At 36.2% G+C, this 72,089-nt stretch overlaps 1 protein-coding gene, 1 long non-coding RNA gene and 1 other non-coding gene across 8 annotated transcripts in view; 1 reads left to right on the forward strand and 2 right to left on the reverse strand.

Moving 5' to 3' along the window:
• Positions 1-21,469: 21,469 nt before the first annotated feature.
• Positions 21,470-49,728, reverse strand: LOC135081058 (uncharacterized). 6 transcript variants are annotated; one of them, XM_063975775.1, is made up of 8 exons: positions 49,606-49,728; positions 49,077-49,167; positions 47,966-48,172; positions 43,088-43,291; positions 30,726-30,851; positions 29,058-29,276; positions 24,848-25,658; positions 21,470-24,104 (listed from the first exon to the last, which is right to left on the reverse strand). In XM_063975775.1, exons 2-7 carry the CDS (start codon positions 49,126-49,128, stop codon positions 24,883-24,885), a joined length of 1,584 nt encoding a protein of 527 aa, XP_063831845.1. In that variant the 5' UTR covers positions 49,129-49,167; positions 49,606-49,728; the 3' UTR covers positions 21,470-24,104; positions 24,848-24,882. The 6 variants fall into 6 exon arrangements, with proteins under 6 accessions (XP_063831845.1, XP_063831846.1, XP_063831847.1 ...); XM_063975776.1 differs by lacking the exons at positions 43,088-43,291; positions 47,966-48,172; positions 49,077-49,167; positions 49,606-49,728 and adding exons at positions 39,975-40,118; positions 40,328-40,543; positions 41,095-41,526; XM_063975777.1 differs by lacking the exon at positions 43,088-43,291 and having other exon boundaries at positions 49,077-49,727.
• Trnaa-ggc (transfer RNA alanine (anticodon GGC)) lies at positions 23,638-23,710 on the forward strand. The gene has a single exon. It is a non-coding gene; the product is annotated as a tRNA-Ala (tRNA).
• A 21,356-nt stretch (positions 49,729-71,084) lies between the features above and the next one.
• Positions 71,085-72,089, reverse strand: part of LOC135081050 (uncharacterized) — a 3,046-nt gene continuing 2,041 nt past the window's right edge. Inside the window, exons 2-3 of the long non-coding RNA XR_010259113.1 lie at positions 71,469-72,089; positions 71,085-71,269 (exon numbers count right to left, since the gene is read on the reverse strand). The exon at positions 71,469-72,089 is cut by the window's right edge and continues 560 nt beyond it. This is a non-coding gene — a long non-coding RNA (uncharacterized LOC135081050). The remainder of the gene's footprint in view (positions 71,270-71,468) is intronic.

The raw sequence follows: 72,089 nt of genomic DNA on the forward strand, positions 1-72,089 counted from the left end.
GAACAGACTGTGCATAGGCCCACAAGTAACAGAAACAATTTGGTTTTTTATTTTTTTTTTTAAATTATTTTGCTAGCCTAGATTACGATATTCACGAAATATACTACTTTGGGTCGACGTTTGTTAATTTCAACTTCAATTTCAGGTGCAGATGAAGTATACCATAGAATAAGAATAAGAATAAGAAATTTATTTAATAAATTTAAAGTTAATAATTAATTTAAAGTTATAATAACTGCACATTTACAAATGTAAGCTAATTCCGCTTTAGTAGATTAATATTGTTGTAAGACTTCGAAGAGGCAATTAAATATGTCAAACTACTATTCAGATTATAAAAATGCGTACTATGGGAATCAACAACAGTATATTCCCAACCCTTACTCCGGTCGTGGCGGAGCGCAGTGGGGAAGAGGAGGCTATAATGTCAACCCTCGGCCCGAACTGGAAACGCCGCGTCGTTGCAGGGGAGGACGCTTCGGAGGCCCACCTCGTCGAAACCAGCAGACTCCATCTCAGGAGGAGAAGCCTGCTGTTGTCGCTGAAGGCACATCCGCATCGGGAGTATCACAGCCCAGACATCTTTCCAAGACTTCGTCCCCGTTAACGAATGACCCCTTTACTTGGAAAGTTTTATGAATGAACTGGGCACCGAGATGCGAGTCAACCAACCCATACAAAAGAACATTCTAATAAAAATATAATAATATACAAAGCGCGCATTGAGACTATTGGTATGCACCATTCATCACCGATCTTGGTGACCCCGTGGACTACGGACGAAAGGCAGTCTTTACCCATTTTATCTTAGTCCACATTGAGCCATTGAAGACACGAAGAGTATAAAAGGCCGATCGACTCAAGAACAAGATTCATTCCGCACCGCTATCCTTAGGTACTAAGGTTAAGTTATGTAATAGTTATAGCTATTATAAATTTTATTTTTTTAAAAGCAATCGGCTGCTTCAGTTATTTTGACTGGCGCCCAACGTGGGGCCCAGTTTCGTGAAAAACCGTAAAGAATCCCGTAAATCGGAGGCGATCTTCACGCGACGTAAAGCTGGGAAGCCCAACAAACAAATTTGTCAAGAGTGAAGCCATGCTGTTGCGTCCTACCTTCGTGTTGTTGCTGTAAGTACCTTTTGCATGAATCCTTCAAGAACTCCTGTAAAATCCTTCCTCAAACCAGCAACATTTGTATTTAGATCTCAGGATAGCAATGAACCAGACCCAAATCCTAGATAGTGGGTGATTTAAGCTCCGCCCAACCGCGCAGCTCCGTTGAAGTCCCAAGTGGTGAGACTAATTTCATAGCTCAAGGAATTTCAATATCCACAATGGACTCAAAAGCTTTGATAAGTTTTGTCCCATCATATGATGGAGAACCATTTACATTATATAATTATAAAAACAGTGCTAGACAATGGTTAGAAGTAGTAGGAGAAAAACGCGAAAATGTAATGCTTTTATTAAGTAAATTAGAAGGTAAAGCATCACTGGGTGTTAGTATGGATCATCAATTCGTTTGGGCAAATATATTAGCTGCTTTAAAAAGAGAATGTGGTGACAATAGAGAGTTTAACACCTTGTTAATAGAACTATCAAATGTGAAAAGACGAGGAACATAAATATTTAATATTTGAACTAAAACAAAAATTGTTTTTTATAAAAAGTAAATTAGCTGACAAATATAATGATAAATTAATAATAATTGATGAAGTAATGGAACCTTATATAAATACGGCTCAAAATACATTACGTAGCAGCCTGCCTTACCACGACCAAAGAAGAACGGTCACGCCCCATACAAAAAAAACCCAGACCCGACAGAAACGAGACATACCTCAGTTTTTTTGTCATGTCTTAATTAGTTAAATTATATATTTTTTATATTCGAAATCTATGTATAACACCAAAATATTACCCTTTGTTTTTGTTCAGGCGTTATACAAAAACTAATACAAAATGCCTATTTATCACCAAAATTGGTAAATGTATGTACCTAAATGTCTATTACAGCTGCTATGGAATGTATCTAGGTGACCTGGAGATACAACCGGATTATACAGGGTGGTTATACATATGGAACGATAAGTGATCTCACTCGATTATTTCTAAACTATACAAGATATCGAAAAACTAGTTACTGATTCTGAAAGTGCTTCACGAGCTCTTTCAAATGGTACCAATAATAGGTTACAGATTATGGAAGCTGGTAACATTGAATTTTTAGATTTTGTAACTTCTCGTTTCCATAATCAGTAATAAACAGTATAATCCGGCTGTATCTCCAGGTCACCTAGATACATTCCATAGCAGCTATTTAGGTACATACATTTACCAATTTTGGTGATAAATAGGCATTTTGTATTAGTTTTTGTATGACGCCTGAACAAAAACAAAGGGTAATAATTTGGTGTTATACATAGATTTCGAATATAAAAAATATATAATTTAACTAATTAAGACATGACAAAAAAACTGAGGTATGTCTCGTTTCTGTCGGGCCTGGGTCACAGATGACCGTTCTTCTTTACGTGTCTAATTGCAATTTTAATAATACAGCTCAAAAGATATTACAGTTGGAAGCGGAAGGCCGTTTTGATAACATAAAGCCCAAATATTACCGTCACCACGGATAATTAATCAACAATACCCCCAATATGTATTTAGGCAAAACTATCCTCAACCGCACCCAAATACAAACAAACCTATAACATAACAAATCATACTACAACTCCACAACATCATAAATCTAATTCAGACGTAGAGCGATTACACAGTACAATTCAGGAACTTTACCGATTACAAAGAGAATCTGATTTAGAACAAACGCAAAAAATGTATTTACTCATTCCTATAACAACACGACACACAGTACTATAAATATGTCACCCTTTGAAGTGCATTTCGGTAGGAAACCTGCACTAAGAAATTACGATAACTTACAGATAGTTATTTAACGTTACACGGCACAGCAAAAAGATTTCGTGATCTAATTGAATAAAAATGTCCATGATTTAATACGAAAAGAAAAAGAAAAACGCAATTAATACTTGAATATCGGGAACTGGACATTTCAGGAATTGGACATTTCGGGAATTGGACATTTTGGGAATTGGACATTTTGAAACCGTTGGACATTTTGGGAATTGGACATTCTGAACCTGAAGGGATTCATTCCGCCGCTACCCTTACTAAGGTTAAGTTATGTAATAGTTATAGCTATTATAAATTATTTTTTTTAAAAGCAATCAGCTGCTTCAGTTATTTTGACTTGCGTATGGCGCCTGTCGCCAACGAAATTCACCCAGGGCACTATGGATTCGCCCAATTAGTTGAGGAGGATTACAAATCGTTTACTGCTCGATCTCACATTTACGCCAAAAATGTTTCGCAGTCAATGCACTACTATTTACGTCGGAATGCACGTTTATGGAAGAATGTTAGAAGTGCGACGTCAATGTGGAGATGTTATCACGCCTGACGAGATCGGGATGAGTATCGCATGCACTGCTCGGTAAGGCCGGGTTCCCACTATGCCGGACCGGCATTTCTGCCGGAAACCGGACACCGGACAAGGGTGTTCACATTACACCGGATCCGAAATCCGAGCCGAATGAAGTGCGGGGAGCACGGCCGGGGCGGGGCGGGAAGCACGGGCGCGGCGGAATGGGCCGCAACTCGTTCACATTACTCCGGTCCGGTGATTTTGCCGGCATTTTGTAGCAAAAAAACGCTCGGTAAAAATGCCGGGCTCGGCGAAAAAGCCGGATCCGGGATAATGTGAACAGCTTCATACAATTTGTACCGCCGCTAGGCCTTCCGGCGATTTTACCGGACCGGGAGATCTGCCGGTCCGGCATAGTGGGAACCCGGCCTAAGGATGAGAACCGGTAGGCTATCGACGATAGAACGTCTCGACACGGACGCTTTATGGTGCCGCGGATGGTGACGAGGTATCGAGTCAAGCCAGATTAGTGGGAACAGTGTGGATAGCTATTCGCTAGGGACTCTGTGCAATGCAGCCGAGGGAATAATAGACGCGCGCGCGAACGTCTGGCTGTTGCAATGGCTCCCGAGCGAATGCAGTTAGAGGTAAGATATCCAGTTCCTCCGTGGTTGAGGATTCCGGGTGAAGCTCGCTTCCACCTTCGGCCTGATCGTCACTTACCATCAGGTGAGATACAGGCCAAGAGCTTCCTCGTTGTGGACAAAAAAAATCAAAGCTTATTAATATTTTTCAGGTCCCAGTTATGATGTAGGTACAACCTTCTTGCTCCTATTCTCAAGATGTATCATCTGTTATAAATCCAGAAAGGTATGTTTAATCATAGCTTCTGAAGCTACATGTGACAATGTTTACTCTATTCTAATCTAGCTTAAATCCCCCTGTACTGCTGTTTATCATTATTTCATTACAAATTTCTTTTTGTTTGCAGAAAGTACCTCTGATCCATCTTCAATGAAAATGGAAAGCAGTAAGAAAGTCAAGAAGTGTTTTAATCAGAACAGTATGTGGTATTTTTCATCAAGAATATTGGTAAACATTTAAAAGAAATAATGGAAACAAGTTTGAGGTTTTCTTGGTTGGGCTGTGACAGTAATCACATGAATTCTTTAAAAAAATGTTTTATTAAATATGTTATAAGACTGCATGTGCATAATTGGTGCAACATTTTAAATGAAATTATGAAAGGTGATCTAGAAGAAAAATATGTAACAAAAATGGTAGAAATACATAAAACTGCATTAAGAAAATACAAAACTTTTAAGCTTAGAAAGAAAGCATTAAATAAATGACTGATAAAATAAATATTGTTTTATTTTTCTCTGTTTCCAACAACTAATAATAAAAGCCTACAATTATTTACGTATTATTGACAAATCACGATATTGAAAATGTAGACATTGTCACCACACTATTTCTTAAAAAATAATGACAAGCTACAGCAGCGCCAAACGGACACGTTGGAAACTTGTGGAATTTTTTACACTGCCGCATTTGTTCTAGGAACTAATAAGTAATCTGTGTATGCCGCGGCTGTGGTTCGCCTAATTTGAAGCAGTAATGGCCCCGCAGAAGCAGGGAGAGGAATCCAAATTTAATTTGGTTATTTCAAAACTGGAACGGGATTCCATTCAGCAAGTAAGTGACTTACTGATGACACCACCGACATCAAATAAGTATACAGTCTTGAAGGAAAGATTGCTGCAAGTTTACTAGGAAAGCGCAGAACGCCAATACCAGAAGTTGGTCTCGGAGCTGGAGTTAGGTTCGCAAAAGCCGCCACAACTGCTGCGCAGGATGAAGAACTAGATCCTTCAACAACACAGGTTTCCGAACCCTAAAATGTCAACACTGATTGTTGAAGTTTCCGTCCTCACTTGTATATCATTTCTGGTGCTGTGTCAATGGTGTCTTAATAAATTAAGCGTTTAATACAATCCATTTTTACAAGCTTTATTACAAGCTTTATATTGACTTCACTTGTTAGTATGTGTGGGACAAATCTTGCAACTGAAATTAAGACCAATTCTCCTCAACCGATTGAGCTGTTTGGTATACGTATGTAAGTACAATAACAATGCAATGTTATGGTACCATTGAGCTGGTCTGATGATGGAGTCAAAAGGTGGCCATAGGAACTCCTAAACGAAACGGCGGAAACTTATCGAGTGTGGCTTCGTTGGATTCGTCTTCCCGAGCACTTTGGTGCTAAATAATGACCAGGGCCCAGATTGAGAAACAACTAAAAAGTGTAAAATAAAATTATAATATAAAAAAAAACTTATTTAAAAAACAAGCTTTATTCTGAAATGCAGTTGTACTAAAACGAAAAAAATAATTGTATGCAATGTTCAAATAATTTCGAAAGCTTGTAGCGTAAACAGAAAAAAGAAGAATAAATTGCATGCGCGATACAAGCTTTCGAAATTATTTGAACATTGCATACAATTATTTTTTTCGTTTTAGTACAACTGCATTTCAGAATAAAGCTTGTTTTTTAAAAAAGTTTTTATAAAATAAGCCAGATGAAACTGTCATAAACCTCTTGGAAGTCTTCGTATACCCAATAAAATAACTATAATAACATACTATGTTTTACCGAGCAGTTTGCGATTTTGGCTTCAAGAAATAACCTTTCATCAACATTCCACCACGTAGCGCGGCAAAATGGTAACAAGTATCAACACATTTAGACTAAAAGGCATCGAAAATTATAACTCGGAAATGTGTGATAAAAATGGTGCAGATCCATGAGGACCTATGGGGTTTTTTGGAGAAGGAACCGACGGATACGGAACACGCCAAGAAGGTACAAAAGGCACATTATCTGTACAACCAGCTGCATTTGCACACATCAGATAACCAAGAAAATCTCTGGCGGAAGCTGTAAGAAAACGCATATCAGAAAGACGACAACCTCTGATTTCAGTTTTACAGTATCTCCATAACCCAGAAAAATATTTCAAAGAAAATGCAGAGACACTCCGCGTCAACCATCCGAGTTTCCTAGAATGAGCTGTGATGAAATGGTTACTTCAATTGCTGAACTTGTTCAACGTTTGCAAGAGCAGGCTCTCCACTCTCTAGCTCTACAAAACACGAGTGCGATGAGCTCACCTGCTGGCGCTAATGCTTCTGCTGAAAATAAAAGTGATGATGACACAAGTACTGGTAGCAGTAATTCATCTGTGATGGAAAAAGAACTTAATAAAGCAATAAAAAAATCTATGACCAAAAAGCAAAACAGACCCCAGATCGGTGAGATCGGAGAGGAAGACAAATATTTTAAAACATTAATTCGCATTGAAATGACCCTGCATAAAAACGAAAATTTATTCTTGGATCAAAGAACGTATTTTCTTTAGTATTCTTAATAACCTATTACTTTAATAACTCATTTTGTGGTTTCTAGGGAGTCGATAAATAGTTTGAATGTTTCTGCTATATAGCGTATAAAACTTCTTAACGCAAACGAGACTTACTAATCGTTCTTGGAGTAATCTATTCATTTTCAGAGTTACGATTATAATGCCTCCATCGAAACCAAATACTAAAAAATCGGTGTTGTGAAAAGAAAATTGGTCCAGTACTCACCGCATAAAATAGTATAGGTTAATGTTGATCTCCTTAATTGTAATTTCAATTCAAGTTGAGATTATTATATTTCATATTTGTCGTCAATATTATGTTAGCCATTTTTCTCTAAATAAAGACTGTTGGTCGTAAAATATGCGATTTTCGAATAAACTTTTTATTACTTTGAATTATCTGCTTTTTATTTTTGATGAATTTTGATGGCCAGAACTGGCACATGACTGTGGCCAGAAATAGGGTAAATCTGGCCAAAAATGGCACAAATTCCCATTTTTTATTCTTTTCTACATGATTATTTTTCCATAGAATCATTATGAAAAAAATGTATCCTTAGGCTAAATCTAAATATATTTAATCACTTTTTACAAAAAAATATGTCTGTGATAACAAAAACTGTAAAATGATATAGCCTCAAAGTCTACAAAATTCTTAAAATGGCCAAAGATAATTGAAATGATCATCTATAAAGTTTTCGATATGAGAAATACGCATCATTATTGAAACGGGACAGAACTGTGCCTCTGAAAGATGCAGTATGTGGACCTGAGAAAGAAAAGTTTTGTATTTCTAGTGGCCTCTGTCGATAATACACTCGGCATCAAATAAATCGCACCTCCCGCGACAAGCACTTATCGAACGTATGCATCCCCACTTCCCACCAACATTGGTACCATTTGAAAGCCTAGTTCTAAACTTCATTTCATTAAAGGAAAGGTTTTTACCCCAAAAATGTGTCTATACAAGGATCCAGAGTCACTTCTTCAAAAAATAGGTAGTTACGATATAGCCATTTTTTATGACTATAAAACTGTTAAGTTTGGATTAATCGCTATCCATCTGTTAAAGAGGACACGTGAGATCTTTATTTGGTTTTATAACCATAAAAATTGGTCTAATTGATCCCAGAGGTGAGCCCAAAGTGAGGTCTATTTTCAAGTCACATTTATGGTATATGTTAATCATTTATTTAGAAATAAAATGTATTTTTCTTTAAGGATATTTATTGGGCTTTCAAATAACACTAATATTGTTGGGGTACCATGATTGTGTCAGAAGAAAATATTTAAAGTTCGCGTCGCGGAAGGTGCGGTTTATTTGATGTTGAGTGTATTATTTTCTGATGGATGCACATACCAGAATCGAAATGTCTTTTTAAGTAATGCATTACTTTTGAGTTCTTGGAGTCATTAAACAGTAACTAGCAGTATTTCAAGAAATACCGAAATTCCGGTATACCGGTAATTGAAATTTCAATACCGGTATAAAACTTATTCCGGTATTCCATGCCCTATCCATATTTAAAACACGTAAAAATTACCAAAGATGTATGGAAGATTTGGAACAAGCTTATGAAATCAAATAAATCCATAAGCCGTCGATTAGCTCTGAAAAGGGATTTATAGAAAATTCAATATGAAGCATTTCCTTCATTGGAAAAATACATCGCACATAAAATGTATGTATCACAACAACTCTCTGAAATTGGTTGCTTGATAGATGATGAAGAGTTAGCAGAAATCATATTAATAGGATTACCTGGCGAGTTTGCCCAACTAATAATGGCCATCGAAGGGTCTCCAATTACTCTCTCACAACTGAACTTGTGATAAATAGACTGAAGCAAGGTGATTGTTACGACAATCACCATACCAACACAATCAGAAGCAGAATATACAAAATGGAGCACATTGCATTTGTCAGTACGGTAAAAGACATAGGAAGATAATTGAAATGATCATCTATAAAGTTTTCGATATGAGAAATACGCATCATTATTGAAACGGGACAGAACTGTGCCTCTGAAAGATGCAGTATGTGGACCCGAGAAAGAAAAGTTTTGTATTTCTAGTGGCCTCTGTCGATAATATTTTCTTCTGATGAATGCACATACCAGAATCGAAATGTCTTTTTAAGTAATGCATTACTTTTGAGTTCTTGGAGTCATTAAACAGTAACTAGCAGTATTTTAAGAAATACCGAAATTCCGATATACCGGTAATTGAAATTTCAATACCGGTATAAAACTTATTCCGGTATTCCATGCCCTATCCATATGTAAAACACGTGAAAATTACCAAAGATGTATGGAAGATTTAGAACAACCTTATGAAATCAAATAAATCTATAAGCCGTCGATTGGCTCTGAAATGGGATTTATAGAAAATTCAATATCCTTCCGCCTTTTGTATTTATCTGTGCACTAATATTACTATTTATGTATGTTTATCTAGACAATTTTATGCAGCTATTTTATTTTTTATTTTACCAATGGTCCGTGACCCTCACTCGGCATGGGGCACACTGAAAACCAGCGCCGTGGCCTTCGTCACCGTGGGCCACGGCATATGCTGAGTGGGGTCCCGTTGCAGTGGGCATCTTGTTGGTGAATGGGTGGCACTGCTCAGTTTACTCTTGTTTTTATTTTTTCTTCTTTTATTATTATGTGCCACTGTGTCTGTCATGTCTATGTAATTGCCTATATTTGTGTGATGTCCATTGTAATAAATGTATCTTTCTTTCTTTCTTTCAATATGAAGCACTTGAAGCATTTCCTTCATTGGAAAAATACATCGCACATAAAATTTATGTATCACAACAACTCTCTGAAATTGTTTACTTGATAGATGATGAAGAGTTAGCAGAAATCATATTAATAGGATTACCTGGCGAGTTTGCCCAACTAATAATGGCCATCAAAGGGTCTCAAATTACTCTCTCACAACTGAACTTGTGATAAATAGACTGAAGCAAGGTGATACGACAATCACCATACCAACACAACCAGAAGCAGGATATACAAAATAGAGCACATTGCATTTGTCAGTACGGTAAAAGACATAGGAAGATAATTGAAATGATCATCTATAAAGTTTTCGATATGAGAAATACGCATCATTATTGAAACGGGACAGAACTGTGCCTCTGAAAGATGCAGTATGTGGACCCGAGAAAGAAAAGTTTTGTATTTCTAGTGGCCTCTGTCGATAATATTTTTTTCTGATGGATGCACATACCAGAATCGAAATGTCTTTTTAAGTAATGCATTACTTTTGAGTTCTTGGAGTCATTAAACAGTAACTAGCAGTATTTTAAGAAATACCGAAATTCCGGTATACCGGTAATTGAAATTTCAATACCGGTATAAAACTTATTCCGGTATTCCATGCCCTATCCATATGTAAAACACGTGAAAATTACCAAAGATGTATGGAAGATTTAGAACAACCTTATGAAATCAAATAAATCTATAAGCCGTCGATTGGCTCTGAAATGGGATTTATAGAAAATTCAATATGAAGCACTTGAAGCATTTCCTTCATTGGAAAAATACATCGCACATAAAATTTATGTATCACAACAACTCTCTGAAATTGTTTACTTGATAGATGATGAAGAGTTAGCAGAAATCATATTAATAGGATTACCTGGCGAGTTTGCCCAACTAATAATGGCCATCAAAGGGTCTCAAATTACTCTCTCACAACTGAACTTGTGATAAATAGACTGAAGCAAGGTGATTGTTACGATAATCACCATACCAACACAATCAGAAGCAGGATATACAAAATGGAGCACATTGCATTTGTCAGTACGGTAAAAGACATAGGAAGATAATTGAAATGATCATCTATAAAGTTTTCGATATGAGAAATACGCATCATTATTGAAACGGGACAGAACTGTGCCTCTGAAAGATGCAGTATGTGGACCCGAGAAAGAAAAGTTTTGTATTTCTAGTGGCCTCTGTCGATAATATTTTTTTCTGATGGATGCACATACCAGAATCGAAATGTCTTTTTAAGTAATGCATTACTTTTGAGTTCTTGGAGTCATTAAACAGTAACCAGCAGTATTTCAAGAAATACCGAAATTCCGGTATACCGGTAATTGAAATTTCAATACCGGTATAAAACTTATTCCGGTATTCCATACCCTATCCATATTTAAAACACGTAAAATTTACCAAAGATGTATGGAAGATTTGGAACAAGCTTATGAAATCAAATAAATCCATAAGCCGTCGATTAGCTCTGAAAAGGGATTTATAGAAAATTCAATATGAAGAATTTCCTTCATTGGAAAAATACATCGCACATAAAATGTATGTATCACAACAACTTTCTGAAATTGGTTGCTTGATAGATGATGAAGAGTTAGCAGAAATCATATTAATAGGATTACCTGGCGAGTTTGCCCAACTAATAATGGCCATCGAAGGGTCTCCAATTACTCTCTCACAACTGAACTTGTGATAAATAGACTGAAGCAAGGTGATTGTTACGACAATCACCATACCAACACAATCAGAAGCAGGATATACAAAATGGAACACATTGCATTTGTCAGTACGGTAAAAGACATAGGAAGATAATTGAAATGATCATCTATAAAGTTTTCGATATGAGAAATACGCATCATTATTGAAACGGGACAGAACTGTGCCTCTGAAAGATGCAGTATGTGGACCCGAGAAAGAAAAGTTTTGTATTTCTAGTGGCCTCTGTCGATAATATTATTTTCTGATGGATGCACATACCAGAATCGAAATGTCTTTTTAAGTAATGCATTACTTTTGAGTTCTTGGAGTCATTAAACAGTAACTAGCAGTATTTCAAGAAATACCGAAATTCCGGTATACCGGTAATTGAAATTTCAATACCGGTATAAAACTTATTCCGGTATTCCATGCCCTATCCATATTTAAAACACGTAAAAATTACCAAAGATGTATGGAAGATTTGGAACAAGCTTATGAAATCAAATAAATCCATAAGCCGTCGATTAGCTCTGAAAAGGGATTTATAGAAAATTCAATATGAAGCATTTTGTTTGGGCCTATGTCCAACTTTCTTCTCTTCCTTTTCTTCGGTGGCTCCAACTCTCAAATTATCTAGCTGCATGAGATGGTTTCCCACTAATCTGTTTATCGGATTCGGGGCCAGCACCTTCGCAGGAGCCAACCTTCGCGAAAAACCTCTATGGAAAATTAAGAAAAAACTCTATGTTGTCTTGGAACGTCTGTCAACGAAGTCAAATGTGAAAAATCCGCTGAATATTTGCTGAATAAATTGAATTAATCAAAACCGCAAGAAATATCGACGGGTCGACCCTCGAAGCCTGGTCTCCGTCTCCTGATCCGCAGGTTGGTGGTTTCCGTTTTATGCAGCTGTATTTTTGAGTTGTTTGGAGTCACCAGCCGACCCCCGCATCATCTTTCTTCCCCGCAATTTTTATTCCTGGTGTGGCTATTTACACGCCACATCACATTTCCTTCATTGGAAAAATACATCGCACATAAAATGTATGTATCACAACAACTCTCTGAAATTGGTTGCTTGATAGATGATGAAGAGTTAGCAGAAATCATATTAATAGGATTACCTGGCGAGTTTGCCCAACTAATAATGGCCATCGAAGGGTCTCAAATTACTCTCTCACAACTGAACTTGTGATAAATAGACTGAAGCAAGGTGATTGTTACGACAATCACCATACCAACACAATCAGAAGCAGGATATACAAAATGGAGCACATTGCATTTGTCAGTACGGTAAAAGACATAGGAAGATAATTGAAATGATCATCTATAAAGTTTTCGATATGAGAAATACGCATCATTATTGAAACGGGACAGAACTGTGCTTCTGAAAGATGCAGTATGTGGACCCGAGAAAGAAAAGTTTTGTATTTCTAGTGGCCTCTGTCGATAATATTTTTTTTCTGATGGATGCACATACCAGAATCGAAATGTCTTTTTAAGTAATGCATTACTTTTGAGTTCTTGGAGTCATTAAACAGTAACTAGCAGTATTTCAAGAAATACCGAAATTCCGGTATACCGGTAATTGAAATTTCAATACCGGTATAAAACTTATTCCGGTATTCCATGCCCTATCCATATTTAAAACACGTAAAAATTACCAAAGATGTATGGAAGATTTGGAACAACCTTATGAAATCAAATAAATCCATAAGCCGTCGATTGGCTCTGAAATGGGATTTATAGAAAATTCAATATGAAGCACTTGAAGCATTTCCTTCATTGAAAAAATACATCGCACATAAAATGTATGTATCACAACAACTCTCTGAAATTGGTTGCTTGATAGATGATGAAGAGTTAGCAGAAATCATATTAATAGGATTACCTGGCGAGTTTGCCCAACTAATAATGGCCATCGAAGGGTCTCCAATTACTCTCTCACAACTGAACTTGTGATAAATAGACTGAAGCAAGGTGATTGTTACGACAATCACCATACCAACACAATCAGAAGCAGGATCTACAAAATGGAGCACAATGCATTTGTCAGTACGGTAAAAAAAATATAGGAAGATAATTGAAATGATCATCACCTTCAATCAATTGGATCAATACATTTTTCTATTCTCCCACTTCTGCCCACATAACAATCTTGATACTTCGGATACCTTGATTGACCTTATACTAACTTCCTCTGCTGACCTCGCACTGTAGCACTTGCCCTTACCCCTGGATTCTCTAGACGCGATCTCAATACAAACTTGAATCAGTACATTTTTTCTGCCTACACACACACGTCACAATTTGATGCTTCGGATACCTTGATTGACCTTATCCTAACTTCCTCTCCTGACCTCGCACTGTAGCACGCTCAGGTACTTGCCCTTACCCCTGGATTCTCCCGACATGACGTTCAACCTACTTGAAAAAAGTTTAGGAAACCTTTTAACTGCTTTAAACTTTGGGAGAGCGGTGAGTCTGTGAAAATCTTGTGTAAGATAATATATTGAATATAAGGAATCAATAAAGCATGGCAAATACAATAAAGAAAAAGTGCTGAAACAACTAGCATTACAAGAAAATGACCAATTTACTTATTATTAATTCCTTGTGGTCTTTTTATAGACGAAGAAATACAATATCTTGGAGCTACACCAGATGGCTTAATTGGAGAAATTAAATGCCATATAACAGTATTCAACAAAAGCTTCAAAACGGAAATGTAAAATAAAAATGTCCATTTTATAAAATTAATAAGCCAGGAGAAACGGTCATAAACCTCTTGCAAGTCTTCGTATACGCAATAAAATAACTAAATATATTTTACGGAACAGTTCGCGATTTTGGCCTAAAGAAAAAACTTAACCTTTCATCAACATTCCACCGGCAAAATGGTAATTTTCTCTAGTCTTGAGAAAACTAAAGGACATCGAAAATTAAAATTTGGAAATTCATGATGAAAATGATGCTGATCCATAAGGAAGGGAGGACCTATGAGATTTTTTGGAGAAGGAGCCGACGCGGACGGATACGGAACACGCCAAGAACTTACAAAAGGCACATTACCCGTACAACCTGCTGCATTTGCGTCTGCAAAAACTGCACACTAGGCATGGAAATGCATTGTTTAGTACAAAATTAGAGAACCAAACTATGGAGAACTTTATCAACAAAATCTTTGAAATATCACAACAACGCATACCTGTTATACATATACAGGAACAACTACATATCAACCATAAGTCTAGCTAAATGTTTGTTTGCCATTAGGACGTGAGAGGATCGACCACGATGGATAGAATCAATTTTCAAAGACGAGTTCTTGGGAAATGAAATGAAGGAGAAATTGTGTCACAGGATGTCTGCTTTCTGAACTGGTCGATCCCAGGATACCTCGAAATCAGAAAATAAGGGACCCTGAGTTCATTCTTCCATACGATCTTCCATCTTACTCCGTGATTGTTCGCCGTGGTATCCTGAACCTGAACCTGAATATCAAATCAAAATTCAAGTCGTCACTCAAGATCATTCAAGTCCCCGTAACCTTGAGCTACAGCGTCCTTATCGCATCGGAATGTTCCTGGCCGCAGTTGCGTTCTTATCTATTGCCCACGTTTGATGTTGGGAGATTTTACAAAAGAATCAGTTTCCTTGCAAAATCGAATTGAGAATATAAAAAGTGAATAAATAAGTACGTGGGCCAAAGGGAAAGAACAACCCATAAACTACTGCTTGGTTAATGATAAACTTTGGTTAGAGCTAGACTTTCATCCTTAACTAATATCAGTACATTTTCCTATACTACCAATTCTGCCCACACAGATCACTTCTTCATACTTCGGATACCTTGATTGACCTTATACTAACATCCTCTACTGACCTCGCACTGTAGCATGCTCAGGTACATTGCTTTTACCCCTGGATTCTCTAGACATGACCGTCATCCTCTGAATCATTTTCTTATTCTCACACTTCTATCCTCATAACAATCTTGTTGATCCTTCGGATACCTTGATTGACCATATACTAACTTCCTCTTCTGACCTCGCACTTTAGCACGCTCAGGTACTTGCCCTTACCCCTGGATTCTCTATCACGTTAAGCGCCAAGGTACCTCTGAGGCTCTATTTTTTTTGCTAATATGACATCCCCTGGTCCTATAATACTGTGTTTTTTTTTACCTGTTCTTCTTACCAATTTTTTTTAAAGTTAAATCATATGATATACACTGGCCCCTAAGACTGAATTTATGGAAAGTAAATCTCAGGGGCCTAGATATCATATGATACACACTACTTTCCTGCAACTATGAGTTACCCCTCCCCTTGATATAACATGTATTTTCATCTCCTTTATTTCAGATTATCGACAAAGAAGAACTCATGAAGACAAAGACGGGAAATGCTACGCAATCATGGACTTTTCAAGTGACGATTCAGTGGATGACCCGGATTACGAACCTATAGTTCACTTTAGTCAATATCATTTTGATAGTCCTAGTTCAGAAGATGATAGTTCTGATAATATCCCTTTAGCCCAGTTAAGGATGCTTTAGTGGTCGACCGAAAATGGATATTCAGCCGAAACCGAAAATTTTCCATACGTACTTTTATTTGGTTCATTTGAGGTTAGGTTTCCCAAAACAATATTTTTGCCCCACAAATACGTCAAAAAAAAAAGAATATTCTAGACGTGGATGTTGGTTTCCGGTAGTGAACATACTTCTGTTTACATCCGGTTTGTAGGCCGAAGCCTCTTTCTCGGCCGTTACTAACGTACGTTTGCTACACTTGCAACCTTGCATCACTTATTTGATACAATCCGGGAGTGAATGCCACCGAAATTCGTCATGGGAAAAAGAAAGCATAGTGCAACTTAGTGAGGAGGTGAGGAAGTCAAAAGAGAAGAGAAGAGGATGATAAGAAAGTTAGAAAAGTGGAAAAGGCGACTGAAGGCTGAAGAAGACATGGACGAGAGGAGGACCAACTGTAGTACACCACCACCGCCCACACTCGAGGCATCCAAAGATGACACCATCTCAATTAGTTTAGGTACACAAGAAACGTTACTGATAATTTGTACTTATTAATTATTTATTACCACTGACTTAATTTTGATGAGTATTGTCAGAGCTATCACTTAGGGGATAGACAGGCGAACACTAATTATTACCTATTAGAGCTTTCACGTTGAGGATAGACATGTTTCTTATATTTACCTTAGAGCTATCACTTTGAGGATAGACTAAATCATGTGGGTACTGCGTCAATCTTATAATAAAAATTCAAATTCCAGACAAGGAAGAAATCGAGGCAGAGCTATTGGAAGCTCTCGGTCCAGAAGGCACAGATGCAGTGGAACCGGGAACCAATCCATCAACATTTGGCTACTAGATGGAATAATGTCATAAGAGAGAGATTAAAAAATCCTCAAGAAATATCCAGTTCATGAAAATTTCACTGCGGCAGCTCCTGTCTTGAATCCTGAAATTAAGACAGTAATGTCAGAGGTGGCCACAAAGAGAGATAATAGATTAGCTTGGCGACAGAATCTTACAGGGAAAATTCTTATGGCTATGGGAAAGACCCTAACTAATATAATGAAAGGCAACATCAACACGAGGGATATTGTTGAACAGCTCAACAATGCGGCTAAGATCGGGGCTGATTTATTCCATCAAGACTCAATGTCCAGAAGATACTTTGCCCTAGCAGGCCTTAACCGTCGCTTACAGGTAGGCTAGTTTAATCTCATAATTGTTCGCAAACTTGATACAAATAGTATAAAAGAGGCGATAGAGCGAAAACCAAGGTTCCAATAATTTGAAAGAGACAACTCTATTGAGCAAAGTCAGCTGACGACGCTGAAGACGGCGGACGGTAACGTCAACAAAAGCCGAGGTTCTGGGTGAGATCGAAAAGATTTATGGACAGCTATATGTATACCTCCAAACCTGTTAATAGCTCAGTAATAGACGCAAGAGCTAGGTTAACGCCACACTATACTAAAGACATCCTGTATATCAGCCTATACAAGATTACGAAGGCTCTCAAACAGCTTAAGAACAACAAGGCACCAGGTGATGACGGAATAACCTCACGGACGGATTAATCTATTTGCAGATTACCACATCATTACTTTATTACTGACAATAATGAGGGTAGTAAGGTAATTAACGTGCATATATATTTCCTATTAAACTTTCTTGCAATTCATTGTGCTTTTGATCTTACGAGTGAAAACTGTAACTACTCACGGAAAATATCTGTACTAACTTAGATTTGTTTGTGATTTTAAAAACTAAACAACTAAACTACCAATATTTGCTAGAGCCGTCGATAAGCGTTGGCGTTTATCCGGCCGGAATGCTGACATGTTCCGGAAGACCTACGAAGATTGTCTTGAGACAACTATAGATTGGCCAAGCTGTATCCAGAGCTACGGAGCATCGACATTTTGTGTTCATGACGAAGAATTGCCATCATCATCATCTGTTGGTACTATGACCAAAAGAAAATTACCTCGCAAACCTTTTAGGGACTTAGGGACTAAGCAAAAGAAAAGAAGAAGTGGTGATTTGGATGGTGAATGCAGTGAAATAGTGTTTGCAGCAGTATCGAAATTTATAGAAGACTAGCTTTCCGCCCGCGGCTTCGCCCGCGTGGAATTTTGTCTGTCACAGAAAAACTTTATCGCGCGCGTCCCTGTTTCAAAAACCGGGATAAAAACTATCCTATGTTCTTTCCCGGGACTCAAACTATCTCTATGCCAAATTTCATCAAAATCGGTTGCGAGGTTTAAGCGGGAAAGCGTAACAGACAGACAGACAGACAGACAGACAGACAGAGTTACTTTCGCATTTATAATATTAGTTGGGATAGAAAGGAAAATATGGCTTCAGTTATTGAATTATGTTGAATAAGCCAGAAACAGTAGATCATTTTTTAGAAATAATGAAAAAGTCATTGAGCAATAAAAAAAGTTTACGCCCCTAAAAGCTCTTGGCTTATTGATATCACTCAAGCTTTCAAAGTGGCAATATATTACATTGAGGGAGACAGCTATTCGGGAAGGTGTTAGCGACTTCAAGTGCAAAAAGAGGAGAAAAAATGTTATCCTCCTCAAATTCTATCGCAGTAACATACTTGTCGGCCAGAGAATTTCCTTGCAAGTTTTACTCGACATAACAATAAAGAGAATATTTAAATCTTTGCCCGAGGATTTAGAAGGGAATAAAATGATTCTAATTCCTAAATGGGGCTGTGACGGTGCATCTAGCCAGAGCAGGTACAAGCAGAAACTAGATTCACCACAAAGTGACTCCAGCATCTTCATGATGACGTCATTAGTGCCTTTAAAAATAACTTGTGAAGGGGTCACAGTTTGGGAAAACCCAAATTTTCAAATTCATAAAAGTAAGCGAAGCAGTTGTAAAGGAAGAAGTTTCAAGGATAAATGAAGAAATAGCAGCACTCCGCCCAACCGAGTATGAGAACCGTGTAACCATCGATAATAGTTGCTTTGATGATGCTGTTCAGAATATTAAAGCTCAGTAGCAAAGAATTACTGATATCTTAGAAAAGGATTCAAATGCTGCATATACAAACATTCTTACTAAGTTTGGATCTAATTTATCGAAGCTGCAAACTCCGTCAAGTATTATATTATCATTTATTTCTGAAAAAACTGTCCGAAGAAGATCTCAAAAAATTCTTATACAACCAACATCGATCGCTCGCCGCAAAGAAAGAGGTCTACCATGCAGTGGAAGAATTCAATCAGGACGTCCAGCCAAGTCAGAAACAACAAAGAAAAGAAAGCGTGTTCGTGATATTGCATCAAATATTAATGATAATGAGCCTCCTGCTAAAAGACACTGATTTTACAAAAATAAATTGATTGTATTTTTTTCTTGTGTAAGTATGTTGATCACGGTGCGTGCGTGCGTGCGTGACACAATTTTGCTGTAATAAAAAATAATTTAAAAACCCGAATTATCTTGCTCATCTTTCACATCTAATGCCCCAAAATAAACACGGATTTGTGGCGTTTAATTGCCGTATGCTAATGACAAAACCCGTGCGCGGTTGAAGGACTCGTGCCTGGAATTAAACACGAGTTTGGAAAGGAAATTCGCGCGACAAACCCGTGCGTGTTTCGAGGCAGTACTGCCTCCTATTGCACACGGAAAAGGAAATACACGTCCCGCCGCGCGTGACGACTAGAACACGCCAAGACCATATATTATGTCTGACAACAGATAACAGGTCTTCAAAAAGTAATGATTCCTATCTGGCCGTCACGGGTCATTACATAGATAGTGAGTATAAGTTGCAAAGTGTATTATTGCTAGAATGCAATGTTCTTGAGAAAATCCACACGGGGGCAAACTTAGCGGAAGCCTCGGAAAAAAATGTTCAAGATTGGGGAATAAATGACCGAATACTGCTAGTGGTATCAGATAATGGCGCCAATATAAAAAAACGCTATAAACATACTGAAATTGAAACATTTCGGCTGTTATGCCCACACACTCAATCTGGCTGTGCAAAAAGCGTTGGGAAGCGAGAGCCGAGATACCCTGTTGCACCAAGACCTCTGGATTCAATCCGCTACGACAATGTGGGTCATTTACCAATATTAACGACTCAAGGCAGGTGCAAAAATTGTAAAAAGGGTTACACAAGTGTTTGTTGTGTCAAATGCAACCTTAGGTTGTGTACGATTGAGAAACGAAATTGTTTTTATAACTACCATGTCCTGTCTGCCTGATGGTTTCAAATTCTTTGTAAAACATGTTTTTTTTTTAATGCAGGTTTTATTTATCTCTACGAAAAATATACCCCTTTTTTAATGTGCGGCGGGAGCCGCCGCGCGAAACTTAGCTCTAAACTTTAGAGCTAAGTTTCATCCAAGGCAGAATCACACAAGCGCATGAGATTGGATAAGTCAGGAAGTTATCATGCAGGTGTATCAAAACATCTCAAAGCTTCATTTGAAATTCATTCATTGAAGCAAACCAAAAAAAAACCTCACACCATCTGGGAGGATTTAATCAAACCACGTATCCTTAAAGCCACGAAAATAATATAACATCTTCAGAAGATGACATTTTTGTTGGGAAACCAGACGAAGAGGACTCTGATATTACTTATTGTAGCTCGGAGCCAAGATCATATTATTATCCGTCTTCCTTAGACTGATTAACATTTTTTTCCGGATCTGAATCGTCACGTGAAATTAACGATTTAAAAAATGTAGAAACAAAAGAAACTTCTACTGATATGTTAGATTTTGGACTTTCTTCACTTCATGCGCGTATAAATTTAATGGAATGCCTTTTACACATTTCATACAGACTTGATACGAAGAAATGGTCTGTGAGAGGCAAAGCTGAGCAAGAGTTGAAAGATGCCAGAAAAAAAAATATACAAGATCGCTTTAAATCAGAGCTCGGCCTGCTTATTGATGTGGTAAAACAAGGCCATGCTACCACCAACGATGGTAACACAGCGAGGAGGTTCTTCGAAGATCCGGTGAAAACTGCTGCCATAACAGGGCTCGATGCATATGACATTCGATACTACACAAACGGTCCTTAGCTTCACAACCAACAAATCGATGTTGTCATACAACAAAACGATAGTGTTCGAGGAATGTTGCCATTGATTGGAAAAATAAATCTATTATAATATTTATCAGCAAGTGGACGTCATTTGGCTGAAACGACAACTAATATTGTTTGAATTTGAATTAGAGGTACTGGTCTGATTTGAAAAAATCATCTTTGTTGGCGAGCACTTGTAGTTTGTTTTTACTTACTCACGCTAGAGAAGCTACCAGAGTGACAAAAAAATTTAAAATCAACCACAGGATAAATCACAAAATTAACTCTATCTCCTAAACTAAGCAAAATCGTAGAACATACATGGGGGTGATTTAGGTACACCTTGATGTGAGGAATCTAAATTTTAGCTTTAAACGTCAACTCCCTGGTCACCCTGTATAACATCACCCTACAGCAAATAGGAGCGTAGCAGTAAAGAAAAATGTTAATTTTAAGATTTACATACACACTTTACAAAAAAAACATTGTTAAATAAAAAGTATCTCAGTTTAATAGTTGTGTCACATCCTATTATTACTAACAATAGTAACAATATTTTTAACTATATACATTACAACAGACTTTCATTCTTAAAAAAGTTTATGAACATAAATTCTTAGATCTATTCATATGAAAATAAACATATTTATAATTTCCTCTCTCAATTTCCTCAGGCTGAAGTCTGTGACCGATGTTGGTAGTGCGTACGAATATACACTAGGGCTGGGTTGCACCAACTTACTTTGATTTTAACAAACCTCAAAAACCTGTCAAACTCCATACAAAATACATCAGTTATCGTTATAGTCACGGTTAAAGTAAGGTGGTGCCTCAGCCTAGGTCTATTGCAGCTGTCGACAGCGTTGCAGTGCGGTGCTTTATAGAACTAGTGTGCGCGCGCCGCACTATGGATCGAACATTAGATTTTTGGACATAGCGATGTTTTTTATAATTTCTATTATCAAAAATTACCAATCGATAGGTTACGTCATTCTGATGAATAAATGTCATTAAAAGTTTTTCTCTTAAAGTGATAGTTTGGCTGGAAAAAATATTTTCCATTTTCGTTGTATGGAATGAAACATAAAGTGGTCGATTTTGACCAAGTCTTGACAGATCTTGCTTTAAAACTACTTGAGCCTTGTTCTATGGTTTGTTGACTATAATCTTACTTGATCAGCGTCTAAAGTTGCCCGTTCAGAAGTTGAGGTTTCAAAAATGAAAAAAAGTAAGTACGTTATTCTGATGAATATAATGTTATTAAACCTGTTCCTCGAAAAGTTAATAGTTTGGCTGGAAAACAATATTTATAAATCTCATTTTCGATCATAGTGCGCCGCCAGCGTCGGTCGACGACGTCAGTCTAAGAGGAAATAAATCCTTAAGGTTCGGCCAAAACAACGCGTGAAGACTGCGTGCGAACAACTTTTGCATGCGCAGTGATCGCTACTCGCTATCGCGCACGCAGGCTGCACGTGTTGGTTTGGCCGAAGCTTTAGTAATATTTAATATTCTAAAGCCCGGTCTGTGAGCACGTAGAATTTTGTCCAATGACCCCAAGCTACCCACCCTTATCGCTCTCGCGTAATTATATTGCTGTCGCGACTGTGCAACGGGCGCCCGCAGTGAGTGTGCGAGCGCGACAATTCTACGTGCTTACAGACCAGACTATACCAACTTTCACACCAATCACCACCATTCGCTTACCACGAGTGGTTAAACGGAACTTTAGCTCAATAATTATTTTTTAATTTGTATTAAAACAGAACAGAACTTGTAAAGTCAGCTTCAAATAGTTCGAGACACCCAAAAAACCATAAACACACTGAAAACTGGCCTTTCCCACTGTGGGCCACAGCATATTATTATGCTGAGTGGAGTCCCATTGCAATGGGCATCGCTGTTGCGACGGGATAGCACTGCTCAGTTCACTTTTTATTTCCTTGTAATATTTATGTGCTATTTGTCTTTTATTCCGTATACGTTCTCTGTCCTTAACTAAGTGATGTTCATCGTAATTAATGTTTCTTTCTTTCTATAAAGTTCGCACCTCTTTGTTACATTGAAATAAGTTTGTTACTGTTTGGCCACTTTGGAGCGTCACGAATTTATTTGACGCTGACTGTACTGCGTCAAGTAAATAACGAAAAAGCATACACAATTTACAAATAAATGCTTGTTGCACTTCACATTAATATAATTTAGCCCCAGTAAGACTCGAACTCACAAACGCAGCTGGGGTTATTATAACGATTATTGTAGATTTGTTACAAATTAATACTAGTGACGAATTCTCACTTTTTTTCGACTTACACCCGTATTCACAAACATTACGATGAAGTCTCACAGTGTGCGCGGACGCACAGGGTCCCAAAAACCTTATTCATGGACAATACTAGTTTAGTGGCGGAGTGACACACATAAACCAATCACAGAGCTCTATTCAACGCTGTGCGTTCGACTTCGCATAGCGTTGCTGCTTCACTTAAGCAAGCATCGTTTGTGAATACGGGTGTCAGGACACATTTTGATTCCAAGACTGATACATAAAATTGCTGATAAATATTTAGGTACACATTTGAAAATTATAAATAACTTTAAAATTATTATATTATTATTACATTAGTATTACACTTGAAAATTTCGACGGATTCATCCAGTGTCTAAGTAGCTCAGTTGGAAGAGCAGTCGCCCGGCAAGCGAAAGGTCGTGGGTTCAATTCCCGCCTTAGGCAGTTCGATTTTTTCAAGTTATTTATAATTTTCCAATTATGTAGTTTGAGATGCAACTCTTAACGCTAAAAATTAAATTACTATTTAGGCAGACTTTTCCATTCTTAGGCTGGGTTGCAACATCTTACTATACTTTAACTATATAACAGACATCAAAAGCCTGTCAAACTCCATACAAAAAAAAACAGGTTATCGTAATAGTTACCTTTAAAATTAAGTGGTGCAACTCAGCCTTAATGTATACCAATTTATGCTCGTTATATATGAGTCACGCAATATAATATTATAATCCATTTTCACCGTAGCAACAAAAATATGAAAATTATAATTATTACTAATATGTAATTTACTGCGCCAGAGCATTATACATGGACGCATGTTGTATTCAGCATAGTCCTGAAAAAAAAAACAATAAATCAGGAGAAAAGTACACCTCTAAATTGAGATTGAACTCAAGCATAGATTTTAATTTGTGAATTGTTGAATTGCTTTAAATGGACAAATAGTAAATCATTGAGACTGTTAGGCCCTTTTCACATGTCCCGGTTGCCGGCTAACCGGCGCCGGGTACCCGGTGGTGAAGTGTATGGGCATGCCGGATTAATTACGCCGGAACATGTGAAAGCTACGTACCATGCCCATTGCCACCGGATACCCGGCGCCGGTTAGCCGGTAACCGGGACGTGTGAAAAGGACCTTATAAATCAATTAAGGCTTTTACAATTCTATTAAAATACCGTGGCAGATTGATTGATAGTCCTACATAGAACTCAATTCGTCTAAAGCTGGTTTTTCTATATTCAATCCTAATTCAAATCTGTCCATCAACTGACAAATTTCACTTTGATTCAGGTGAAAATATCTATGGTTTTCGATGTTTTAACATTTTTACATTGTTCGTAAGACTATTTATACAATATTAATATCTATGGTTTTCGATGTTTTAACATTTTTACATTGTTCGTAAGACTATTTATACAATATTACAGTGTAAACGTATCAAAAATTGTGGATATTTGATCGAAAATTGATTTAAATATGACCGTTGAAATCCAGATTTGTACAATGATTGAATATGGGAAACGTGTTAATAAATAAAATAGACATAATTTATAGAAAAAAATCAAAAAACAACTTACCAAATGCTACAAGCCATTTACAGTTAGCTACTACGTCACGTTTTATCTACAATTTTAACCATATCATCCGAGAATACAAAAACTGTCTCAGTTTTAATTGGATCTGTAACTTCCATCATCAGTTCAGGATCATCTTCATTTTGAGTGTGCATTTCATTAATTGTTGTTTCATCCTCATTATTTACATCAATAGTGATAATCGATTCATGTGTTGATATTGGATCGGGTGACGTGGGTTTAAGCTTTGGTTTCTTATAAATTGGTTTAAGTTTTGTCGGTACAACTTCAACAACACTTGATTTTTCTGTAATATCTTTTGACTGCAATTTCGTTTCGTTCAAAATTCTAATTTTAGGGGTAGATTTACTGTAGGTCCTAATATTCGTCAAGCTAGACATGACGGTTTTCAAAGGAACCTGTCGTAAAAATACTGTTTTCGGGTCTTTAGGCGGCAGCGTTGAGGGTTTGGATGTTTCCTCAACAGGAAACGTAAATTCCACTGGAACGGTATCTTGGTTTTCTTCCTTAGATTTACTCAGCATATCATTCTTTATTTCGTAACGGGTAAATAGTTTCGCCATGTCGAGTTTCAACATCGTTTGGAATTGCTTGCTAAGCGTCCGAAATGTTTTGGCATAGCTCAAAAATAATAAGTCAATTTCGTCTAGAGCCATCTTGAAATCCTGTTCTAGTTTAGCAGCGATTGTTGGTTGTTCTTTATCAAGACTTTCTTTTAATGGGTCTGCTAGATAAAAATCGTCTTCTAAATCTTCATCAAGATACTCAACATCCGAGCATTTTAATTCATTATCTGCAAAACAATAAGAAATAGATGAGGATGTAACTAAAATAACAATATCATACTAGAACATTTTCTTAGACCAGTGTTTTTCAACCTTTTTCATGACACGACACCCCCCCCCCCCCCCCCCCAGTATGAAAAAATATTTGGCGACCCCCCGACCATAACCCCTACCTTTCGCTCGACCTTTCATGCAAATAATGCATACATAATAATGTTACAAAGATGTTGTAGGGACCGAATACTTCAATCCATACAACATTTACGCATTTGCATAATTAATTAGATTTTGGATAAATTTATCTTAAAACTTTACTGTTTTTTTACTGAGATAGTTTTTCAACCTCTCGCGACCTCCCAGGGGGTCGCGACCCACAGGTTGAAAAACATTATCTAGTCCAGACAACCAATTACAGATTTATTTCATAAACAATCTTCATTCATTCGGCGGCCATTTGATGTAGTGGTTCAGAAATCAGAACAAACTACTATGCCAAGAGGACTTGGGTTCGATTCCCGGCTGGGCAGAAATGGAAATGATGAATTTTAATTTCTGTGATAATTTGTGTGAGTTAACTAAAAAAATTCATTTATGTTATTGTTACGCACAATATTTTTAATTTATGTCTGTTGCTATTTTGTTTATTGTATTGGATTGATTCTGTAAAAAAATTACCGGCACTGGAAATCTGACCTTGGATCTTTAGACATGTATTAAAAAATCAAAATTGTCTTTATTCATATAGTCCAGTCAATAAAGCATTATAGATGGAAATCCGTGGAACACAATTTTTGACTTCGGGACTTTATTTAGACTAGTTAGGAGGTGAACATAGCAAAAGTCCCCGCCCTTAGCCCTTGAGCCGCCGGGGAGAGGGGGGTTTAAAGGTACCACTTTTCGGTTTTTCGCTTAATCCTCGGAAACTATGCGTCCTAGTGACATGACTACTATGAACCAAAAAAAGCTTATTCAATTTGCTACAGGTGAGATAGTCAAGTTTTTCTATATCTTGTATAGTTTTCGCGGCATCTGCTCTAGAAGGTCTGTAATACTGGAAATGTTATTTTTGTCTTACATGTTTCCATCAGGAGAAAATCGACTAAATCAACATTGAGCTAATATTCTAGACATGCGGGAGCATGTTAAGCCTAGTTCCAGGGAGGGGACTGCACCGTGCGTATATTTAGACGATCCAATTGGAGCCACTTTTGACTCCTCATCACTCAAAAAGTACTGTGCATTAACACTTCAAATTTGGCTCATGTGTTGAGATTTGCAAGATAAACATCGGCTTCAAATTTCATAAATATACCTCAAACGGTTCTTTAGGTATTGACGTCTAAAAATCTACATGGCTGACCTATAAGACCAAATTCTAACCACTTCCAGGTGACCTTGAAGGTTCAAATTTGGCATCCAGATAGGTAGTTGTATAAATACAAAGGAACAAATAAAAAACCAGTAAATTTTAACATTTCACAGGTGATAGATAGATTTTAGTGACCTAAATGTCGATTTTTGAACGTCAATACCTAAATAACCGTTTAAGATATATTTATAAAATTTGAAGCTGATGTTTATCTTACAAGTCTCAACACATGAGCCTAATTTGAAGTGTTAATGCACAGTGCTTTTTGAGTGATGAAGAGTCAAAAGTGACTCCAATTAGTTCGTCTAAATATACGCACGATGCAGTCCCCTCCCTGGAACTAGGCTTAACATACTCCCGCATGTCTATAATGTTTGCTTAATGTTGATTTAGTCTTTTTTCTCCTGATGGGAACATGTAAGACAAAATTAAAATTTCCAATATTACAGACCTTCTAGAGCAGATGCCGCGAAAACTATACAAGATATAGAAAATCTTGACAGTCTCAACTGTAGCAAATTGAATAAGCTTTTTTTGGTTCATAGTAGCCATGTCACCAGGACGCATAGTTTCCGAGGATTAAGCGAAAAACCGAAAAGTGGTAACTTTAACCTCGTAAGCCCGGATGTACCTCAGAAGGAACTGAAACTTTGTATTCAGTAACGCCGAGACATTTTCGGAGGTGAATTGTAAGTATCGCCGGATGTGCCCTCAGAGGAACTAAAACTTTAGCGATAATTTTAAGTTAAAAAATTCGCGCCTATTGAATAAAAAGAGTGATAGTCTATAGCTTAAAGTATTCAAAATCAGGTATCCGAACTTATTAATGTAAAAAAAACAAAATGTCACTGTCAAATTATCATTTTTCTTTGACAAGGTGGTTCTTCCGAGAGGACGTGATGTACGATGAATTTTTTTTCTTCACGTAAACGTAGTTTAATTGAAAAACTAACCAGTAGAATTTAAGTTAAAATACTGCTTAACAAGATAAAAAAATATTTTTACCAATTCGAAGAAGTTTTGTAAGATTTATTTTCGTTTGAAAATAATAGTTCTTTGCAAGGAACATTCGGTCTTGATGGTGAAAGTTTTATTTTTGTATATTTTTTCTATTGAGATGGATTGAATATTGGACTTTTAAAATTATTATATTATTGAGAAAATTTACCATGAGAACGTTCTGATTTTTAGTTTAATAAATATTATAATTAACATGAATATTCACTTTACTTCTTATACATTCTAACCTATCATTATTGTATGTTATAAAACCGATAGTACTTTTAAAAGTACTAATAATGAAACATTAAATAAAATTAAAATACTTGTGCCTTTTCAGTTACATTTATTTATATCATTATTGTATCTTTATGTAGTATTAATTTATTAAGAAGGTTACATTTATGTTTTACTTTAAAGTATAAAATACAATTTATTTACTTTTCCTTTTTAAAGTCTGTAATACCGAATGTTCTTTTAAGAGAAAACATTTTTTTATTATTTTTCACCTAAAATAAGCTCTATGCACTGTTATATAGGGCCCCTGAAAATATGAATGCAAAAGAAAATCTCTAACATAGAAATTTTTTTACTCGAAGTGCTCGGCGTTTACTACTTCAAATTATTCGTTCTTCTGAAAGCACATTCGGCGATACTTAGAAGTCGACAAAATTTACTCTTCGGTCTTACGAGGTTAAACCCCCCTCTCCCCGCCGGCTCAAGGGCTAAGGGCGGGGACTTTTACTATGTTCACCTCCTAACTAGTCTAAATAAAGTCCCGAGGTCAGAAATTATGTTCCAGGGATTTCTCTCTACACCGTCGTTAAAGCATTCATTGACTGGACTAATATAGACTAATTTAATATGTACTTACAAATCGTCAAAATGCTCTTAAAGAGCCTATACATGTCTCATTCTTTTTTTGCCCTACCAACCGTTTATTGACTTATTTTTCAATAATAGGTATTCAAATAGTTTCTAGGCTTGATCATAAAGAAAAAGATAAACTATTCTAAAAAAAACTTCAGAAGAGTCATACCTGATTCTGATAGGTTTAGAGTTGGTATAGCGTTATTGCTTAATCTTCCAAAGCGACAATGGTATTTAGCTTCGAAATGGGATGTACAAATTCTTCGCACTTTGTGTTCGTCAGTATCATCAGCATTTTCACCATATATTGCCAACATCCATTTTCTGTATCGCTCTCGGTCCGTTATAGGGTTTGGGAAACTATGTAAGTGTCTTGCGGATGATGAATCTAAAAGAACATTATAAATTGACAAGAAACCATTAATCCTTATCTTGCTTTATTTAAATTTGTATGAAAAATGCAACTTGGCATAATTTTTCCCATAGGTTATTGTATTAGACTTATTTATATTTATTGCAGATTGCTAAAACATTTCAAGTGTGTTTTGGTTATACATATCCCACCGTAAACATTCTGTAAAAAACTAGCCAAGTCTCGATGGAGCTGCTTGTTTATCTCTAAAAAGTAATGAAATCTAGACAAAGTCGCGCCAAGTCTATGGTTCCTTACTGCGATTTCTTTATTATTATAGTTAATGTTGTGTGACTTGGCCGTTGAACAATCTTTATTAAGATAATCATACAATAAGTATTATTGAAATACGCAGCTTTATTAAGCCTACAATTGACTGGTTATTGAATCAACGTTTTCCAAGTGGCAATTTTCCATCGCCAATGGGTAGCGGTTCTGGCGACAGATTGGTGCAATGGTGTCATGGATTACCTGGTTTTGTACCCTTCAACGGCCAAGTCACACAACATTAACTATAATAATAAAGAAATCGCAGTAAGGAACCATAGATTTGGCGCGACTTTGTCTAGATTTCATTACTTTTTAGAGATAAACAAGCAGCTCCATCGAGACTTGGCTAGTTTTTTACAGAATGTTTTTGGTGGGATTTCACTTCTTTTTGTAGAAAGTGGCAAAATTATTTAACGTCGTCGTTTTATCGAAATTTTTTACGATATTAAACACAAATAAACTCAACGACCTTTAAAATGGACAACGAATCAGAATTGTTTTAATAACATAACCCTAGCGAACCTTACAATATAATAAACGAAATCAACGAAATGCAAATTACACAACATTCAACTTAATCGACGGGGGGCTCTAGAAAGGAAAAATATCTGGACACCGCTTGCTAGTGCTAGCGCCATCTAGCGGTGAGCGATACAGGCGAATACCACGGTGCCAGAGTAGTATTTATTATGAATGTGGTGTTACTCCAGATCTTCGATTTTCCTAGTTTTTATAGTTTTCCCTTTATGTGGCCATTAAACCCTAACTCTGTACCAAATTTCAGCTCTCTGAGTTTATGGGAAGTACTAGTTCTATTTTGATGATTATCAGTGAGTGAGTGTCGTAAATGCGAAACTTTGCTTTCGCTTAACTTCGGAACTAAATGACCAACAGACTTGAAATTTTGGATTTTAAGTACGTGATTATAGCTTACTAGATGACGAGAATTTCTGCGTTCTGGTCTTATCCAGAGGTTCTCAAATAGGGGCCTGAAAATGCGGCGAAATGGTTCCAGTAAAGGATGGTACGGCAGTGTTTGCTTCGCGCTCGACTTGGCGGGGGCACTGCCGTGCCCTCAGATACATTTTAGTCAATTTACCTCACTAGACATATTGTTTTGTATAAAGTCAGATTAAAATTAATAATATTATTCACCTGTTAGATCCTTACAGCCAGGAACACAACACTTCATTATCAAATTTTCGTCTTCAGAAGACTCTGAATCGGTTTCAGTTCTGGCACGTTCAGAAAACTCTGAATCTGTTTCAGTTTTGGCACGTTCTGAAACGAAAAATAACAAAGATTTTATAATGGGCACAAAATCAGAAGATTTTTCAATGATACAATATTTTCCTTAAAAAAGTTTAAGGAAAATATTGTAAAAATTATGAGTAGACTCGTAATTTAAAATAATGCACCCATCAAAATTGGTTTCAGTTATAAGCATGAAAAGGTTACAGTCAGATATTTACTTTTGCATTTATAATATTAATAAGTAAGTATGGTAAGCAGTTACTACCATTTATAAATAAAGAAGGTATAGCAATAGCATTGATTCTGTTATTCCTGTTTCGGTCATTTTCTGTGAAATGTCTATCACAGATACGTTTGGTACGAAAGTATGAGTAGTCGTCAGTTGAGTTTAGTTTTCCTCCGACAACTTTAACCCATGCCTTAAATTGATCGTGAAATCTCTTGGGATTAGGAAACATATGTAAGTGCTTCCCCAAATCTGAAAATTTAATTCATTCTAAAATCAACATGTTTTTATATACTTCAGTCAGTGGAATTATTATTTTTCAATTTTTATTATAAAATTTTTGGTCTTACTTTTTACCAGAGTGCACCAGAACAAGGGTTTGTTCTTAGCATTGTATACAAAAGTAACTGAGTCTGTTTATAGCTTTACATTTGAGTATCTAAGGTAAGTATTTAACATTTTAAAATTGATGAACCGAAGGAAAGTGAATGGCAATGACAAATGAAATAATAATCATTCAATTTGTAGAAACGATTTTAATCAGACTAGTATAGGTAGAGCTAATACAAATAAACAGCCTACTCATGCAAAGAACCTGAAATGTTCAGTAATAATTACAAAATTTTCATAGAATAGGTTCAGAGAAGCAGCATTTCCATGATAAAATCAAGAAAAATAAACTTTCTTTCGTAAAAAAAAAACTAAAACCGACCAGTTCAAACATCGGCCGGTTAAATTCACAATTATTACAAATAACATGAGTAACATAAGGGAGCAGAAAGAAATATCTGAAAATGTTTCTTACCACTTGGGCAGCCCAAAATACAGCTATGAGGCATAATCTATAGACCTTATAGGAAGTTTGTTTCACAAGTTGTTACAGTTATTCAGGCAGCACAAATAACTTACTGAAAATCTTTCTTACCACTGTGGCAGCCCAATAGGCCAAATAACAGCTTCGAGATATAACTCAGTAATCTGGTGTACCTCACAGAAAAAGTATCAAACTAGCAAATTCACAGTTACACTACGAATATGGAGGAGTGCTTCACATGTATCAGTGCACAGCACAGATTAGAGAGTATTAGAGATTAGAGAGAGAAACTTCATAAAAATATTAAACTAGAACAACTACAAAAAAATTCGCCTAAGTTTGGCCACAAAGTCCGCCATATTGTACCACAGTATTGTACTAGCAGCAGTGTTGCCAGTCGGGTCTTGTCAGAAATTACTAGAAATTTATAAAAATGTAACCTTTTTGAATAAAAATTAACCTTAAGGGGGGGGAGAGCGATTGTGTAAGGTTGTTCAATTGTTCATGGATGGAAAATGAATACAATAATAATTGATCATCAATCGTTCACCTAATTTTGACCATGAAGACCGAAAAGTGACCGGTCGTATAAAAACGTTTCATGGATTTAAAAAACATTCGCTAAACCTTATTTTTTTAACAAATAATAAATCAAATTCATGTTTAAATGCAGTTCATGACATAATTAATTTTTAAATTGTCACTATTAATATTTTTTACTGAATAACCTGTAAAAGTTAATTCTACAATTTCTGAAAAGTAACCTAAAAGTAACCTTTTCATTAGTGTAACCCAATGATATTATAGAACTATAGATATGTTACGTTCATAGAAATTACGATTTTAATCCGTGCCGAGCTATTCCAAATTGCACACATTGACAAATGTAACTGATAAGTGAAACAAAAGATACGAAATAGCACGCAAATGAAAGAGATAGCTATAGTTTTAACGATTCTGCACTAACTAATCTATGTCCGCAGCGCACGCATCCTTATCGCTCTAAAGTCAAAACAAGATCGCTTTCTCTTTCTTAACTTGAACATGGCGCATGGCGTCTTGATTGTTTGCATAAATAATTGAAAATATAAATACTAAATAATTTTGCATAATCACATGTGGTAAGAGATCCCTTGTATTTTGTTTACTTTAGACTCATAATTGGTACACTTTCGAAACACACGATGGCATTTTTTATTTATTTTGGTAAGAAAACAGGAACTTACGGTGTGGTACGCACGCGATTACGCACGACGCAGGCCACACGAAGACTAAACACAAGACGTCCCAATTGGGACGTATTTGAGTATTCACAGCGCGAGCGCTTATAACATATCTGCTTTTGTTTTTATATAATATCATTGGTGTAACCTAAAAGTAACCAATGCAGTTCAAATGTAACCTTCTGGCAACACTGACTAGCAAGTCAGCACCATGAAGCTACAGATAAAATTAGCTTCATGGTCAGCACCTAAGAATACTCATGTCAGCACCATGAAGCTTGTGTAGGTTTTAGATAACAAACTCTAATCTTGCGATCAACATGGTGGGACTTAATACAATTATATCGTGAATACAGTCGCCGTTGGCTAGAAATAGACGGACCGTTCTCGATTTCATTTGTTGTGCATGCATTATATTATTTGCATTACCAGTGCATCCGTTCTATATGATGCAATTTTATTTAACTAGGACTCTATACGGGTTTTCCTGATCAATTAATAATTTCCTCATTCTAATATTATACATATATTATGACAAGTATTTTGTAAGTTCAGATGATTTATAATAACGTGAAACGTTTATAAACGTGTGTAACTAAAGATAAAAATGGAGGCCACACTTGGAACAACAACTTGAGTCAAACACCTACTTATCTCTATCTCGCTCTCTGTGGGCCGACCTCTCTTTTTAGTGTGGACTGTAGTATTGCTATAATCCTTATTTAAATCTCCTAGTAAATTCTTCGAAATAGCCAATTCACCATGAAGCTAAAGATAAATGGAGGCCTCACTTCGAATACCTACTTGAACCACAAACTTCTGATTTGGTTAGTGAATAGCCAATTCACTAACCAAATCAGAAGTTAAACAAATAAATAATTAAATATTTGAACTACGATTATATACCTACTTAAATTAAAAATCACAAATTGTCGGCCGTTTAGGCTTAATGTGTTGGCGAATCAGGGAATTACAATCCCAATTCCTAGGGAATCGGTAGCATGTGGCAACATCGGCCCGATACGGCATATCATGGCGGTTGTTTACTATTTTGTTTATAATGCAGTTAATTTCGTTTGAGATTTTTTACAGGACATAATCATTATTTTATAACAAGAAATGGTGCAAAATTTTGTAGTGCGTGGTTGCGGTAGTACGGTGGTGTCCTAGAAGTGACTTAAGATTCCACGCGTAAGTGTTTATTTCGTGATTTCCGACATTGGATCATTGTAAACATTTTTCACATTTTTTACAGTAATTTCTTCCTAAAACGTTTTACCAGTATATATTTACACTTATCATATTTAATAATACCTATGTCAAGAAATAAAGATTTTACATGAGTTTCATTGACTTTGAGCAAATTTATATTTTCTGTTTATTTAGAAAGAGAGAGTCTGCCGACAGAGAGCGAGATAGTGATACATAGGTTGTGCTTTATGTAGGTATTTGGAGTGTGGCCTCCATTTTTATCTATAGCAGGCCTGGCTCACTCCGCGCGGTACACCTACAGCGAAGCGCCCCGCCGGCGGGTATTATATCAGTCGAGTGTCACGCGCGCGCCCGTCAGGACGCTGGCGTGCGTTGTAGTATGATTATAATTCTATGATCGAAGTATTATTTAAAAATGGACATAAAGAGAAAGAAATATTGTGCGGCGTTCGGGTGTTTAAATTCGAAAAGAAATCTACCGGATTTATCTTTTTTTTTCGCTTCCCAAAGATACTGAAAGGTATGTTGGCCATGTAGGTAATCAATAATTCTTAGGATAGTATAGGAACCTAACCTACTATGACTACTGCTCAGAATGCGTTCGTTCGTTTCAGCCAAATGACGTCCACTGCTGGACAAAGGCCTCTCCCAAGGTTTTCCATAATGAATGCATACTTACCTACATACGTACCTCATTACAAATAAGTAGATTAATTATTTTTTCACTAGACAGCAACCCTAACAGCGTAAGAAGAGTTCAGAGGCACGCGATGGAAAGAGACAAAACTTGTAGGTGAATAAAATTGTAGGTACGTAGTGTTGTGCGAGCTGAATTCCACTGTATCGCGTCGTAGCAAGACTCGCATTTATTTAAATCGTCTTGCGGAGTAATCCTTCTGTACCTGTACTATTACTTATTCTGTGTCTATAGCTTCATGGTCAGCACTTTGTTGTAGACCGCTAATTTATGACAGTTGATAGCGCCATCTATTAACGTCATCTGTAAACTTTAATTACGCATAGTGGTACCACCACAAAGTATAGATGACCCACGCTGAACTGTCCCACCAAACTCAATGACAGGGGGGCGCTACCATCGTTCAACTATATGGTTTCCAACATGGCAAAAATCGGAACCAGCGATCCGGTATTGACGGTGGCGCCCCACTGTCAATGTCATTCAGATTCATAGGACAGTTCAGTATTTTGGAACTATACTTTTTATATACGGAAATAGAGACACCTCTCAGCGGCTAAAAGTGGCAACTTTATAGGCGTAGCGCCCTCTGTATTATTTTTATGGGACTAGTACGTATTGCATGTATATAGAAATAAAGCCATAGTATTAATGTTTCTAATGATTCCTCTTATTTTAATTTAGGGGACATTAAACTAAACTCGACGTCAAATAAATCGCACCTCCCGCGACAAGCATTTTCAAACGTATGCATCCCCACTTCCCACCAATATTGGTACCATTTAAAAGCCTAGTTCTAACCTTCATTTCATTAAAGGAAAGGTTTTTACCCCAAAAATGTGTCTTTAGAAGGATCCAGAGTCACTTCTTCAAGAAATAGGTACTTACGCTAGAGCCAACTTTTATGGCTATAAAACTGTTAAGTTGGGTTTAATTGCTATCCATTTGTTAAAGAGGACACGTGAAATCATTATTTGGTTTTATAATCATAAAAATTGGTCTAATTGATCCCATAGGTGGGCCCAAAGTGAGGTATTTTTTCCAGTCACATTTATGGTATATGTTAATTAGAGATAAAACGGATATCCGGTAACTATCCGGCCGGATACCGGATAGTAACTCACTATCCGGCCGGATACCGGATATTAGTAGTGGCGTGTGAGGCGGGTCGCTACATTCCCTACAATATGGTCGAGTGAAGCGATGGCTGGTTCACACGTCATGTCTGTGAACAGGCGCTGCCTTCGGGGACTGGTCAAGACAAGATATACCTACCTTAAATTTTTTATCATAACAATTAACAATCAAGCTAGACAGTGGCACGGCACTAAATATAAATATATACAATTTATTTAAAACTACCAAACGGTTTTGTTATGGTGCCTTGCTTTTCTCTGAGTTTTCTTGCCTTGTCTCCTAAATAGTTTTATATCTGGCACTTAGCCAGAAGGATATCTTAGACTTGTCATGCTCACTAAAATGTCTCTGGGGTAGTGGCGTGTGAGGCGGGTCGTTACATTCCCTATAATATGGTCGAGTGAAGCGATGGCTGGTTCACACGTCATGTCTGTGAACAGGCGCTGCCTTCGGGGACTGGTCAAGGAAAGATATACCTGACATAAAATATATGTATCAAAACGCAACAATGAGGATCAGTACTGTTGTAGAAAATTCAATAAAACTATTATCTACGTTAATCTTTAAGACATAAGAAAGATATATCTTTTTGAATTATCCAAATCGGACCATTACTTACGAAGATATTAAGTAATAAACATAGGCCGTTTTTGCCGCTAAAAGTCAACGTACGCAAGGCCGCGTGACGTCACTATATCCGAGTCGAGCGCAGCCGGCGTACTATTGGGATGGAAAATATTTTTTTCCGGCTAAACTATCAGTTTTAGAAAAAAACTTTTAATAACATTTATTCTTCAAAATAAAGTAACCTATCGACCAGTAATTTTTAAAAATAAAAATGTTGAAAAATAAGTATTGCTGTGTCCAAAAACCACATTTTCATAGGATTCGATGCAATGCGGAGACGCGGTTGGGGTGAGTGTAACTTAATGATTGTTTGTATTGAACATAATAATACATAATATGATGCTAATACCCAGTTTCTGGCCTGGGGGGGGGATAAGTCATACCCAGCTTATAGCCTGGGGGGAGGGGCAAGCCTTACCCAGCTTCTGGCCTTGGTGGGAGGGGGGGGGGGGGGGGGGGGGGTAAGTAATACCCAGCTTCCGGCCGAGGGGGAGTCATACCTAGCTTATGCTTATGGACTGGGGGAAGGGGCTAGCCTTACCCAGCTTCTGGCTTGGGGAGAGGGGGGGGGGAGGGGTCAAGTCATAACCAGTTTCTATGGGCTGGGGGAGGGGCTAGCCTTACCCAGCTTATGGCCTGGGGGAGGGGGGGGGGGGGGGGGGGTCAAGTCATACCCAGTTTCTGGCATTTCTGGCATGGGGGGGGGGGTGTCATACCCAGCTTCTGGCCGAAGGGGAGTCATATCCAGCTTATGCTTATGGCCTGGGGGTAGGGGCAAGCCTTACCTAGCTTCTGGCCTGGGGGGAGGGGTCAAGTCATACCCAGTTTCGGGCCGGGGGGGGGGGGGGGGGGGGGTAAATCATACCCAACTTCTGGCCGAGGGGGAAGTCATGCCCAGCTTATGACCTGGGGAGAGGAGAGGGGCGGGGTAGTCATACCCAGCTTCTAGGCTAAGATTAAATAGATTTCCAGCACGGAGCGGCTGTCCTTTCCTGCAGCAGCTGGCCCGCCCATGGGAACGGCGAATAGATAGGTAGGTGCGTAGGTTTAACTCAGAAAAACTAAATAACAGGTAGGTATTGCGTGTACATCGAAATGATTTTCATAGCAATGTCTTGTAGCCTAGGCAGAGTGTATCTGCCTCAGCTATACCTTATTGTTAGAAGTAAATAAATTAATACTTATACATTTTTATATTTTACTTGGAAGAAGATATGACTCTAACAACACTTATGTACACTTTATTTGAATAAATCGCCAAATATACCACCGCGGAGACCCCAAATGCGTCTCTGCGTGCCATTGAATCGTATGAGCGTATGGATTTTTTGCGTTATTTTTCACAATTTCCATTTTTAAAAATTACCTATCGATAGCTTACTTTATTCTGATGAATAAATGTCATTACAAGTTTTTCTCTAAAACTGATAATTTGGCTAGAAAAAAATATTTTCTATCCACGCAGTACGCCGGCAGCGTTCAAATCGGATATAATGACGTCATCGTACCCGCGCCGGGCGGTCAGTGAACTTTTTTAGTAATTTGGCCATAACTTCGTCAATTTTTGTCGTAGAACAAAAATTTTTGCACTGTGTATTAAGGATTTCTTAGCCCTATAAATCTGCATTCACAGCTAAAAATCGAAATGATCCTCATTAACCTAGAAATTAGCACGGCACTAAATAAATATATTCAAAACTGCCACGCGGTCTAGTGCTAGATGGGCGTCTTAAAGGCCACCTTCTATCAACGGGAGCGCGTGGTAAGTAACTTGCTTCTGAATGTATTGTAACTTCCTACTTTTTATATTTTTAAACCGGCAGACAGTGGTGACTGAGTTTGTTGCGGCGCTTCTTCTCAGCACTTGCCAAATGTTTGTCTCGAAGCGCTGGTAGGGCAAAAAAAGAATGAGACATGTATACTATACACATTGTGACGCTCCTTAAGAGCATTTGACGATTTGCAAGAACTAATTTAATTAGTCTAAACAAATAAAGAAAATTTTGATTTTGATTTTATTAAAAAACTACGACATATTCCTATTAATAAAACGAAACGCATTAAAGTAAATGTCAATAAAATGGCTTATAATAATGACGGCTTTTATTTAAATTCCAAAAAGTTTCAAAAAAGCCATATTAAAGCCTTTCAAAAAACGAATTTCTTTTTCTGGGCTATTCACTCTAATGACAATACACAAATAGTAAATATCTGTTAATGTCGAAATATTGCCAAATAAGATAGGCGATCTTTTTTTTCACTGATGGTCTGATGTCATGATGCAGTTCAGTCAGATTACGCAACAAGTAAACTAATTTAATTTTCGCTATTCAATCACACACTCACGATGGCAACCGAAATCGCCGGAATTGATCTACCACCTAGACAAGTGGCAAAATCTGACATTCTATTCGGACGGATTCGATTTTCGAAAAGTGTGACTGGTCTAGTCTACTAATAGACCCACTGATCGCGTTCGAAGCACCTGTGCGGTGCTAAACTCGTCACGACATGCAACGAGACAATTGGCCAACTATACGGCCGCCGGATATCCGGCTATCCGGCCTAGCAGCTGGCCGGATATCCGGTATCCGGTATCCGGCCAAACAGCTATCCGTTTCATCTCTAATGTTAATCATTTATTAAGAAATTAAATGTTTTTCTTTAAGGATATTTATTGGGCTTTCAAATAACACCAATATTGTTGGGGCACCATGATTGTGTCAGAAGAAAATCGTGATAGTTCGCGTCGCGGAAGGTGCGGTTTATTTGATGTTGAGTATATGAAATGAAAACACATTAATAAGTTATTTCTTTTTATTTCTTTGGTCTTTTAAAACATTTTTTAAAATATTTTTTTGCTTTTATTTGCATTCTGTCCTCGTCGTTATGTTAATATTATTCTACACTATAAGAACAACAATATCTAATTCATTATCTAGAAACAACTTGCATTTTGTGATTAATATAATTACAAATCCATAAATAATATTGAGGAGATTTATAAACAGAAAAAATCTTTCAGTTTAAAAGCTACATTCATCCCCAGTAACATAGGCAATCTTTTAACCCAATGTTTCCACTGGAACAGGTACCACGCAAGTGTAACCGCAGTGAGTCACTAGTCTTTCATAAGTAAAATGGGCACAACTTGTTTTCAGACTAGAAAAAAAAATGTATGTAGAATCAAAATTTAAACTGTCTTTTAAAATACCTGCTAAAGATGCAGAAGTAGATGGTATGGGTGAGGGAACGGTGGCAGGCATAGATATAGCTGAAGTTGTATTTGTTGGAGAATTTTGCAATTGTCTCATAGGCCTTCTTTCAACAAATGAAAATTTTGGAATTGTGGTATGTCCTGAAACATAAAAAATTTACATAATGTAAATATAAATATAAAAACGTAATGACGTTTTAAGAAAATAAAACAAAAACAATAAATTTTATTCCGAAAATCTTTTTCTTTTTAATAAATGGTGGTGACACACCATTGTGTTGCACACAAAGTGCCATCCTTATATTTAAACTAAGACAATAATATAAACAAAATGTTTGATAAAGACTAACCTGGCATATTAAGAGTAGGCACTGCTAATATACTTAGCCGATTAAATCGGCAACAAAACTTTTGTTCAAAGTGCGAGTGACAGACACTGCGATGTTTATATATGTCTTCATTATCTAAGCCAATTATGTCACCACCAATTGAGAAAACCCACTGATTGAAACGCTCTCTATCCTTTGCTGGATTAGGGAATAAGTGTAATGATGTGCGATGTGAACCTGAAAAACAAAAAATAAATCATCAATAACCCTTATAACCATACTGTGCGGCCTGAAGTGCGATTGACACATCCTTATGATTGTAAATACCACATGATGAAACAGGACGCACCATTTGGTTATTACTTGCCATTTTCTGAGTTAGAAGGACAGAATTTAAACTGCTCAGTTTTATTATTTGTTTATCAGTTCGACAAATACAATTTTAAATAGCGGTCTGAGCACTAAGCGAATGCTTCTATCACAGTGGCCAAAAACTCAATTACCTTAAATAAATGGAATTACCATGTCATGGTCATTGGTCTTGTACTTTTTTTTGTTTTATTATAAGCCCAAAAAAGTTGACTTTAGAGGTAAGTACAAACAGCGAAACATCACTGTGACCTACTGTGACATAGTAGAATGAAATACAGCTTTTTGTACTAAATGTGCATACAAATAATAATAATTGGGCTTATCAGAATCAATTGAATAGAGAGGTTTGGATGAGTAGTTAAAGTTGGTTGGTTGTTTTGAGCATTATCTTAAAGAAAAGTTTGGTCTATACTTACTTTCTGAATCGAAAGAACACCCAGGAACACAACACTTATTTCTAGACATCGACATAATGCATAGAGTCCTGTCTCAATACAAAATAAACACTAAACGATTCTCTGTCTCAATATCACAAGAATGGAGTCCTGTCTCAATACAAATTAAACACTAAACGAGTCTCTTTCTCAACACACAATCACAAGAATTCTATACAGTCGCACTAACTGGAGGAGAATACTCTCAACTCGACAGTAGACACTGGAAAATAGAAATTTGTGATAGAAAATTAGAAATTCACTGCTTGTTCTTCAAAACAAAACAATGAATTAAATATGGCGGATGGCGGATTTGGTGGTGTTACCAGTTTTTTAAAACAGTTTAATACCGTAATTAAATAAATTAATGTTAAAAACGCCATTACATTCACTAAATAACAGAAAAAAATACCAATCACATTCTTGATTTTTTTTAAATAGCTGAAAGTTCTATTAAATACCTTAAATTTAAAAATTGGGTATTTTTTGTATGACACTGATTTACTTGAAATCTACCAAATGGTAAGAAAATCATGTGGATGGTCGCAGAAATAACACCACCACAATGAAATGCCCTGAGACTTCTTTTCTACAGGGTGGAATTTGTAATTCCACCTGGACAGAAAGTATTCTTAATACTGTAGATAGAAAGTTTTACTCAAAGAAAACATTCCTTTATTTTTGAAAAGAAAGAGAATTGCATTCAAAGATTTTCGAATTTTTTTAGAAAATTCACCACCATACCATACAATTTTCTGTAAATAATTAAAGTAATTTAAGATTTCATGTATTGCCTTTCATTTGATTTGTCAAGTTTGTTAGAGAGATTTCATCCTTATACTTAACCCTCCTTAACGATCGATGCAATAAAAATAAAAATACACGATGTATTTTTAACAAATAGTTGGTTCGATTCCCGAGTGCGTCAAGCAAATTTTTAGAAATCTTTGAATGCAGTTCTATTTTTTTTCCTAAATTAAGGAATGTTTCCTTTGAGTAAAATTTTATATCTACAGTATTAAGAGTACTTTCTCTCCAGGTGGCATTACAAAATTCCACCCTGTATACAATACCTAGGAATTACATACACTGCCTAGTTAAAGTACATAATTATTATTATAAAAAAACATGATAAATGTTTGTAAACTTATTTACTGGGCACATTTCAAAACTTCGGGCTGCTAATGAGTTTCTTACAGAAAAACCAACAATACTGGCCAACCTGGGAATCGAACCCAGAACCATGCTCCAACGAGACAGTTTAACTTGTAATTAGGTCATAAGTAAAAAAATTGCGTATTAAAGCAAATACAGACAAATCGGTGCATGTTACGTACACACTTAGAAGAGACACCTGCCCACCTGTGAAACTGTATAACAAGTTCCGCAATCGGACAATGCGAGGTATCTGGGAATGCATCTCGACCGCAGACTAACGTGGCAAAAACATATATGGACAAAGCGTCGTAACCATGTATGGATAAAACTTCTTGCTTCATTTTGGAAATAATGAATTTCTTTCAAATTACCAAACAATTAAAACAGCGCTAGATCGTTTATAAAGAATGTCTAAATCGCACTAAAGTAACGTGTACGGATGCAGTATGGTTAAGTTCAACATACCGAGTGTTATTTTATGCCACAATCGCGAAATCTTATGCGTAGTACGTATACATCGATGATATTTTGTATGTAAATAATTCAAAACAAAACTCTTTTTTTCTCTTAATTCCAGGAATAGATTTCAGTGTGCTTCGGTTTACAAATTAGTATTGGCCTGAGGAACAAAATGCACTATGGTTTCATTCTGGGCGACACTTGGTCCAGACCCTGGCACTATCCTTTAAGATCACCATCTATGTACACTTATGAAGCAATAAATGATTATGACGATGATGATGATGATAGATTTTGTTAATATTTTGTAACACTTGACAGTCATCTGTGTTATGGAATTTTATCAGGTAAATCTTACCAAGATGAAGTGATGGTACTGCTAGACAATTCAACCGATGACTACGGGTCCTATCCTTGTCAGTGAAATGAATATCACAGACAATTTTCTTCCTGTACAGTTTATAATCCTCTTCACTATCCAACTTCCCACCAGCAACACGAACCCAAGCCTTGAAACGGTCAGCATCCCTTTCCGGATTTGGAAAATTGTGTTTGATCTTTGCTGGAAAGAAAGTAATATTTTAATTAGGATTAATAGTCTTTATATCCCAGTTTTGAGTTTTCACTAATATTATTCTTGATATAAATGTAGGATACTAAAAATAATGCAATTAATATTAAATGAGTAATTAGATCTATAAAAGATTGACGTGATAGGCATCATTTACATGTCAATCTTTAATTTTAAGTGAATCCACATGAAGCTGATTATGTAATAGCTGTTTACTTAAACATTATAAGTACATAACAGTACAGTAGAACGCCGATTATCCGAATTAATTGGGACCGGGGTCGATTCGGATAATCGAAAATTCGGATAATCGGACATAGACTGGTAATAGAGAAAAACCAACTGTCACACATAGAATAAACTTTAATTAGTTTAACAAACACATATATTTCTACTTGGCGTTATTGTAGAACTGCTACAATAACGCTCAGTTGAAATATATCCGAATTTCAACAAAAAAATCAAAAATTACTTGGTTTTAATTTTTTATATCACTTTATATTGTTTAGGACTGATTCGGATAATTGGCGATTCGGTTAATCGGCGTTCGGATAATCGGCGTTCTACTGTATTTATAATCAGTCATTCTAAAATGGCTTAGGCATTTTATACACAAATAATATTAAGGCTAGTTTAATAATGACGTAAAAGCTCCGAAAACCGTAAATTGCCGTGTAATAGAGCGATTTTAGTCTTCACACCTAAGGTGATTTATGACAATAATATCTGCAAAAGTATCCCTTTTAGATTAGGTAGGTTCCTTGACAGTTATAGGACGGATTGGGATTGATTAAGATGCTGTTGATGATACTTACCGACTGGACATCCGAAAAAACATCGTTTGGGCATGATGCTATTTGTTGCGATACTACAAGCGTCTATATCACAAAGAAACAGCACAAACGAAGTCTCCGGGTCGCACAAAAACAATTGCACTGAATCACACAATATCTTCGGAAATTGTACACACACACACTTAACGGAGGAGAGGACTCAACTCAACGCGGATAAGCAGATTAATTTCCAGAAGAAAAGTACTAAAAGTCGAATTCTTTAGTTAGACTTCAGCAGAAACGTAAATAATTATTGCCAACTGACACTGCTGTGGTCACCATAGGTGGTCACTGACAATATCGCATTTTTTTTAAACTGTGCGTGCACTAGTGAGGCGACAGCGACAAAACCTCTCGTTAATCGCGAATATAATTATTTTTTTAGTATCTCCTGTTATTTAGCTTTATTACTGTTTTTATTTTATCAGGATATACCTCTTAGTTAAAAAGTTATTTATTACGTTTTCTTTACAATAAGAATTAAGAGATAAAAAATTCTATAAAAAATAAAAAAATGAAAATCTTATTTATTTTTTTGTGTCATGCTCTGGGGCGGGACCACCTTAACGTAGGTACATATAATATATACGAAAGAAATGTATAAAATATGTATATAATTGTAGACTTAGTTAAAAAAAATGTATATCTATAGTTTTGTTGTAAACATTAATTCAAAGTGGTCCCGCCGGAGAGCATACTCCCTAGCGGGACCACCTAGAAGATTTCGTTACTGAAGGTTTCTGAATTCGTTTATAAGACCATAAAAATGTATATTAAATGTATACAAATCTGCTATACTCAATTTTTTATTTGATTTAGTATAAACCGATTTACGGCAAATTTAAAATTTCCTTTCGGAACATTTAGGGGAGACTGGCCCAAAGCGGGCACCAAGAAAAAAACACATGTGAAATGAGAAGTGAGTGAGTGAAGCGAATCTCATGAGCATGAATACTATGTGAAATGGAATTTCCACAAAAAATTTCATCCCCTATTTTAATTTTACTCCCTTTTTTACCAACTTTAAAGGCAATATTTGTATCTAATCAACAGCCCATAGTGAGAGGACACGTTTCTGAGCCGTACCTATTATCATCATTGATAGCACACGCACACCTGGTTGTAGACTTTCGTCTTTAGGTACTGAGATATTTTGAATGAAAAGATGTTGCGTAGTTTACTGAATGCTGCCCAGCCGAGTTGGATGCGACGATTGACCTCTTTCTCGAAATTGAATCTACGTAGCTGAATCTTTTGTGCGAGGTAGACATATTGTCAACAATCTTGAGAATCTAGCTCCCAATCGAAACTGGGTAAGACGCAACATGGGCCTTATAAACAAGCTCAAAGTTGCAAGTCAGCTCTGCGTCCTATGTGCCCTGCCCATTGCCACTTCAGCTTGCTAATCCGTCGGGCTATGTCAGCGACTTTACTTAGTTCGTTTACGGATCTCTTCATTTCTGATTCGATGTCAAAGTCAAAGTCAAAATTTCTTTATTTGTTTAGACTAATAAATAGTTCTTACAAATCGTCATTTTGTTCTTAAGGAGCCTCTACATGTCTCATAATCTTTTTATACCAGCGCTTCGAGACCAACATTTGGCAAGTGCTGAGAAGAAGCGCCGCAACAAACTCAGTCAGTCACCACTGTCTGCCGGTTAATATAAATAAATAGAAAAAGCAGTAGTAGGTACATTTGATTCAGGAGCAGTTCACTGAATTTACCATGCATTCTTGTATGGTGTATCTTACAAGAATGGGTATACAAAATTGCGTGGTATATTAAACAAGGTAGTAACGTGCTAATATCTAGACTTACAGATTAAGATACTTAAATACTAGTAGAAATGACTCGCATTAATAAATTTGAATAACTTGGATTGACCAGTCCCCGAAAGCAGCGCCTGTTCACAGACATGACGAGTGAACCAGCCATCGCTTCACTCGACCATATTAGAGGGAATGTAACGATGATCTCGTAAAGAAACACCAAGCATAGCCCTCTCCATAGCACGCTGTGCCACTTTGAGCTTATGTCATAAAAACTTATTTCGTTTTGCATAATCTGTATGTTTTTTTCCTATTTTACCTTAAGGTGCCCGCTTTGGGCCAGTCTCCCCTAAATGTTCCGAAAGGAAATTTTAAAATTGCCCTAAATCGGTTTATACTAAATCAAATAAAAAATTGAGTATAGCAGATTTGTATACATTTAATATACATTTTTATGGGCTTATAAACGAATTCAGAAACCTTCAGTAACGAAATCTTCTAGGTGGTCCCGCTAGGGAGTATGCTCTCCGGCGGGACCACTTTGAATTAATGTTTACAACAAAACTATAGATATACATTTTTTTTAACTAAGTCTACAATTATACAGTGTGAGTCACGTTAAAGTGTACATATGAAAATAGATGAAACTAGACCTATTTTCATCGACAAAAAAGAGGTAAAAAATTTTTTGAGATTTTTTTTTAATTTTTTATAGAATTTTTTTTCTTCAAATTACTTATTGTAAAGAAAACGTAATAACTTTTAAACTAAGCGGTATATCCTGATAAAATAAAAACAGTAATAATGCTAAATAATAGGCGATACTAAAAAAATACATAAAATACACAAAAAATGCCAACAAATAATAAAAAATGATACTTTTTGAAAAAAATCTGCTTAAAAATTCGTGTTTTTTTGGTTATTTTATAAATTTCTCCAAAAAATGCCCCTATAACCGGTGGTTTTTATTACTTTGTATTATTTTCTATCGTATTATCTTTGTAAAACCAAAAATCGCATGTCTCTATCCCTATCACAACATTTGCTATGATCGTTTGAACAAAGGCCTGCCACAACATTATTCTCCGCTACAGGTAGAGACAATTTTAATTTTAACTAAAATGCTTATTTTACTTCGAAATCTTTTGTTTTTATTTGAAATCTAACTTGTCTTTATCAAAATTACAAATCTAGAGCCATTTTCAGTTTTGTTGTTAACGAAGCGTTGAATGGCGCGCCCGGAGAGGCTTAGTTCAAACGATCATTGCAAACGTTGTGATAGGGATAGAGACATACGATTTTTTGTTTTATGAAGGTAATATGATAGAGAATAATACAAAGTAATAAAAACTACCGGTTATAGGGGCATTTTTTGGAGAAATTAATCAAATAACCAAAAAAACACGAATTTTTAAGCGGATTTTTTTCAAAAAGTATAATTTTTTATTATTTGTTGGCCTTTTTTGTGTATTTTATGTATTTTTTTAGTATTGCCTGTTATTTAGCATTGTTACTGTTTATATTGTATCAAGATATACCGCTTAGTTTAAAAGTTATTATGTTTTCTTTACAATAAGTAATTGGAAGAAAAAAAATTCTATAAAAAATTTAAAAAAAAGATCAAAAATTTTTTGACCTCTTTTTTGTCGATAAAAACAGGTCTAGTTTCATCTATTTTGATATGTACACTTTAACGTGACTCACACTGTATACATATTTTATACATTTCTTTCGTATATATTATATGTACCTACGTTAAGGTGGTCCCGCCCCAGAGCATGACACATTTTTTTACCTTTTTTTCGTCAATAAAAATAGGTCTAGTTTCACCTATGTATTTTCATATGTGCACGTGCACTTTATCGTGACTCACACTGTAGAAAGAAAGAAAACTATTTTAATTTTGTTTACTTTTATTTTTACTGCTTTGTAAAGCAGTGCATTAGAATTTGTAGTAATTTTTGGAAACTTAATTTGCAAACTTTCAAACATATCTCATATTATTATCAGGGTGAATCAAATATGAATAGAACTAGGTAGATACTTTTCGTTGTTTAATTACCTGGTAAATGTAGTACTGGCATTGCCAATTGACTGAGTCGGTTTTTAGGATATTTATGAACATCCTCGAAATGATTATGACATACTCGTCTCTTAATAAAATTTGTTGTTGCATCCAATGTAGCTAAATCGCCATAAATATTTGCAACCCAGACGTTAAACTTTTTTGAATTTTTTTCCGGGTCAGGAAAGTTATGCAGTGTAACACCTGAAAAGTGAAAATATGGATAAAAATCAAATAACCATCAAGGTATTAATCTAATAACAAAAGGACATTTGCACTGCTAATGGATCAGTGGAAAAAACTGTTATTATGTAATAAAGAAAGATTTTCTCACTTTTGTGATACTACTTTTTAAATTAAGTTTTTATAAACTGTATTGTACAAAAAGCTTTATAACATTTAAAGCTGTGTAAAGGTTATTTGACTAATTTACATGGGTGACTGTGAAATGAGGGTTTTCGCGATTGAAAAATCCGCCAGATGGCAATACGTAGACGGGAGGTCCAAATGCTGCATGATTGGTGGATTTTGACATATCTGTCAATGTCATGTCAAAAATAACCAGTCATGCAGCATTTGGACCTCCCGTCTACGTATTGCCATCTGGCGGATGTCATTATGTCGTCTAAACACATTGATTAAAAATAATTTAACTAAAGTATGTGTCTCCTTAAACACTTGACATTGGCAGAATCACCGCGGCAATAAATCCGCGGGATAGTCCAAAAAAAAAAAAAAATAATAATAATAATTTAAAACCTTAGATTAATAAAACTTAACATAGTTAAAAATTATAATTCTAACAAAAATGTATACTTTAGCCTTCCTTTGCACAACAACAAGTACTACATACTGTCAACCTAGAATTATAAGATTTGATAAGTAAAGTTTTAGCGATTTGAACTTGATACCTTTACCCAAGACGTCCTGTTAATGTCTCCTTGGTAGGCAGTCCGACAACAGACTTCTTTTAGGACTCTTGTTACGTTGTTATTTATTTATTGTCATTTATTTGCCAGGACTACATTGCGGCTTATTGCAAGTGAATAAATAACAAATTAATAAATGATCTTTTAATCTTTTAAAATAATAATTATTAAAAACATACCATCATAAGTCGTTACTGAACAGCCAGGTACACAGCATGTCTTCTGGGGCATGATTCCAGTTTATTGAATTCACATTCACAAAACTGATCACTTTAAATAATTAATTAATAATAAAATAAATAAAAGTTAGAAATTCACAGCACAGTTTCACAAGGTCTTCGATTCCTAGATGCCGAGGAGGATACTCAACTCGACATAAAGATTGTAGCGTTTGCAAAGCAACAAGGAGCAACAGTAAGTTCAATTTAACGTAAATAGAAAAATACGAAACAACCAAATTTAAGAAATCGAACAAAATCACAAAGTGAGTGCGCAAGAGTAGTTCCAGATGAGAGAGAATGAAGAGTAGTCAATTTAACAGACAATGACACGCCGACTTCAAAAATATTACCTATACTTAAATAAATTTTATTAATAAATTTATGAAAACTAAAGAATTAAATAAAGTCTGATTCTTTAGAAATTTCCATAGGTAGGTACATGTAAACAAACACTTCAAGTGCACACAATTACACTATAATCACTTACGTTTTCATAATATCATACACATTATTTCACAAGCCCATGAACCAACATTTTTCTTATGAAAAAGCAATTAATATGAAATCTAACATTTAAAACAAATTAATACAAAAATATTTGGATGATGATTTTTTTAAAAATTTAAAATGTCAAAACAACTTTTGACGTATCTATGGAAAGGTGTTTTTTTTTTCCATAAAAATTTTACGACTTTGGATAAATATTACGGCATGGAAAGGTGTGTTTTTTCTCTGGGTGTGCCTCCGCTGCCGGCGCCGGCGGCTGATTGGGCAGCCGGCGCCGGTCGCTCATTTGGTAACCGGCGCCGGACGCTGGTTGCACACTGACTGTTACATTTCTAGGTAGGTATTTTTCGATAAGTCAATACTACATTAGGTAAAAGTATAATAATTTAAGTCCTCCTTGATAAGTTGGTTATTATAAGTCTTTTAGAGTTATTTTGCATCAAGTTTGTTTTTGAATTATTTTGATCTAATACATTTTGGGATATTATTAATCGCACATCAAATAACTTATCGTACATCAATTTATTTTCATCAATTTAAATAATTTTTACATCAAATAAATTATTTCATTGCAAATTAAAAAAATGTTTAACAAAACTACTAAAACTAGTACTAGAAATAATACGAAAAGACACATCAAAAGTGTGGGTACTACATTTTTTTCTCAAACACGCAACAAAAAAATTGTTTGATGTGCATAAATATTATTGTCTCATCAAATATACTAATTGCACAGCAAATTTACCAGATCGTACATCAGTAATACTCATACTCATCTCAATATAATAATATGCATTTTAAAAGTTGCTCAACAATAATGTCTCAAAATTTCTGAGAACTTGTTCGGCTAATTTAATAATAATTAAATCAAAATAATGTTCTTTGTATAGTATTATTTCTTAAAGTTGAACTGAAAATCTATTTTGCGTCTTTTCTAACACTTTATGCCGTTCAATAATGCAGTCCTGACGATCCACCAGACATGAGTCGGCGACTTTTCGCCGACAAACAAAAACGGTGACATGATTTGTTTGAAATAAGGCAGCCGACACCAAGTCGCCGGACTTGTTGTATTGTGTACAAGTGAGATGGATTTAAAAAATGCAGGATAAATGTTAAATGTACCTAACTGTCAAAAAAGTAAGTTAAAGTGACTTTTTTTTGGAATATCTTTAAAGATTTAACGAAAATATAAAGATTATATACGTTAATAATGTAAATTAACCTTAAATTACTGCTAAAAACGCATTTTAATAAAATTAAAAGGAATAAAATCAGCGATTTTTATTTCACAATTTCTGTTTAAAAAAAATACCTATCGATAGGGTATGTTATTCTGATGAATAAATATTATTAAACGTTTTTCTCTAAAACCAATAGTTTGGCTGGAAAAAAATATTTCCCATTTTCGTTGCATGGAATGAAACATAAAGTGGTCATTTCGACTAAGCCTTGACAGATTTTGCTTTGAAACTACTTGAGCCTTGATCTATGGCTTGTTGACTATAATCCTACACTAACAGCGCGCGCCCAAAGTTGCCCGTTCAGAAGTTATGAGGTTCCGAAAAATGAAAATTAAAGTAAGTAAAAGTATCTTTTTTTGAGTATGTCTTTAAAGATTCAACTAAAACATAAAAATTCTATACTTAAGTAATGTAATTAACCTTTCTCTTGTCGTCTTATCTAAAGAAAAGTCAATTTTACTTACTTTAATTTTCATTTTTCGGAACCTCATAACTTCTGAACGGGCAACTTTGGGCGCGCGCTGTTAGTATAGGATTATAGTCAACAAGCCATAGATCAAGGCTCAAGTAGTTTCAAAGCAAAATCTGTCAAGGCTTAGTCGAAATCGACCACTTTATGTTTCATTCCATACAACGAAAATGGAAAATATTTTTTTCCAGCCAAACTATTGGTTTTAGAGAAAAACGTTTAATAATTTATTCATCAGAATAACATACCCTATCGATAGGTATTTTTTTAAAACAGAAATTGTGAAATAAAAATCGCTGATTTTATTCCTTTTAATTTTGTTAAAATGTGTTTTTAGCAGTAATTTAAGGTTAATTTACATTATTAACGTATATAATCTCTATATTTTCGTTAAATCTTTAAAGATATTCCAAAAAAAGTCACTTTTACTTACTTTTTTTAAATTTTTCAGAACCTCATAACTTGTGAACGGGCAACTTTGGGCGCGCGCTGATAGCGTAGGATTATAGTCAACAAGCCATAGAACAAGGCTCAAGTAGTTTCAAAGCAAGATCTGTCAAGGCTTAGTCGAAATCGACCACTTTATGTTTCATTCCATACAACGAAAATAGAAAATATTTTTTTCCAGCCAAACTATTGGTTTTAGAGAAAAACTTGTGTAGCATTTATTCATCAAAATAACGAAACCTATCGATAGGTAATTTTTTCAAATAGAAATTGTGAAAAAAATCGCTATGTCCATAAATCGCAATTTCGATCCATAGACCATAGTGCGCCGGCAGCGCAGGCACTACTCCCAAAAAAAAACCTCACTATCCTAATCCCCATAGATTATGTATGGCACTATAACTGTGTCACTATCTCACTAACCAGCTGTCAAACATATGTAATCTGTGTGTCAAACTCTATTACTTTTTCTAAACCACACTCTTTAGTCTTTATTTCCATTTTCCAGAATTTCCAGTCGGTGCGTGCCTAACCAACCATTAAAATGTATTTATTTTAAGTGCTGAAAGTGTTTAGAACATTTCACCACATTTTTGACCTTATATAATGTTCCGTGATTGTCGTTTGCCAGTCCATTTCTCATTGTGTTAGTCTCACAGGTTAGTCTCTGACCTTCTTGCCTTCTTTAGGTATTCTGTTTAAAAAGTCGCTTCATGGAATGGAGAACCTACCTATTCCACAGAGCACGAAATAGACCTTTTATCTGGATTCTGTTCTGTTTGATAAATAGGTAATTAATTTACCAGGGCTGGGAATTTAGTTTGGGATCTGCGCTGGGTGTTGTGATTAACTACAAATTACAAAACCATCATGGTCGTGATCCCTAGTGTTTTAATTTATTTATTTACAACACAAGAATACTCGGTATCTTCGTAATACCTACTTTTCTTTCTATAAATAATTACTTTGTTGTTACTGCAGATAATAGTAGTCGGTCACAGTGTATAATTTATTTCTATGGTTGGCTGACTTCTTCTTTCTTTCTCTCAGTTATTGCCAAAAGGAATAAAATGCTTTAATTTTTCGTGTTTTTATGTACCTATCCATGTGCTTGTGTTCAGAAATTGAAGTGAATGGGTAGATACTTTAAAATCTGTGATTGAAGCTCATAGTTGTGTGGTCAGACATAGTTGTTTTTGTGGTTCGCTATCTTCTGCTCTTTTCAATTTCATGCCGATTACAACAGTTTGTCCCTATTCGCTTTGGCTCATCCATCCCCAAAATTAAGGTGATTCAATCCACTGCGATTGTTAGGGAGGATATTTCTTTTATCACAGCATCCTTCGATGTTAGGAATAGAGACAGACAAACAAAATACCTTTTCAGGTAAAAAACATTATCAAATTGTAATTTCATTTATTTTTCACCCTGGTTGCTCTGCCAAAATCTTGCAAGCCTTCAATCTGATCATATTTTTTGGAATAGACATTTCATCAAATAGCTAGTACGCAGGATCTCTCTTAAATTGTGGGACATTCTGGAACACATCCTTTTGCAGTCTTTTGGTTTGTAGTGGTGCATCTATTAAAGATGTGTAGGGTGAGATATCTTTCTGCATTGGCAAGTCAATGAACTAACTTTGTGGCATTTTTGTTTACTTTCAAATTTTCGGAAAAATATTGATTTTACAGGATGTCATAGAAATCAATGTCAAGCCGCAAATGGGTGGACAACATACGCATAGATGGTAAAAGTCTTCAGAAAAATCTCAAAAAGAATAAAAAACAATGTAATTTTTAATAGTGAAAAATTTTTGAAGCAATATAAAAGGTCAACTGAACAGTAAACTGATAGCTAGTGAGACTCGTGCGTGATGTTGGTGAAATAAAAAATAATTATTTTAGGTTTTGAAATTGTATTTAGAATAACTGTGATCAAGAAGACAGACGCTAGATAATGGAGAAAAATCACTATCCGATGAATCTGAATCATCACTTATGCTGTCTGATTCTGTATCAGACTCGTCAACTTTAAATTTATCAATTTCAGAGTCCACAGATGGTCCTGTTTCATAATACTTACTTATCTTCCAAACGATGCACATGTTCACATTCACACTGCTTTTGCCATGTTCTGAAGTAATTGATTTAAATGCATCTTCAGTCAATTTTACAATATTGCCAACTTATTTGTTTTTTTTATACTTCTAAAACGTGTGATAACCGTCGAGTATCACATGGTAACTTTAAAGTTTCACCAGCGTTATTTTCCTTCACTATTTGCGCAAGTAAATTATGTTAAAACTTGACTCTTTTTTATCGTATTGACTGCCATATTTTTACAAGCGTCAAATACTTCAATTTTGATGGGAACATAACTTAAGGAGAGAAATGAGCAAGACCAATTTTATAGGGATTTATCTCGCGTTTATTATCAATTAACCTATGACTAATTACAATATTAAAGCAGACAACCTCGCAAGTTACTGAGTCTATACAATAAAATATCACAGCAATGTTAGGATCGGCTTATACAGATCTTGTGAGCACCTTTTTCTTTTCTTGATGGCGTTCCATGTAAAGTTTTGCCCACTTGTACCCAGGACTGTCTTTGAACACGGGAACTGTTTTGCCATTATCCAAGTATTTTTTAACTACATGTCTGAAATCTTGTACCTAAGCCAATTGGAATACCCATAACACTTAGCGCAAGCAAGTGGTCTCTGAAAATTATCTCTTCATCCATGGTTAAGCACGTAGGACGACCCACAGGTTTGTTGTGTTTATTTTAAGTTTATCATTAATCGTGCTTATTAGGTTGACGGCAACATCTTGCGGGTAATGTTGGTGGTTGGACAGCGGCGTTATTTGTGTGTTGTTCAAACTTGTCATCGATCTTGTTGTCAATCTTGCCGAAGACTTTCTTGTAGAACTTCTTCTTGCAATTTTTAAAGCAGCCTTAGACATATCCTCCTCTGCAGGTTGAAAATCGTAACTGCTAACGAACGTGTGAGTCATTCGGTCAATCCTTTTTAAAAGTGGGATGAGGCGCTCATCCAACTGTCCCTTTAAAGACCTATCATCTTCATCAGTAGCCTTAACACGGCTCAACCGATGGAAAATATGGTTGCCTATGGTCTGCACGCGATTAAGTTTTTTGAGTAACAGGGGTTTCCTATTACAGAGCTTAAGCTCGTCTATTTTAGAAGAAATAGTCCTAAGCTCAGCCAGTGCATCTCCCTCAAACACACTCACCTCATCACTACGTATATCCTGAGCCAAACGTCTAATTTGAGCACGCAACAACTCTACAGTTTTTTCAGGCACAACATCTCGAATGGCAACCTCGTAAATCAATTCATCTTTGTTCAAAATGTTAAATCGGATAGGGCGTTCCTCTTTCATGTTGACTTTACAAAATAATATTTTTAAACAAAAGAGTAAAGTAAATACAATATTCGGCTTATTGTGATATTAGTTACACACTACAGTATAATTGTACTTATTATAATATTATAAAAGTAAAAAAAAACTTTAAGGTGACCAGCCAATTCGTCACTGAGCAATAGACCAGTGCCGGGGAGAATCTCCACGATCCCAACAACGTCCCTGTTCGGGCGCCACGTAAATTGGAAAATTGCCGGGGCAAAATAAAAATATTTTTTAAACAATAACAATTTATTGTTTATTAACACAAGAAAAAAAAGAAGTGATTTTAAAAGGGATGGGTCGTTGGGCCGTTTGGCTGGTACCGATTAAGTACTTAAATTAAATTTAACGCGCTACTTCACCACTCGGCTCAACCCCCTTCACACCCGTTGGGTGCAGCAGGCGTCCGGCACAGCAGATCAGCCGGTGCCAAACAAAACAGCCGGTGCCGAACACCTTTTAGCTGCTGGTGCCATACATCTCCTGCTATGGAGGCATCATCCAGCAACACACAGACAGCAACACGAAACAGCGCAGAGGCTCGCCAGCGAGCACTGCCCAACTGCCCAACCACACACAATCTTCAATAGTAGAACTCCAGCACGTGGCAGTGAGTCCATTAAAATCACCAAACAGCGGGATTTCGGTGTTCTCCCGAAATTCACTTCTTTCGTCAAGAATTATGCGTGCCCTGGCCGTTTGCTTTGGGAATGGCACGATCAAGACACTATTCAGGATCGGGACACTACGACACCAGCAGCAGTACGACGATAGTGAGGAGTACGCCCATGGTGATGTTGGTCATTGAGGCGCTGACGTATGATCCTTCGGAGCCCCCAGCGTTTTGGGATACCACGATTTCTTCCTTCCAGTCTCTGGTTCCCCAGTTTCCCATGATAGCAATGGTGATGGTTTAAGATGACGACGGCACGAGAGAAGTTGATTGATTGTAAAAAGGTGAGGTGTTGGTTGGGTGGAATTAGTTTAGATAATAATTAAAGTTCATGCTTCGCTAATGATTAGAATTTGCACATTTTAGGTACCTATATTATCCTACATTTTGTAAGCTTTTCATTAACTTAATGCACCTGATCTTATTTTATTAATGGTTTCTTCCAACATCTCCTGCGTGTAATTTGATATGGTGCCATATTTGCGCTCTTTAATATTATTTTTTCGCGACCTTCTTTACATAGACGAAAACGCGGGCCAGGTTTATCAGTATGCAGGTTTTTCACTCTTTTCTATGGTCCGTCGAAGTATGCCAAATTCTTCTCAGCGTCGTAAGAAGTTATATTTTTGTTTTTAATTAAATCAACAGCCATTAATAGCATCTCTTCAGAGTAATTTTTGTAACTACGTGCTCCCAAAAGTCTTCTATTTCTTTTTAATAAATAACATACGATAATCAGCATGTAAAGCCTGGTCCGTGAGCACGTAGAATTTTGTCCAATGACCTCAAGCTACCCATGTTGCTGTCGCGCTCGCACACTCACTGCGGGCGCCCGTCGCACAGTCGCGACAGCAATATACTTACGCGTGAGCGATAAGGATGGGTAGCTTGAGGTCATTGGACAAAATTCTACGTGCTCACGGACCAGGCTTTACAAGGGAGACAAATTGGTTTGCCGGGAGAATGGTCCTGCACACACAATATCCAGTCCAGTAGCGACCATATTCGTTTTAAATAGCCACCAACACCATCAGCGGGGCCTCTATCCCATGGCCCGCTTCAAAAAACGACCTCGTCATGGCTGAAAACCCGTACCGTAAAATGATGCACCTTAAATCAAGTAAATTTTTCGTATTACAGCCATTACAGGCGTACAAAATCGTAGGCAATGTTGAATCTCAAGGACACAACTTTGCCTAGAAGAATATATATCTCTGTAGGTTATTTATTAATCGTGTAGTTATTTTTTTCTGTTTATCACAAAAGACCGTTCTTGTGCCTTAAAGCCGTGTGTAGGCACTTCAAATTAGTATAGGAACACATCTTTGGAATCCTAATTTTTAGTAATACTTATTAAAAAATTCTATAATACCAACTTTAAACTAATATCAATAGGAACTTAATTGCAGGTGTTATAAAAACGAACACTATGCTAATACTGAGTAGTTAACAGAATACAATCCAACATACAAGTATCTACTGGTATTACAGACTCGTAAATATATTATAATAATTAATATCACTGTATGTTATATTTTTCGAGACTTAAATATGAATTGTCCTCGTCGGGTGATTTGGGGGTCAGGTAATACTGTAATAATGTCGTTTAAATCTTGTACAGCACAAACATCATCAATGTTAGGGTAAGTGAAGACTGTTCCCTTATTACACTTCGAATTTTTAACTTTTCTCGCAAATACAGTAGGAATTTTATTATCTATACTTATAATAAATCTGTAGAGAGGTCAATTCTGTACATGAAATATATTTTCAAAATAACTATCAGGGGGTGATTAGTGATCGATACTGATGCCAAAATGCAATCAGTAAAATTTTTGTCTGTCTGTCTGTCTGTCTGTCTGTATGTTCCATATAGAAACAAAAACCACTTGACGGATTTTAACGAAACTTGGTACAATTATTCTTCATACTCCTGGGCAGGTTACAGGATACTTGGAATTCCCACGGGATCGGGAATTAGCGGGAAAATCCTTTTGTATGAAAAATCTAAACCGCTTAAGTTAGACGCTTGAAATTTGGCATGCAGGTACCTTAGTAAACTTAAAGCTTAGTTACAACAGGATATTGCAAAATTCCCATGGGAACGGGAGTTAGTGGGAAAAAACATTTGTATGAAAAAATCTAAACCGCGTAAGATATACTCTTGAAATTTGGCATGCAGGTACCTTAGTAAACTTAAAGCTTAGTTGCAACAGGATATTGCAAAATTCCCACGGGAACGGGAGTTAGCGGGAAAAAACATTTGTATGAAAAAATCTAAACCGCGTAAGATAGACTCTTGAAATTTGGCATGCAGGTACCTTAGTAAACTTAAAGCTTAGTTACAACAGGATATTGCAAAAACCTCACGGGAACGGGAGTTAGCGGGAAAAAACATTTGTATGAAAAAATCTGAACCGCGTAAGATAGCTGAAGGGGGGGGGGTAAAACGAGATCCACGCGCACGAAGTCGCGGGCGGCCGCTAGTTAATAAATAAATAAAACCTTTCCGATAAAGTGCTTAACACTTTTTTGTGAAGCGAATTTGACTATTACCCAACTGTGTTTGTCAAACCCTAGAGGATCCTCTACATGAAATTCAATATTGCTCAGGCCAAAAGGGCATACATTTTCTTGGTCTTCTTGTTCTTGTAAATATGTTTGAATATAATTGTCAATGGAAATGAAAATGGAATTGTTCGTTAGTAACGAAAGCGAAAATCTCTGATTTTATCTCATCTTGATGTTGTTGTAGAGATCTCCCTGCACAGCAAATCAGTTAAATACTGCCGACCTCTTAGCCGATAACGAGGTACGACTGCTTGTATCAACCTTTGAAGTCTCAGGCCCTCTACAAAATTAAATGGCAAATTTTGTAGTGCCAGCATTTCAGCCACCAGTTGATCCATTTATTCCATTTCTTTTTGTTTGATGTTATTATCGTCCCAGGAACCTCGATAACTCAATGATTCTGAAATGAGAGCTGTTTAACAATAAACTTTTAGCCTTAAATTTTCATGGAAAAATCCATGAAATCAGGAAAATGGTATTATTACGTGGGCGAGCTATCGGTTGGTCCTCCTCTCTCCCGGGCGGCGGCGGCATGTGCATGGAGCGGGGTACGCGGAGTTGGTGCGGGCGGTAACAAGCGCCGTCTCGAAAGTTTTAGGGAGACGTTTGAACAAGGTTTTTTACTAATAAATTAATAGTAGTTAAAAGTTTCTTTATATTTTTCTTGTAATTGTTTTACAAAACCTCAAAATAGGCCCTAAGTTGGGTTTTAAGTATTTTAAATTATAATGGGTATGTTACAAAAATTTCACACAACATTTTTAATTTATTTTTAATGCCATGCACTGGGACGTTTCGTTTTAAAAAAGTTTCTTGGAAGACTCTCAAAGTATCACGGCTCGGATAACATAACCATTTCTTTTTTTAATTATATTATTTTCTTCTGAGTAACTCATTTGATTCGCTGTTAGTTTCGTCAAATACATTTTCTTTACATAATTTGCAACCATTTATTACATTTTTTAAACATTTTGTCAGAACCCAGCCGCAAACAACTACTTTGTGCCTTATCATTTATTACTTCATTTCCCGTTATAATTTCTATATTTATTTCAATTTCTTCGTTGTTAAACTTCGTTGATAAGTTTCTCAGGAATATAAGAACTGGGCCTCTCGGCGAGGAAGAAGTCAAACGTTTGTTAACAATCATTTTTATCTTCTTCGCAGTTGCCCTGTAAGGAATGAGGCGTGCTATAATTATTATAACTCGAAATTTGAACCAGGACCCAGTTGAAAACCCAGTTAAAATAATTGTTATTAAATTTAATTATATTAAATTTTAATAACAATTATTTGTAAGCACCGTCAAATGAAATGCTATTTGGCGTCACATTTCTTTAACTAATAGCTCTTAATATTCCCAAAAAAGTTTTCAACTGGGTCCTGGTTCAAATTTCGAGTTGATAACGAGTCAATTGAAAATTTTTCACGTTGGGTCTTCAAAATACTCTGCAGGCCTTCGATGGTTTTTATTAAATTTTGTACTGGACGGTTAGGTAAAGTTTGTAGAACTAACCTTATCACCATTTTTTTTTATGATAAATTTCATTGTTTTAACAAAATATATTTCCTGTTCCCAGAGCAAATGATGTAGAGATCTTTTTCTTCTAACACACCCTTTGTAAATTTTGCCGTTGGGAATATGAAAATTGCTGCTATTTAGTGAATCGAATAATTTATCTATTAAAAGTACTACGGAAATGTTGTCGCGGTATTCTAAAGGTATATTACTTCTTGCTGTGTTCTTGCGCTCAAGTGTTCGGTTGCGACAACAGCACTATGGCTGAACACTTGAGCTGCAGCTTTCGCCTTCATTTTTTAAATTTTGTCTTTGTAAATATGTTCGTCAGTCAGTTTTTGAGCGACTATCAATTACCCGTATGATTTATCTGCGGGATACAGCAGTTCAAAATATTCCCATTTTACATTTTTTTGTTTTGTCCGTAATAAATTAAATATTTATTATAAAAGACTGGTTCGCAACCCTATTAATAAATAAGGGACATCATAAATTGGTGTAATGGATTTCATATTCACATTGAAGTGCCTGTACTTGTATTCGCTATCCTTTCTTAAATATTGAGCCCTAGTTTCATCTACAAGATCGTTTAAAACGGTAACAACGGTCACATACTGTGGCTATAATTTGCAAACCTTGTACATTTTCTATCATTTCTAATAACATTTTCTTGTGCGTCTTTCTTTAAACTTATTGGTAAAATAATAAGACACCGGTTGTTTAAAATTGGCTACAATGCTTTTTACCATGAACACCAAGACGTGATTCGCAATACGTGTTTTGCCGCATCATATGAAATGTTAGGTGTTATTGACATCTCGTCAAAGATAGGGTGCATATTTTTGCCTTGGGTGTTCATGGTTTTACTGTCTTTTCAATTTTATCAAAAATGATTTTATTTATTCCAGACGTTATTTGAACTTTGGACAACAACATTTACCAGATCGTCGGTCCACCTAGTAGGAGGCCTGCCCACGCTGCCTCTTCCAGTCCGTGGTCGCCACTCGAGAACTTTCCTGCCCCAACGGCCATCGTCTCTACGAGCTATGGGAAGAGCCTGGATGCGGGCAGCGCAGGACCGTTCATTGTGGAAAACCTTGGGGAAGGCCTTTGTCTAGCAGTGGACGTCATTTGGCTGAAACGACAACAACATTTGTTGGAGCTTTAGGTTTGTAGTCTTTGTAGGATGTTGAAATAGGGGCTTCTTTCTTCAATGACTAGCCATTATTAGGTGAACATTGGTTTTACTTCAATGTAAGTATACAATTAATTATACATTTATAGAAAATATTAAATTTTCAAGGCGAGAGTGAATAGGCACTTACAGGGCAGATAGTGAATAGGCACTTACAGGGCAGATATGTCCGTCCTTATCATGAATTATTATTATGCGCGTGAGTACTAATCTGCGCGACCGTTGTCACCCCCTGTTGCTTGGCGCCCGGGGCGGACCGCCCCCACCGCTCCCACTCTCTGGATTCTCATTCAAGGTGGGTGTGGGTGGCTGTGGCGACTTCGGGGATTCAGGTGTTCCATGTTCCGGCAATAGGATCTGTGGCAAGGTGAACTCGTCCTGTAGTTTGTTGATGATAAATTTGTGGATATCTTCCCCTTCAAGATCGTATGCGGTCGAGGGTTCATCCAGGAATTAGCAGGGCATTTGAGGGATGTTCAACATCAGCATCGCACCCATAATAAATCCAACCCCCAACAGTTGGATGTTGCGCGTAGCCTGGGGTAAGATGACAAAATGGTAGCACAACTCTACCAAATATGGTGATGGTAACTCTGACTGTACAGACCATCTGGTGCTTGGGGATTCCGTCAGCGAGGGTGATGCGCATCTCCTGTTCTTTGAAGAAGTACCCAGTTGACGTTACAAATATGAGGCAACATTTGATCTGGCTCCCGTGTCAATTTGGGCGGTTCCCTTAATATAACCAATTTGGATTCTGATCACAGGTCTCAGGTTCGGTTGGTGGCTGGCCTCCTCGTCGAACATTTTGGGCACCGGCTACGAATCACGCCAAGTTCTCCACAGCCATAGCATGAGAACTTCCTTTTTTCTACATGGGTCGAGAGTTTCTACATGGGTGGGCTAGTTCCAGCCCCTGCTTGATCCGCCTTTGCCTTTTTCCTGTAGATCTCGACAGTGTGTCTGGCCAAACGGCAGAAACTAAATTTCTGTAGCTTGCCTGGCGTACAGTTTGGTCGTTCGGAAAGCTTCGTCTTTTCATTGACATGTCTCTCCACTTCTCTGGCTTTCTCCAGCAGTTCATCGAACGTGTGGACATGCTCTCGGACAATCTTCTCCCGAATGTCGAACTGTATCTGCCCATAACACCAGGTCGATGAGCTGGTCTTCGACCAATATGTGGTTTTCAGGCAGCTGTGCGATCAGGGTTCTCTTTTCGGCTATAAAGCACTCGGTCGTTTGGTTTGTCTGGCTGACCTTCACGATCTCCTGGTAGATGACGAATGGCAATTTCTTTGGGGGCAGAAGTATGTCTGAGCCTTGCGTCAAAGTCAGCCCATGTCCCGACCTGAGCAATATTGTTTAATGGCACAACAGTCCCATAGTTTTTAAAAACTTCTATGTATTCCACAGGTTTTAAAATGGTCTCCATACGCTTTATTTCTTTCTCAACAAGACCGAAAACCCGATCTGGTCGAATAAATGAGTGACCGGGAATGGGGAAAACTAGCTCGACTGTTTTAATTATTGACTGACAATAACAAACGCCCCATGGTCAATCATTCATTACAGATGCAATTTTTATGTGGATATTATATTTATGGAATAATAATAAAACAATTTTAAAACAGATTATTCATTTAATTTTTTCAATAAAATTTCTAGTTTAACTTTCTCTTGTGTGCGAGTTTTTAATTTTTCTTGTTCTAAAATTTTTTATTGCTCCTGGAGGCGTAGTTTTTCTCTTTCCTCCTGTAGTTTTAATATTCGCATTTGAATAGCTTGCTCCTCCTCAGCATATGTATTACATTTGAGGAGTGTGTTTATTCTCTCCGTGGTTAAATTATGAGCCTCTCTTTCGCGCCTTGTGACTGGGCGCCTGCGACTAGTCGAAGCAGCACTCGTCATGGCTGCTGGAGTCACGGGTGTTGTCATGGCCCTGTAATATAAAAGGTTGAAGACCAACAGTCGTCTCTGAAGAAGATTTATAACCCTTGGGCACAAGTCGACCAAAGAGTTTTTAGTGAGTGTGAGTGTGCGACCTCACGGCATAGAAGTGCGTTACGAACTACTAATATGAAACACAATAAATTGAAGTAAGAATGTATTTTGTTTCTTATATTAAAATAACATCAAATGTTTTGATACAGTCATACCATACGTAACAGACTAATAGAAGAGTATAGCATAATAAATTCAGTAGATTCATGCCTACCTCTGTGGAGTATTTAGAGCTTGATGGTTCTCTTGTGCTCTACTTGTTGGCTGTGCTTCAGCCATTGGCAGCTGAGGTTTATATAATGGCAGCTGTGAATCAGCGATTGGTAGCGGTGGGGCTATTTCTTGCTCGGTGTTAGACGCCAGCTGCTCATCAGGCAATGGGCTTCGTCGTCTGGCCAATACAGCATTTTTGACTACTCTCAGCATACTGGGAGTATACCGAGACCAATCCTACACATGATACATAATAAGATAAATTAAAACTTTATAAGCATTACAAATGAATAAACTGACAAATTATATTATGTTAATGCTCACCATCTTGATAATTTCCTCTGTAACTTCATTGACCTGAGTATTAACATCTAGAAATAAAACAATTTATAAGTTCAACATTGATTCTCATAATATTAACCAAAATTCAAATTATGTTAACGTATTTAAATACCATACCATTTGAGCAATCTTCGTCAATAAAATTTTCAGGAGCTGGTAAAATAAAACAATATTAATATATTAATACAAGAGTGCCATCAGAATCAAAATTATTCACAAATCCCGTCACACGAGTTTGGATGAGTTCCAGCACTCTATCGGTTACGGGCTTACGGGATCTTCATCAATTTTTTTTTTTGGTGGACCTCCTCCTTAAACATTTAATTATTAACTATGAATTAACTAAATTTTTTTTGTTCATAATTTACAAGAAAAATTTATATTAATTACGAGTATGTGCAGTAGTTACCTGTTCCAAAAACATGCTGGTTGCGCAAAGTTTGGCTTTGCTTTGCCCTCTTTTTTAGGTTCTCCCACAGAATTTTTAAAACACCACATTCCCTGGGGTGGATGCTAGAAATAGCATTAAATTCTGTGGCAATTTTTTGCCACTCTTCGTTTTTCATTTTAATTTTGACGTTGTCGGTTTTTTTAATCGACAACATTAAAAAGTTTGGCCACTAGTCCAATTTCGTTGTCCGGATCTTGTATCATATTTAAATTTTCAAGCTCACTATTATCTTTATTGTAGGTAGGGCCTTCTTCGTAGGTAGGGCCTTCTTCGTAGGTAGGGCCTTCTTCTAGGTAACATCTTTTTAATTCCGTAGAGACCTCGAGATCATGATTAGTGGACCAATAATATGGAATCTCAGCATTTATAATTTGTCCATCATCAAGGACAATTTCGCAATCATCGAATCTTCTTGGTAATTGAAATTCAAAATCAAAGTTCAATGTGACTACGCATTTCGTCTCTTTATAATAAAGGCGCGGAAGATCTAAATTATAGAAAGAAATATCAAGACGGGCAGACCATTTTTTTGAAAATGCAGGTAAAAAATATTTACTTAAATATGTGGAAATACTCTCGAACATGTTTTCGTCGAGGTCTGGATACCTTGATTTAATATTTTCAATACATTTGGGTACATCACGGTCACTTAATAACACAATATCGACAAGATCATTATTTGTTATTTTAAAAACAGGCATGTTTAAAATCAGTGGCTAGAAATGAAAAAAAGTGACAACTGATGACTTCAATACGATAAGTGAGCATTTTCGAATGAACAACGAAATAGGTGTTTATCAAAATACCCTCATCTATGTCATTTTTCATTACCTTCAATTCACATCCAGCCACAGTTAAATGAATTGTACGTCAAGGGTAGCAGATATTAGCAGCTAATTTATAATAGGCTAGTTACTAGAAGGACTAAGGCCTAAGGAATCTTTTGATACATAGATCTCCAGTAGGATCGAGAAGGCAAAAAAGTTATGGTTCAAGAAAAGCAATAATTTCGAATATAAAAGTGTCTTTTATATAGGTCAAGTAGGACATGACGACAGCAGTTATTTGCAAAATATTATAGTTTAAATGTAAATAATAATGCTTCATAAAGGACAATTAAAAAGAAATATTGTTGATATCATCAATGTCTTAAGAAATACATTCGTAGACATCCGAGCATACATTACATACATATAAATATTTCGTGTATGATCAACTTATGACACTGAATTACATAACCAAAGTGCCTCACGGCATATTCCGATGGATAGATCAGCTTTATTTTTATTTTTTTATACTTTGAAATTCTCTTTGTGAGATCCATCTATGTACATCGTTATCCTCATTTGTACATAGCTATCTACACATGTCTCACATTCTTTACATTTTATTTTATTTATAATTTTTTTTATTACCCATCCAGCGGTATTTATGCTCTCGAGTGTACATTCAATCTTTCACGAGCCGCTTGTACGCGTATATTTTCTGAAGACAGATCCTCAACACATCCAATATTTTCATGAATATTTGAATCAATGATGTGTTGCATTTGTCCTCAGTGCGTTTTACAAATAATGACTGCACTTGAATCAACTGGCTGCAAGCATCATCCTCACAATTATAAGTTTGATTGTGGAATTTCATAAATCCCGTTATCAATAAGGATCTAAATGTACTTATGAAGGTGTGGCAAGTCGGATCATTGTTCCTAAAATTATACGCCCTCACCCGACAAAAAGTTTTCTATGGGGTCAGAGTTGAAGTAGCGAGGGCGCATAACTTTACTGTTATTATTGTTCAATACATGCCACACCCTCTGGTAACTCTTTACAGTTGTTACCCAGTTTTTTAAAGTAGGCACTGACTTTTCGCTAGTCCCATCAACAAAAATTGTTTTTATTTTATTAATGGCGTCTTGCCAGAAACCATGGTGTGGGGAGTTCGCAGTTACTGCTTTCCTTAGAGGTTTTCCTTTATTATTTTTATGTGCTAAAGTAGAGCCATTAACGCTGTCAAAAAGATTGTCGAAGAACCCTACTGTGTCCGCAGTATTTTGCAGCGTATCGCTGACAGGTCTGCCATCCGAGTAGTGAGCTGAAAAAAATAATTTGGACAATCAATATAAATACTACAGGCACCAGGCACAAACACGGTGTTAAATCAAAAATAATATTAATTGACGTTGCTGCAACTATGTGACTTTCAAGCCTAATAGGCAGGCATAATGCGAATTGTTATTATTCAATATTGTATGAATATTACTTACAGAATTCAGCTGTATACGACAAGGCAGCCGCCATAGTTTTAGATAGAACCCGAACGCAGTTTTTCACCTGTAAAATTTAAAAAAATACAATAAGTATGGTTCATTCAATGCTGAAAACAAAGAACTGAGTAAAGAAGTGGTGATTTTCTTTCCTTACCTTCATTTTTTTCACTTTTTCGGGAATGACGTGTTCGTCGTTTATTTTATGTAGTAAGCGACTTTGGGTGTGTTTTGCAGTCGGTCTGGTATACGTCGACTATGTCTTGCCACTTTGATATTTTCCCATTCATTTTTATATTTTTCGTGATAAAATTATTCCGTAGCCCTTTTATTAAATGTGGTTGATCGAAAATCACACTTAGTGACGCACCAGAAATATTAATAGTATCATCTGTAAATAAAGGATAATAATTTATTCCTTTTTATTTTTATAGTCATGTATAATAAATAAGTCATTATTTACTGTGTGTAAATGAATTATATATTGAAATAAATTGACTAGATGCTGACCTATCTCTATACCAGCACGTATTTGTTCACCTCTGATATTTTCCTGCAGAGTTTTTAATGCCGATTGAAATGAAGACCCTTGGTCACTCACAAGGGCAATGGGGAGGAGGCCAGTTTCGACAAAGGCATTTACAATTTCCTTCAAAATTATTTGTAAGTTTTGTGATGAAACTGCTCCTTCCGTAAAATAAAACGCCACAGGCTGTTGCCATTTGCAGACGGCACCTCTCGCCATAAATACGAGAGCATGGTCTGCCAGGTCATTAGTTTAATTTTGTTGAGCTCGACGAATCCTGAGATATTATCATACTTGTTTGAATAAAAAAAGAGCCGGTTCAAGAGCCATTTCGTCAAACATAATGGTGCAATACTTTTTTTCTCTTCCCAGCCACTGACCTGAAACAACAATGTAAAAAATTTGAAACCGGATAAATAATAATTGATGACCGTAATATGGATTCTGTTTTACCCCCTAAGGGGTTAAAATCCCGTCTTAGTGAGCACCTACGTTCTAAAAGGAACCCCCATGCAAAATTTGCGTATCATAGCACTAGCAGTTTCTGAGATTTCGTGATGAGTGAGTGAGTCAGTCAGTCAGTGACCTTTCGCTTTTATAGATAGTATAGATAATAATAATTTTTTTCACATTTGACTGTCTCTAGGACTCACTAAAATACCTTATCCAAAAACAAAAAAAAAAAAAAAAAAATAGAAACAAATAGTATTTACATACCTCTTCTTTAATGACTGCAAATAATTGCTTGTTTATGCCTGTCTTTATATCTAGCCCAGCTATTAATTTCTTCAGCGTGCGTGGTGTTAGATGGCAGCATAAATTTTTTTTGGAGAAATCTGTAGGCTTTGGGGCTCTGTTTATAAATAGATAGATTATCTTCTTCAGATGTCGCTTCTATTTCTGTAACAAAAAGATATTGTTTATATGTAGGTATACTGTGTATTTGAAACAAACGACGCTTTGGCTGGCATACATTTAGTATGGAGGCTGGAAACATTGAATTTTAGTACGCATCCAGGTAATTTTGTAACCTATTATTGGTATTGGTATAGTTCGTAAAGCACTTTCAGGATCAGTAACCAGTTTTTGAATATCTTGTATAGTTTTTAATATTATGTGGTTTTACTAAATGTATGGAAGCTGGAAACATTAAATTTTTGGATAGATGCAGTTTATTATGTAACCTATTATTGGTACCGTTTGAAAGAGCTTGTGAAGCACTTTCAGAATCAGTAATCAGTTTTTCGATATCTTGTATAATTTAGAAATAATCGAGTGAGATCACTTAACGTTTCCACTCTGTATTTGGTATAACTACTGGACATTGATTTACCTGTAACAAACCTTTAGTTTATATGTACATATATGAAACTGCACCTTATTGGTTTCATTCATCATATTCATTGAAAAAATCATCAAAATCATCAACTGTTTGTTTGCCAACAAGACAGCTACAACAATAACCAGTTATGGCTTCTACGCTGTTTGCTACAGCAATATCTCTACTTATTAACCAATAAGTATAGTATGTACGACTGCTAACATGCCTTGATTTGATTCTACCTCTCAACAAATAGTTATTTAGTCCTAAAATCAGAGGAATATCATCATCGATTTCATTGTTTATTTCAACAGAATATATTCCAGAATGCCGAACATGTTCTCCGTAATAGGATCTTGCTTGCTTTAGTTGGTAGGTACCTACAGCGAATCTCTTCAGGTCTGTAATTGAGAGTTTTGGAAATCTCACTAAAATAATGAGGATGATTGCCATCAATAGTTTGGAAGATAGCTCGTCTTTTGTTGAGATTTTCGTTTTCTACATAACTTGCCAAGTGGTTTTCAAGTGAAAGTCTATTTTTGGCTATAGCCACATATTCCAAAGGTTCCGGTGGGTCATCTATGGCAACGTGGAACTTGTTTATAATGCACAACCAATTTTAAAATCGTCCTTAAGGTGCATAGCAGCTCTGTTATTAAATACGTGACGAAACAACCTAACATATCTTTTTATCCTTCCGTTTACTACACCTACAACCCAACTAGGGTTGCCAGGTGTCCGGCTTTAGCCGGACATGTTTGGCTTTTTACGGTTTTGCCCGGCCAAATATTGGCTTGTCCGGCCTGTCCGGCTTTTGTTAGGCTTTTTATGTGACTGCCGTGCCAGGAGAAAGTCGAGCTATAGAATAATATCAAGCGCACGCATCAAGATGTTGGGCAACCGAGATGATGATAGTACTCACTCGTGAGCTGCTGTGACACTAATTGCACCCCCCCCCCCCCCCCCCGTCACATGTCCGGCTTTTAGGGTAAAATGTCCGGCCAAATGAAGCACAAAGTCCGGCTTTTGTGTTTTTGGACCTGGCAACCCTAAACCCAACGACACATTGTTACAAAACGAGAACGATTTGCCTGCTGTGTTTTTAGTTGATGTTCATTTTCCAGGAGAGACTGGCATATGTGCAGCAAATCCATGGCCTTTGAGTTCCTACTCCTAGAGAACCTACGTAAATAAAGAAATAAATACGTAAAAATATTACTTACGAATACATAAATAAATATACAGCCTTATGCTATGCTCTTGTATATCTATATATACAAGAAAAATCGGGATGTAATATTTATTAAAAAACTTACAATTTTTTCTTTGTTCTCCACATTCCAAAAAGTCAAAATCAACTAACATTAAAATATAATATGTTTTTATTAATTCTTTAATATGGTTTTTTTCAATTGATTCTTTTATAATTGTATAAGTAACATCCTGGACTGCCGAGACACAATTTATTATAAAATCGGTCGGACTGCAAAGCCACTGACGACCTGCATATTCACGATATTTAATGTATTCTGCACCTTCTGTTGCAATGGTATTCCTTTTGCAGGTGCTACAATTTTTAAACACTTTATTTTTTTATTTTCTGATAATATATCCACAAACGTATTGTAAGGCCCCATAATACGGGGGTCACTTTTTGCTTTCACATCTTCAATAATTATGTTTTGTATGGATTCTAAATCGCAGGTCGTTGTGGCAGTCATCCGTGACGACGAGGGCATGTAAGTTTCTTCCGAAATCTTCCTCACAATTAGTTCCCACCGGGGCATGGACACTTGAAAGATTGTTTATTAAAAGTGTTGTAAAGGCGCTTATGAATTTGTCCAGAGTCGGATTATTATTACGACACCCATGGCTCCTTATGGCACCGAAGAAATTTTCAATAGGGTCTTGATTAAAATGTCTCATCCAGACAGAAGTGATTTTAATTTTTTTTTCTAAATTTTTTAATAAAATCTCTATTCCTTCAAGTGTCCATGCCCAATTATTTAATGTAGGTACTTTTCAGTTTTATGTGAAGTTACAGTAACAAAGAAGAACGGTCACGCCCCATACAAAAAAAACCCAGACCCGACAGAAACGAGACATACCTCAGTTTTTTTGTCATGTCTTAATTAGTTAAATTATATATTTTTTATATTCGAAATCTATGTATAACACCAAAATATTACCCTTTGTTTTTGTTCAGGCGTCATACAAAAACTAATACAAAATGCCTATTTATCATCAAAATTGGTAAATGTATGTACCTAAATGTCTATTACAGCTGCTATGGAATGTATCTAGGTGACCTGGAGATACAACCGGATTATACAGGGTGGTTATACATATGGAACGATAAAAGTGATCTCACTCGATTATTTCTAAACTATACAAGATATCGAAAAACTAGTTACTGATTCTGAAAGTGCTTCACGAACTCTTTCAAATGGTACCAATAATAGGTTACAGATTATGGAAGCTGGTAACATTGAATTTTTAGATTTTGTAACTTCTCCTTTCCACCCTGTATAATCCGGCTGTATCTCCAGGTCACCTAGATACATTCCATAACAGCTATTTAGGTACATACATTTACCAATTTTGGTGATAAATAGGCATTTTGTATTAGTTTTTGTATGACGCCTGAACAAAAACAAAGGGTAATAATTTGGTGTTATACATAGATTTCGAATATAAAAAATATATAATTTAACTAATTAAGACATGACAAAAAAACTGAGGTATGTCTCGTTTCTGTCGGGCCTGGGTCACAGATGACCGTTCTTCTTTCATTTGTTTTAATTTAATTTTGGCATCTTGCCACACCTTGTAGTGTTGCGATTTTGGCGTGACGGGTCCGAGTAGAGGCTTCGCAAATTTATTCATTTTAAAACTCCCATTTAACGAATCGAAAAGATTATCAAAGAATATAAGAATATCAGCCGTTTCTTTGCATTCTTTGGGCAGAATTCCTTTATCTGAAAAACAAAAACACCACTTTTTAAATATGAAAATATCATTTATTAAATTTAATATACTTTATGTAGGAACTACGAATTAACAATTTTATTTCATGTTGTGATCATGTCATTTTTCTACCTATTATTTAGAAAGAATAATATAAAAAATGTATAATAATCTACATTAAATTTTAACCATGGTATATTATTATATTACCTGCAAGGTAACCCATATTTGTTGCAACAGTCCTGCTGAAAATTTGACTTGCCAATTTCACTTTCATTTTGTTTTTGGAAACCTTTTCTGGCAGGACGTGGTTTTCAGTTAATTTAGGGATCAACCTTACACCTTTGTAGCCAGGATTTTCTTTAAGCAGCAGTATTAGGTGCTCCCATTTTGCTACATGTTTGATATTATTTTCGTAATAAACCAAATTCTTGGTCAATAAATTGTTCCTTATGCACTTTAATAAATGTGGAGGGTCATACAAGGGTACCACTTCTTGGTCATTTATAAAAAAGACATTTTCTTTAGGTTCCTGGCCTTTTTTTAAATATTCCCCACGTGCTTCTTGGGCTTGTCAGAATCAATTGAATAGAGAGGTTTGGATGAGTAGTTAAAGTTAGTTGGTTGTTTTGAGTATTATCATAAAGAAAAGTTTGGTCTATACTTACTTTCTGAATCGAAAGAACACCCAGGACACAACACTTTTTTCTAGACATCGACATAATGCATAGAGTCCTGTCTCAATACAAAATAAACACTAAACGAGTCTCTTTCTCAACACACAATCACAAGAATTCTATACAGCCGCACTAACTGGAGGAGAATACTCTC

Source organism: Ostrinia nubilalis, chromosome 19, assembly GCF_963855985.1.
Source record: "Ostrinia nubilalis chromosome 19, ilOstNubi1.1, whole genome shotgun sequence".
Classification (NCBI taxonomy): domain Eukaryota; kingdom Metazoa; phylum Arthropoda; class Insecta; order Lepidoptera; family Crambidae; genus Ostrinia; species Ostrinia nubilalis.

Excerpts from the sequence above, each read along its gene's own strand:
- LOC135081058 (XM_063975775.1), bottom strand. The coding sequence starts at position 49,128 with ATGCCCCAGAAGACATGCTGTGTACCTGGCTGTTCAGTAACGACTTAT. Across the intron at positions 29,277-30,725 it reads TGGCTGTAAGGATCTAACAG|ATTCATCATCCGCAAGACAC; the intron begins GTGAATAATATT and ends ATGTTCTTTTAG. Across the intron at positions 25,659-29,057 it reads TCTAAACCTATCAGAATCAG|ATAATGAATTAAAATGCTCG; the intron begins GTATGACTCTTC and ends ATTGTTTTGCAG.